This window comes from Lygodium microphyllum, chromosome 2, assembly GCF_053477565.2.
Source record: "Lygodium microphyllum isolate KBCC chromosome 2, Lygodium_microphyllum_v1.1.10, whole genome shotgun sequence".
Classification (NCBI taxonomy): domain Eukaryota; kingdom Viridiplantae; phylum Streptophyta; class Polypodiopsida; order Schizaeales; family Lygodiaceae; genus Lygodium; species Lygodium microphyllum.
Window position 1 is genome coordinate 96,846,188 of NC_141136.1, and position 72,089 is coordinate 96,918,276.

The window sequence follows — 72,089 nt, forward strand, 5'->3', positions numbered from 1 at the left end:
TTCCTTCTCTCCCACAATCTTGACATGGTATCAGAGCCTTGTTCGTGGTAAGGAGCTCAAGAAAGCAAGCCAAGCTCGCGGTGTTCTGGTAAGAGGAGCAGTGTTGCTTTCATTTTCTGTTTTGGGAGCAGATCTCTGCAGGTAGCACAGCCGGAAATTGCAGGAGTGCATTGTCTCAGGTTGAGACGCCCTTCGCGGTGAAGCAAGAGGGCAGTATATGCTGTGGGCGAGGGCTTTAGCCCTCGGCGACCTTGTTTTTTTTATTTGAGGCCATTTCGGGGCCTGTTTTGCAGACGGAAGTTTTCTGCACGCACTCAGGAAAAGGCTCAGTTTTATGCTGTGCGACCACTGTTCTACAGGTCGGTGAAAAGTTACTGTAGAAATTGCATCGTATGCTTGTGCGCAGAGACATTGGGAGTTTCAGAATCATCCTTGGTTCCTGTTTATGCAAAATCGTCACTAGGAAGTGACTGTGTGGTCAAATACCACTTTCGCCAGTTTTGCAGATTTGCCCTTGTGAGGGTGAAGCTGTGTTTTTTGCAGTGACAGAATTTCTTGCAGTATTCTGTAATGGCGTCTGATTCTCTTTCACAGATTGTCACTGAAAAGCTTGACAAGAATAACTTCCAGGCATGGAAGTTTAGAATGACGAATTTCCTTATGGGAAAAGGATATTGGGAATTTGTTGCAGGAAATGAAGAAGAACCAGTTCTTCCTGATGTTCCCAATCAACAGCAAATGCAGGCATTCAAAGCATGGCATGAGAGAGCCAGGAAAGTTATGTACTGGCTGTCTATCAGCATTTCAGACTCTATGATTGTGCATATTCAGGATGCAAGTACGCCAAAGGAGGCATGGGATACTCTGTCAAAAATGTATAGCACAAATACACAAGCCAGGAAAATGCAGCTCAAGCAAGAGTTGCATAATGTGCAAAGAGAAAATATGAGCATCAATGACTACCACATGAAGGTGAAGAAGATTGCAGATGCACTTGCTTCCATTGGGTCGCCAGTAGAAGATGATGATTTAGTTTCCGTGACCTTGAATGGTCTAGGAAAGGATTATGCACAGTTTCGAACATCCATTTCCGTTCGTGAAAGATTTCCTGACTTTGAGGAGTTGATTGCTCTTCTAATTTCTGAGGAGCAGAGAAATGGTGGTGCATCTTCTTCAGGAGGAACTTCAAAAGAAGCTGTCTTCTACTCAAATGCTGGAAGAGGTAGAGGCAGAGGTAGAGGAGGCCGATTTGGAGGCCGTGGTAGAAATCAGAATATGCAGCAAACTCAAGAAAATCAGTCCTATGGAGGAGGACGTGGTAACTCTAGAGGCAGGGGGAGCCAAAGAGGTCGTGGTGGATGGCAAAGAGGCCAAAATGCAAACAGTAATGTTGAATGCTACTATTGTGGTAAAATGGGTCATATGGCTAAAGACTGCTACAAAAAGCAGAATGACATCATGAATGGAAAACTGCAACAAGGAAATTATGCATCTTCTAGTAGACAGGGTGATGACAGAAATGAGCATCTGTTTATGGTGCAGCACATGAACAATTCTGTGACAAGTGCAGAAGAAAGCAACGATGTATGGTATGTTGACTCAGGTGCGTCAAACCACATGACAGGTCATGCAGAATGGATGGAGGATGCAAGAAAAATGGAAAAACCAGGATTTGTGGAGACTGGTGATGATACTGCACATCCTATTGTGCAGATTGGAAAAATACATTTGTCTATGCAGGATGGGAAAAAGAAATACCTCTCCGATGTATTTCATGTTCCGAATATCACCAAGAATCTGGTTTCTGTTGGTCAAATGGTTGAGCAGGGCTTGCAGGTCAGATTTAATCCTCATGGATGCTTTGTTGAGGATATGAAAAATAAAGGTCGCTTGATAGCAAAAGGAAAGAAGAAGGGCAGAATGTTTACATTGGATGCAGACATGTCTGAATTGAGTGCAGCAATGTTTGCACATGGGACCGGTGTAGTTGCAGATATTGATATCTGGCATAAACGCATTGGTCATGTTAATGTACAGCGACTTAAATCAATGCAGGCCCAAAATATTGTTGCAGGTTTGCCGAAATTCAAGGTTGCAGAAATGCATAAGGTATGTGAAGCCTGTCAGTTTGGAAAACATGCAAGGAAACCATTTTCTAGACATGTTCAAGAGAGTAAAAAGCCATTGGAATTAATCCACTCTGATGTGTGGACTACTAAAGCTGCATCTCTTGGAGGCTGTCATTATTTTGTCACTTTTATTGATGACTATAGCAGAAAAGTTTGGGTGTATTTTATGAAAAAGAAAAGTGAAGTTTTTGGGCATTTCAAAACCCTTAAAGCTATGGCTGAAAAAGAAACAGGTCTGCAAATAAAATGCCTAAGGTCAGATGGAGGGGGAGAGTACCTCTCAAATGAGTTTGCAAAGTTCTTGCAGGAGCATGGCATAAAACAGCAATATTCATGCAGTTATACCCCACAACAAAATGGAATTGCAGAAAGGAAAAACAGGCATATTGGAGAGGTATCTCGTGCCATGCTCAATGAAAAAGACTTGCCAGATTTTTATTCGGCTGAAGCAGTTGCTACAGCAGTCTACATAATGAACATGACTCCCACTGCAGCAATACATGGAATGACTCCAGAGGAGAGGTATACTGGTAGGAAACCAGATATTTCTCATTTGAAAATTTTTGGTTGCATTGCCTATGTACATGTGCCAGATGAGCTGAGATCCAAGTTGGATCCAAAAGTTGAGAAGTGCATCTTTATTGGTTATTCTCTGCAGCAAAAAGGGTATAGATGCTATAACCCTTCTACTCGTAAGTTTACAGTGAGCAGAGATGTTGTTTTTGATGAGATGAGTAGCTGGTATAAACCAGTAAATGTGATTGATGATGTAGATGCACAAAATGGTAATGCTGCACAGAACTCACAGCAACAGTCACAAAATATTAGTGGACCTGGAGCGTCCTCTAGCAATGGTTCACATTCTTCACCATGGACAGGCAGATTGAGATCAGGAGAATCTTCTCAAAGCAATGCATATAGTGGTATGCAGGTATCACGAAAAGGAAAAGAGAAGGTTGATCAGCCCATGTTTGATGTGAATGCAGGTCACTCTTATGTGGATGGTGAATCCAGTGGCTCAGAACAGAGCATTGATGATGAGTTGGGTATCCCTTCTATTGTTACACCTGGAGTAAGGAAGACCAGGGATGTTTTGAGAGCACCTGGGAGTGAACCTACTTTGCGCAGGTCTACGAGAGCTAGGTATCCTGTGGATAGGCTGAAATATGATGGATTTACAGCCATTCACTATGCATATATGGTCAAAGTGATACAGGAACCAGAACCCACATCTTTTGAGCAAGCCATGGGAAAAGAAAAATGGGAGAAAGCTATGGATGAAGAAATGGATGCCTTGGAAGCAAATGCTACATGGGAGTTAGTACCTTTGCCTAAAGGTAAGAATGCAATTGGCTGTAAGTGGGTTTATAAGGTGAAGCACAATGCAGATGGTTCTGTGAACAGATACAAGGCAAGATTAGTAGTCAAGGGGTATGCACAAACATATGGCATTGACTATGAAGAAACATTCAGTCCAGTTGCAAGGATGGCAACAGTAAGAGCAGTCATTGCTATGGATACATCAAAGGGATGGTCTTTACATCAGATGGATGTAAAGAATGCCTTCTTGCATGGTGATTTGCAAGAAGAGGTCTATATGGAGCAGCCACCAGGTTATGTGCATGATGTTCATCCTGAGTTTGTTTGCAGGTTGAAGAAAGCCTTGTATGGCTTGAAGCAAGCACCTCGAGCATGGTCTGACAAGATAGGACAGTATCTTGTCACTATTGGCTTTCAGATTTCCAAGGAAGATTTCTCACTTTATGTGAGAAAAACAGAGAAAGGTATTATGCTACTTGTCATTTATGTTGATGATTTGATTATGACAGGTGACAGTGATGAAGATATCCTTCATGTGAAAATGCTATTGAAGCAGAAGTTTGAGATGAAGGATTTGGGAGAGCTGCGTTATTTCTTGGGCATTGAGGTGATTAGATCACCAAGTGGGATACAGCTCTTGCAGAGGCAGTATGGATTGGACATGCTGTCCAAATATGGGATGACAGGCTATAAGCCTATTTCAGTTCCTTTGGAGCAAAATGTGAAGCTGAGCACAGATGCAGGTGAGCTTCTAGAAGACCCTACTATGTACAGACGCATAGTAGGAAGTTTGATTTATATGACTATTACCAGGCCAGATTTGAGCTATGTTGTTGGATTGGTAAGTCAGTTTATGCAGGCTCCAAGAAAACCGCATTTGGATGCGGCTAGACGCATACTCAGGTATGTGAAGTCCACATTGCAGTATGGACTATTTTATGAGACTGGGGTTCAGATACAGTTGCATGGATACACTGATGCTGATTGGGCTGGTAGCATTTCTGATAGACGATCTACCAGTGGATATGTGTTCTCTTTCGGGAGTGCTGCAGTCACTTGGAGCAGCAAGAAACAGCCTACAGTTGCCTTGTCGAGCACAGAGGCGGAGTACAGGGGTGCAGCAATGGCTGCATGTGAGGTAGCTTGGTTGCATAAGCTACTTTATGATATGCATCAGTCTACAGATGGGCCAGTTGTCATTTATTGTGACAACATGAGTAGTATACACTTGGCAAATAACCCAGTCTATCATGCTAGAACAAAGCACATTGAGGTGCATTATCACTATGTGCGAGAGAGGATTTTACTAGGTCTTATTGATCTAGTTTATGTCAGCACAGAGGATCAGGTAGCTGACATATTCACGAAGGCATTGGGCGCAGAGAAGCTGCGCAAGTTCAGAGACCTGCTTGGTGTGCAGGAATTGGGATTGAGCTCGAGGGGGAGTGTTGAGATATCGAGCTCCACTCGTGATACGCCAGGGTGACCGTTGAGTACTTATGTCACCGACTTGTCAGTTGCAGACGCGGTTGGTACACCGCCGATGAATAATAGCTACATGATAGCTATCCTTATCTACTCTAGTTCGTGGCTCAGTTAGTATGCCACCTTAGTTAGTTGAGTTTGGTTTGAGACCCATATAGAGGGTTCTTCTATTTCTTTTGTACTGAAGTTCTTTTGGCTTACACAACTAAGAAGAGGAAAACTGTTTTCAGCCTCCACCCTTGTGTGTCTTCCCCCATTGTGCAAGCAAGAAAGCTTCAAGCGAGACTCCTTCCTTCTCTCCCACAATCTTGACAACTCACTCCCTCACACTCTCACACTCCCTCTCTCAAGCACAAGCTCAAGCAAGCAAGAACAAGAAGAAGAAGAAGAAGAGGAGAGCTACTTTTTGCCACACACAAGAATGAGCTTCTCATTCACTTTTCAACTTTATATACAAAACCCTAAATCCTTTTTGGGCGGTCATCCCCTTTTCCCCTTTTTTACATAGCCGGCCATAGCCTAGGCCCTTTTTCCCATTGTCCTTCTATCTTCCTAGCTTCCTTTCCACCGCCCATCTATATTTACAAATTGCACGGCCGGCGCTCCTTGAATTAAACCATGATGCACTTGCGCTCTTTTACAAAAGTTTTGACTTGGGCTTTTCCTTGTGCGCCTTTCTCCCTTATTTAGGGACTCTTCTCCTTGTGCGCCTTTGTCTTCTGTTTCTCTTTGCCTTGACCTTTGTCTTTGTCTTCTGCTTTAGCTTTTCTAGATTTTCCACCTTCGTTTGTTTGAGGGTTAACATTACCCCCCTCCTAGACGAGTACCAGTCCCATGGCACTCACCGTCATAGGTAGCAAGCATTTAGCATGCACCGAAGACGTGGTGACAAGGACACCTGTGGTTTCCGTGGAGGAGTGTTGGTGGTGGTGTGGAAGAAGGTCCTGGGGGCCTGTTGGTGGCCAAGGTGGCTGGTGGAAGGTTGTTGGAGTTGGCGGTAGGGCTATTCTGTGTTGGGGATTGTATTGATGGCCAGCACAAGTGTTGGTTTGTTGGGATTCTGCACATGACGACTCTGTGCGGGCTTGTCGGATGGTAAGGGATAAGCATTTAGAGTTGGGTATTGATGAAGAGCAAACGACACTTTCGTTGGAGTCTTCAACACCTGCAATTGAAAACCTCTCATGTGGTCTCTCCCTAAGGGGTAGTGCTAGTCTTCTTATCGTGCACAAGACATATTTTGATTAGTTTGGGAGACAGGTCTCTAGGCAAGCCTGGAGTATTGTCCTATACTTGAGGACCCAAACTGTGTATATACTTCGGTGCAGATATTATGTGAGTGCTCGTGCATACTTAGATATTATGTAGTTAGAAGACCGCGGGCTAGTTTCTCATAACAATGCGTGGATGAAGCAAAGTTGTCCATGTGGAGAAGTACACGTGAAGGTATATGAGACATCCTTTGCATTGTGACTGCACGACGTAGCATAATTGAATACAGGGACACCGCACTTTCAGTAGCTGAAAACTATTGGACTTGCTTGATGAGTATGGTGTATTTTTCATGGCCAATCGTGCGGTGCTTATCACCACTGATTGCAATGGTACTAAGGCAGAGTGCAAGAGAGAATTGTGCAAGTGGGTCAGGGTGACAGGTCTAACTATAGGCGAGACAAGCTCCCCAGGTATGTCCTGCCCTTGATGTGCCCTGAACAATTGTGGGTGATGGTAAAGGGCTAGGGGACTAGGGACGGAGCCGGTTGACCAAGGTCACTGGACGTACCTAATTTGAGGACCCCTAGGTGCTGTGCTGTGATCATGGGTGCTTCTTATCTTTTCGTTCGTTTTTTTTTTCGTTCTATTCTCTGTGTTTTTTTTCTTTTTTTTTCTTTTTTCTTTTTGCTTTTTTCTTTTTCTCTTTTTTTTTTTTTGGGACTTGCCTGAGTACAGCCATTACAATATGTTGAGGCTATCAGCCTTTCAATGGGTTGGAAAATGTTAAGCTTGGAAGGCTTAGGAAATGGATATTACAGTGATGATTATGCCCTAGCCTCGTTGTTAGAGAAGCAGTTGTTGAGATGGGGGGATACACTTGGGATATTGCAAACATCCTTGCGACACACGCGATGTTGGTACAATTGAGGTAACAACTGTCGTGGGCCAACTATAGAGCTTGACCCAGAAAGAGAGCGTAGCCCATGAATATGCTTTGGGCCATGCGATGTGAGCGGTCGGCCAGGGTGATTTTTGCTTTTGGCAGTGTGGCTTTGTCACGGCTCTTTGTGGGGTCAATGGTCTTGCGGTGATCAGGTATTGAACACTTTTGCACAAGGACCTGTATTATCCTGCACATCATAGGGATTTAGTCGATAGGTGCGAGGCGGGGTGAGTCTGGTTGGCTAGGCAATTGGGGCAGTGCTAGTGCGGGGCTCCCGTGAGGTTGGGCAGGGAACATGTCATCCGAGACATGAATGGTGTAGTCCCGGGCCACTACCATTTCCAGAATGTCTTTAAACAATTCATTAAATTATCCCCTATCCCTGGCTGCCCTTTCTGCCCTTGAGCATCCGGTGCCCGAGTGTATGTTGGGGGTTTGTGCCACTGGCGTTGCCACATGCTGCACGTTGCTTCGAGCCTCCACTTTCTTGGCCCGGGGGTTCTTCGGCCTTCATCCGGGACAGTGTCGCTTAGGGCCTCGCTTCTTCGCATACCTCTTGAGGGTGGGCACATAGCACACCGACGGAGGGGCGTATGCTGCATGTTCCCGTCGACAGCGGAGAGTGTCTTTGCAAGCCAGCTGCCCTAGACTCTCCATGTTTTCCTCGTAGGGGGACCTGCAAGGTGTGAACCAAGGGTTAGACCTTGATACAAGATACAACTGTTCGCATGGAAGGGATTTTAGTGTGGTTTACCAAGTGCATATGACAAGAAGGGGAGGGGTGAGGCAGGCAGTGTTTGTTGTAGAGGGATGGCCCCCATGATGATGTTCATTTTGCCTCCAGTCATTAGCAGATATTGGCTTATGCTAAGTTGTGTGGACTCGTTGTCATGGAGTGGGACAAGGCACATCCTCGAAAGGATAGACCAAAAAGGGAAGAAGGTGTATAGAAAGGGACTACACCCTGTCTACACCATCAGAGTTGTTGGTCAAGGCTTCCTATGGCGGTAAAGTGGGTTGCACGCCCTTCACTTGGAGGTGGGGATGGTCACACGGCTTTTAAATGCATGATGAGAGGAGGACTTGAGGAGCTTAGTTTGTCAGACCCAACCATTCTCCCTGCGCTTGACTATCATTGCTTGTGTGTGTTGACATTGTTTATACACAGTGACACAAAAATTAGTGTTTATTTATATACATATTTATGAATCCATGTCACTTCACGAGGATAAGAACCAAGTGTAGAACTCGGGGTTGTACCAGAGCGTGGCACACGCATCTAGTATTCGTGGCAGCTTACTTAATACCGATAGATATTTTGCCACATCAAGTAGCATGGAACCTTGTCCGAGTCTACTGGCTATATGTAACTCCTCCTCAGTGAGAACCTTATCAACCAGAGCGTTCTCTTGGCTAGTTCCAGCTAAGTCCATACCCCGAATGGTAGTCAGCACTCGAAGGGAAGTTGGTGCCACATAGGTTGGGTCTCTTTGAGACTGCCATTTGGCCAATCACTCCTCTGAGACTATCATGATCTGAGCCCCTAGTTTAGCCATTACAACACGACTTTCGCACCAACGCTGCTCAAATTGACTCTGGCCTGCTGACAGTCACTTTAGTTGCTCTATGTCTACGAGATTCGGTCAGCAAAACACTTCATTGCACGTGACGGTTATGCGCAGTTCGTCAGAGATGAGTCGCATGCATTCATGCAAGAGCCAGTCGTAGTGCTCGTTAAGATGTTCTTGCCCTTCCCAGGATAGAGGAAAGGAAAAGTAATCTCCAAGCTGCTCCTTGGGGATTGTGCCCATGTCCGCAATGACGTAGACACGTGCGACCACTTTGAGCTTAGCATCCAACTCAGTTAAGCATTCTGTGACACTTCTATGTTCAACGAGGGCTTGCTCGGTTGCTATCTCATGCAAAGTTCTAAGAGTTTCCTTAGGCTTTAGCATGGCTGGGGGCTCAGGCCTAGATGATCAAGATTGGTCAACGCTAGGATTTCTTATGCTCTTGGGGTTCTCATGTTTCTCCTGAGGTTTTGCTGCTATTTTTTCATGGTTATTCTCGGATGTGACTGGTATAGATTTGTCACCCTGTTGTGATGACATTGATCCACTCTTGATTGGTCAATGCGAGTTCTATTGTCAGTGGATAGAGTGTTGTAAGCAACTATTGATGGCAACGGTTGCTTTGGTTTTTCAGAGCACACGGATGTGTCTGAGGGTTTACCGCTATTAGGAGAGGCATTAACGGGTTCATTGGTGGATGGACTCGATGCTTTATTCATCGGCTCTCCAGCGCTCTTCGTCTCAATGTTCTTGGGGTCCACAACCACCTACAACTGTTGTTGCTTTCTCTACTTTCTCCTCTTTTTCTTGGTCAATGCAGGTGCATCTAACAGCGACTCAGGACCTTGGACTAGGTCAACCGTTGACGTGCTTGGTTGGGCCTCAGCATTCTCTCTCTCTAGTGTGTCCTTATGGGACATAGCCGTGGCCTGTTGAATAGCCTTACCAGGTTGTGAGGGCACAACTGCCTCCCTTTTCGGGGAGTCTAGCTCTTTAGCTAGCTCCCTTGTGTTTAACTCCTCTAGCTTAGGCTCTAGGCACTTTGAAAGTGCTGGAGTTGTCAAGGAAGTTGGTTGCAACACCTCCTCCACAGGTAAACTATTAAGGACGCGTTCCACCAAGGGCATTGTCACGACCAAGGGCTGTGACTGATGTGATCCCTGATTGGAAGTAGTAGCAACTAGTTTAGTGGGTTGGCTACCCTTGGTGGATTGTGGTGTCAAGTCCCTAAGGCAATCAGAAGTGGTCGTGTCTTTTGTTTCCATTTGAACATTCACCTATGTAGATCGAGCATGAGTTGATCTAGTCACCTTAGGTTGCATAGGCATATCCTTGGGCCGAGAGCTACAGATGGTGTCATGTCTCACCTCTTGGACATCTGGAAGCTTAGATGGAGATGGAGATTGGGATTGAGCAGCCGCCCTTGACGACTGCTGTTGTGCTTCCTGTGTCCGTGTGGCAAAAGAGGATGTAGGAGATATAGGACTCTTAGGTGGACTTGGCACTGGGTGAATGATTTGCTCAAGGCTATTAAGAGATTGTGCCATTTGTTTTGCTGAGCAGTTAGCCATCTCACAAGTAGCGTGGTGCCTCTGGTGCCCCTTATCCTCTTGGGGAATCAAAGGCTCTTTGGGCACTAATGGCTTTTGTGCACACTCAATGGCTACATATGACATCTGCTTATTAAGCATGCTAGGTTGAGGCTCTTTCTTTAGAACACTCATGTCTGCTTTCTTGCCTCGAGACCTAGAGTTTCTCTTAGATTTCCTCCTGTGCTTCGTTGCTTTTGATGCACTCTGGCCTTCAGCTGATAGAGGTGGTGTAGCAGGGGATTTTGGTACCCAAATCCATCGATTACCTGCGTAATGCCCTTGAGCACGTAGCAACGCTTTGGGTATCCATCACGGCGTTGTGCTGGCCCTCCATCGATGCCTACATCTATAAGGCTTGGGCTTCTTTTGGGGTCTTCTACGATTGTAAGTCCAAAGCCAGCATTGTCGCTTGACCTTCTTTTTTCAGGCTTGGCCTCACTCACTGGCTCTTGTTGTTCGACCTGTGCTTGTATTAACTCTTCCAACAAGTCCTTGCTCTCGTCAGCAAGCTTGACTGTTATGTCAGCACCTTGCTTGCCTTTCCCTCGAGGTTTGATAAGGTCACCCTTGCTAAAGGTGGTGACTATCCTCACACCCGGTAGTGTCAGGTGTATCCTTTGTGCTAAGTAGTCAGCCTCACACTTGGTCGCCCTTTTGAAGGGTCTTCCTAGGAGGGTTTCTTTCCTGCAGCTAGCACTTTTTGGAGGAACATGAAATAGGATAGGCAAGCTTTCCATTTCAATTGTTGCAAGGATTTTGCACTTCCCTATGAGTGCTTGTGGGTGTCCCCCATAAGGGCTAAGAGTTGCACTAGTCGGTGTCAGCTCTGGCACACTCTCACACTCCCTCTCTCAAGCACAAGCTCAAGCAAGCAAGAACAAGAAGAAGAAGAAGAAGAAGAGGAGAGCTAATTTTTGCCACACACAAGAATGAGCTTCTCATTCACTTTTCAACTTTATATACAAAACCCTAAATCCCTTTTGGGCGGTCATCCCCTTTTCCCCTTTTTTACATGGCCGGCCGTAGCCTAGGCCCTTTTTAACATTGTCCTTCTATCTTCCTTTCCTTTTCACCGCCCATCTATATTTACAAATTCCACGGGTGAGAGCCCGGCGCTCCTTGAATTAAACCATGATGCAGTTGCACTCTTTTACAAAAGTTTTGACTTGTGCTTTTCCTTATGCGCCTTTCTCCCTTATTTAGGGACTCTTCTCCTTGTGCGTCTTTGTCTTCTGTTTCTCTTTGCCTTGACCTTTGTCTTTGTCTTCTGCTTTAGCTTTTCTGGATTTTCCACCTTCGTTCGTTTGAGGGTTAACACTCACTCCTCATATAGTATGCAATAGATGGATTAAGAACCTCTATCTTTTGTTGTATATCGAAGGGGAGATCATGCATTACACACCTAGCAAAGGAATGGAGATAGTAAGTATCAACATGAAAGTCTATTGCTAGAAAAATATGGTGAGTAAAAATAAATTTTGGTAAACTATACCTCATCCCAGCAAGAAGAATTGAGTCATTTACTTCTCTCACTTTATTCTTAAGAATTTGAATACAATCAGAGTCCAAAAATACCATATCAGATCTTTTGTTAATATCACCGGGTAAAAAGCAACAAACATTGAAGCTCTTAGGGTTGACCCTTTCAAGAAGGGTAGATAACTCCTCTTCAAAAGATGGGAGCTGTTCTACTTCATTTTCTTCTTCCTTCTTTCTTTTAAACTCTCTCCATTTATCTCCTTGCTCTAGTATGGCCTTTTCCTCTTTCTCATGCTGTCTTGTGTCCTTTTCATGCGTAACATCTTCAACCTTCATACCAGTATCATTTTTCTTTTTTCTATATGGAGGCACATTTAAAATATTAAAAGCCTTCACATTAGAAAGAGGGACTGGCTCAAGGACCTTTGAAAACCTGTATCTCAATCTCTTGAGAATAATTATGTATTTATCCATAAGCGTAAGCCTATGTGCATGAGCAGCACAGATATAAGAACCTTGGAAAAACTCAATAAAAAAATCCTATGTAGCCTCCTAAATACAATTGAGACCTACCCTAGTCCATCTAAAACTATGAAGACTATGCTTGTCACAGATTTCTCTGAACAAGCCTCTGAAAAGACAAATTTGGAACTGCATTATTCAGAGCCTTCATTGCACTTGTAATCTCCTTAAGGCACCTCACATGCTGTGAGAACCTTTTTCTTGGCTTTGATTTCCTTGAAAGTTTGGAAGACTTGGAGGACTGATGTATCTTTGAAGCAAGCCCTCTAGGATCAACTTTTTGCTTCCTTATAGTGGACTTAGTTCTAGCCATCTAAAACATCCAAAATAATAATAATACAAAAAATTTAGGAAAGATCTCCTAATCTCTCATATCAATTTATCTACAATCACGAAGCAGTAGTAGGCAAACACTAATCACATAGTCTAAATCCAATTTCAATAAAACAATGTACAAGATGTATGAAACGTGAGGAGGCCTTTAAGACCAAGGAACTTAACACCATATCACATTTCATATAACACAAGGGAAACAATGCAGGCTCAAGTCGTATGAAATGTGAGGAGGCCTTAATTAAAAAAAAGAACATAACACCAATCATGTTTCATACATCACATTACAAACATGACAATCCTAGTCATATGAAATGTGAGGAGGCCTCAAATGGAAAAGGGAAACCTTACATCCATCACATTTCATATGTGCATATTCTTGCTATAACATTCAAGGAATAATATGTGGTATCCAATTACTTAAAGGCTCCAGATTGGATGTTAATACAAACATTCAACTCATCTATTCTACGAGGTATCTTCACCTAGACTTACCTTCTACAAGCTTTTAAACTAATTTTTGGGCAAAATTATTTACACTAAACATCTTTAGCCCTCTTGATCGATAAATTCTTTAAATTTCAACTTTGTAATATATGTTGTTCCAATAAACACACATGCATTTGAAATATTAAAAGAGATTCTTCCACTTCAACTTATTTATTTACTTGAAGCTTGAAGTTCTATAACTTATGAAACTTAAAAGAGATTTAAAGTTCTATAACCTGCATGAAGTTAAATGTATGAGAAGAGAAAGCTTACACCGATGTCACAACAGAAATAGTGTAGGCCTTAGTCGTATGAAACTCGAGGAGGCCTCATATGGACAAGAGAAACCTAGCACACATCACGTTTCATACATTTGGCATTTTTGGGAATGATTTGGTAGGATTGTTCAAGTGATTCACAAATTACTTATATTTTAGAAAAAAACTTACATTCTTGAGTGTTGGGTGCGTATGCTGTCGATGAAACCTTCTTTAGTACCCTTGCACGGAAGAATAATTTTTTATTGCGATCAAATTAGTGTTGTGTTGGTGTGGTTGAGCATAGAGAAGGCTTTGTCTCCGAAAAGACTCTTTTGTGATTCAAAAATAGGGTTTATAACGATGCTGCGTGTGGATGCTGTAATGCATAGTTAATTTCACATGTGTGACTGAAGACCATTTTGTGTGGGAAGTTGTGCCACGTGTCACTTACTTTTTTGGCATGATAGCGCTTTTATGGCTCCAATTTTTAAGTTTTTTTCATTTTCTTTTTCATTTTAAGCGCACGTCCTCCGAATTAGTACATTGTACTTTTTGATCAAATGTGCGGTGACCGTTAGTATATATATATATATGAACACTCAGGTTTGGGTTTTGGTTACTATTTCTTTCACGTATCTTGTCTTGTCTTCGGCCAACTTTTTATCTTGTAAGCATCACAAGCCAAACCAAGCATATGCTTACAAGAAACCATTTATTCTCAGGAGAAAGGCCTGCAAATATCAGGTATCACACCTTTCTTAATATTTTTCTCTGTAGTCTTGAATTTCGAGGCATTGAAGATGTTAGTTGGTTTAAGAGGAGAAAGATACATTAGGGACTTAAAAATTCTGTAATGGTTTTACTTCGTTTTTCTATCAATATTGGTCTGGTAAACATGTTAAACGATGGGGTTTTGATGTTCTTGATGTATTGTTTTGTTCAAATTTTTCGGATGTATAAAACGCGAATTCGTCAAGTTTTTTTTATAAGTAACGTGTGAAACGTGATTTTGTGAACTGTGAGGCGATCTGAATCATTGTTTTCACATTTCATGAGTAGAAAATGTTAAACAAAGTTTAATCAATGAGACTTGGAATTTCATGCTTTCGCTGCTACATAAAGTTTTAATTCATTTGATTCATCTTGTATTTCCTAAATTTTATTTGCAATCTTTCTTTAGTCTACTGCATATGAGCAAATGTGGATTTGTATATTATGACCCTCATTTTTGTTTTCTGGATTTTCTTTTGTGAGTAATCAGGATGACTAAAAGGAATTTTTCTTTAGAGGGAATGGAGGAGGAGGATCTGGAGGTCACCTGTGATGAAAAGCTATTTGATTTTCTTCATGCAACTAGAAATTCATCTAGATTTATTTACATCAGAGATATGCTCAATGCTCCCTTTGATTTGCAAGAGCTTTTGAAGGATCTTGAAGATAAACTAAAGGATTTTAAGGTGTTTTATGATAGACATGTGGAAGGCCTAGAGATTGAGGGATTTTTCCATTATAGCGATGTAATGGAAGCTTCTAATGCTGCTAGAATAACTCTGCAAATAAGGTTTAGCCCTATTGATGAAGAAATCAAGGAGTGGAAAGTGGATTGCCCTTTTCATCAGAATCAGCAACAATGTCTTCTTGTACAGAAGGATGTTGGATTTTTGTATATCTTCAATACATAGATAGTTGTTTTTCAGATACAATACAAGAGAAGAAGATGGAGGATATTGCATGCAAAGACAAAGAAGTGGAAGAAAAGGAGATAGAGTTGAGTGTAGAGATTAAAACAGGTCCTCTTGAATGTATCCCAATATTTCCTAGTTATCTCATCAACAAAAATAGATATGTATTGCTGAATGATATTCAACACCTTTTTGATCTTAGAGAAGATTACTGCTTGGCAATCCTTGCTGCATGGGTTCAAAATGATAAGAATTTTATAGGTCATATGAAGAGGAATTGCTAGCAACTCTTGATGTTGAGGGAGAGAATTTTCAAGACGATTCTATAGTCTTGCATTCTTGTATTAATCAAATCGTGGAATATGAAAAGGGGGGATACCTATAGAGAAAGAGTACTTACAAATTTAACAGAAACTTGGTATTGATAACATGGGGTATGAAGAGAAACTGAAGTCTCCATTAGAGAAGAAACCAAAAAGTTCAATAAATCTATATGATGATAGTCTTCTTGAAGAAGATGAAAACCCTAAGGTATAAAATATCATTCTAAGATATCCATTGTGATTTATATTAGAGTATGCTATGCATTATACACAAATATTTTTGGATATTTATCTATTGACATCTTATACTATTGTGGTTTATTGTGTAGATAGAAATTGAAGATGCAGACAACTTTCTTGGAAGAGCCAAGGGCTCAAGGCCATTGAAGCTTGGCAAAAGTCAAGGCCTTGGTCATTATATTGGAAGATTAAATAATCAAACAGTCGCAATTTATCATAGCAGGTTGTCAAGCTCTCCAAGCTTACCAATAATGGCTTTGAAAGCTATCTCCAAGGTGATTGGATCCCAAGCTTTCAATAGAGGTTCAGACAAGATAATTTTGGTGGAGAAGGAAGAAGTTGTAAGAGTTTTTAGCTTCATGCCTAGATACATTGGATCTAGGGGAGGATACTTTGGAGTTCTTGCCTCTTATTTGCTCTTCCATGTAGGAGATGCCAAGAATTTGAAGCTCCTTCTAGGCCATAGGAAATAAGAGTTCCTAAAATGTAGAGATCTCATCGAGTGGGATGAAAAAAAAGATTCCCTTAGAGGACCGAGTGAATTCCCTGAAACTAAAAACTTTTCTGCAATAGAGTCAGACTAAAAGATGTTAAGGGTTTCTTGAAACCCATCTTTTTCCATCTCTTTGTCTAGTTTGTAACCATTCAGAATATCTTTGCTTTGCAGAAGAGTTTAAATATCCCTCTTTTCTTATTTGGGTAATACTGGATATAGTCCTTGCCAAAGATGATGTATTACATGATGCAATTGTGTCTTTGAGCTTGAATTTGTGCCAAATTTGTCTATAGAACCATTGAAAGACCTCTAATAAACTATTTGCTTTGTATCTTCCACCTCCATGTCTTGTGTGTCTAAATTATGTTGTTCTTGCTTGATAATGTGATTTTTCCATACCTTGGGTTGACCAAATAGTTAGAGATCCATATTTCTTTATGAAATATGGAGCATGGTTGTATAAAATATGCTACATATTTAACAAATAAAGAAATTCAATTAGAAAACCCTATATGAGTCAGACAATAAAGAGACATACATATGCAAACTTCTTACCATATAGTGAGTGAAGTGTTGATTACCCCAAGCTTCTGTCATTGCCTTTTTAAAAAGGTTCAATTGGTTTTTGAAGTCTTTGAGATCATCATCATTCCACTCTATTTTATCACAATAAAAGAATACTTTGTCTAGTGTTTCCCAAACATTGGCTTTTCTATTCCGAGCTTGTCCATTATCAACATGATTCTTAACTGCATTATGTAAGTACTTCCATTGATTGTATCTAATAGTTGAGCCACCATTCCTAGATTTTATCTTACCAAGTCTCCCATGAAAGTGTAGGAACCTTCTAGCCTTCACAGCACCAATAGATGACTTTTTGGGGACACAATTGTCATCCTTAGACTTTTGAAGATCTGGTTCAATAACAACATTACCACCATGCAAACCAATTATAGATAAGATTTTTTCAATATTTGTTATAGCATCTGTTCTAGGTAATAATGTCTTCATCTTCCATGCAAATCCTATATAAAGATGAATAAGCTTTTCAATTATCCTACAAAGCGCATGAAGTATACATATATGGGCATTCACTAAAGGAATATCTAGGACTGTCTTAAACTGTGGATCCTTGTTGTGCCTAGAGGGAGCTCTATTCCAATAGCTTGAGTTAAACTCTATGGCTAGGGACATGCAATATAGGCAAGGAGATCTAGAGTTGGCTCTCTTTGATACATTGTACATACATTTAAGTGTCTTTAAGTCACTAGCTATGTGCCACTCAATCTTACAGTTTTCAAATCCTTTAACAAATAGCTCTTCTCTTACTTGTTGTCTCTTAATAACATCAGATATTGGTGTTCAATGAAAAATCCAATATAATATATCAAAATCCTATGTATCTACTTCGAATGCTTCTAGCCACTGGATGTTGTATTCTGATTGAACACTAAATGACATTGAGTGATTGTAATGATTTGATGAAAGTGCTCTATTTATCGATATAATAGAGACCCTCTCTATTTTTGTACATTTTAGAATCTCACTTTCATCAAGTTTAACCACAAATCTAGCCACTCCTTGTGCCTCTTCTAGTGACAAGTCATAGAATCTAATCATTAAGCATTGTAGGATGGGAAAGTCAAGGAAAATATTGTTAAATTCATTGAATACAACCTCCTTTTTCTTGCCCTTGAAGCTAGCCTTGATATGGAAAGGCTCACCCAAAATCTCCATTACCTTATTATTCACTCTCTGTCTAATAGTTCTAATCACAGATGGCCTTGGAAGTATGCAATTACGTACTTGTCCTTGCTTCATATTTGATTGTAAAAGCTGGAAAAGTTGTATATAAGCATCTTGATTGATACCAATATTATCTAGTATCTTCTGCACTAACTCAATATCCAAAGAGAGATTCTTTATAAATGACTCCAAGCATTGTTTCTTTGCCCTTTTAAATTTATTCTTCTCCAAAATATCTTTTGAAACTGTTGAAGGAAGAAGATGATAATAAAACTGAGATGCTTTCAAAGAATCTCTTTCACTTGCATTCGATTGAAGAAGAGACCTAAACAAAATCAACATCACAAATCAATACAATTAATTATAAACAAAGTCATATTTCATATTTTTAAAGTGGAAAAAATATACATTGCTGCTTGGATTCTTTTGCTACAACCACCTCCTTCTCATCTGAGACTCAATATTTCCAAGAGCCTTTTATCAATTTCGAAGTCCTAAAATAGTTTGCTTTCATTGATAAGATTTGATGCATTTCTCCAACAAATTAATCCGTTGATAGCCTTCTAGCTTCTACAATAACTCGTTGTTATGTTTTGATAAAAGATGGCTCTTATTGAGAGTGGAAAAAGATTGAATTTTTGACTGATTTTTGTTGTTTTTGAGGATTGAATGATTGATTTTTTATGGATTTAGAGTTATGTATGGTTGTTAATGGAAGTTTTTGAGAGTGTTTTGGATGATATTGATTACATTTTGGAAGTTCATGATTATTCTTAGTATAAATATGAGGCTCTGTGATGATCTGATAGGTTCTGTTGAGATTCTGATTGGTTCTGATGCCTTATAGCTTCTGTTTTGTGCTCATTTTCTTTTGTATGAAGCATGGATTGATGATTGATGAAGGTTGAAATATCTTGAAAGCTTATTGAATAGTTTTTGATAGTTTTGAATGGTTTTAGTATGAGTTATGAGGATTTGATGTTCTCTAATGACCTTATGTAACCCTCTATAAACCTTCTGTAGAGCCTATGTCTATGTTCTGTCTCTACTCTGTTCCTGTTCTGTTCTATTCTGTAAATCTTCTGTAATTGTTCTGTAGAATGTATGTGTGACTTTGGAAAAGTTTTCTAAATTTTGGAAAGGATGAATCTAAGTTCAAAAGAGCTAAAACAAATGCAAAAAGCAGCTGCTGAAGATTAAAGAGAAGACTGGAGTGACAGAGACAGAAGCAAGATGTGAAGGGTTACTGTAGTGGCTCTGGTGCCTCTTCGCATCAGACATACCTCTTGGGAGGTACATCCACGACCTGAGAAGGATTATTGAAAGTCATTATTGAGTATTGTAGTGAGGAGATGATGTACTATTGAGAGAGAGAGAGAGAGTCAGAGATAGCCAATTCTATCAAAACGGTGTATCTTTTTATGAGAGATTGAGAGAGAAAACTATGAAGATAATAAAGATGAATACTATGTGATTGATTTCCATTCAAAAATGGTGTATTATATTCCTTGTTCTATTGAAGGATTCTGTGAAGATGTTGAATATTATGGTTGATTCTATCAAATCCGTGGGAGATATTTACTATGATGATGCATGAAGATTTGCTGTCTTCTTTGTTTTGGTCATCAAAAGAATGAAATAAAATCTTATTGATGTTACAAGATAGATTTTCTTGCAATAGAATCCTCTTTTCCTTGGTGTTCCTCTTGGGGCTCCATGTTTTTGGTGCGTAGCCGGGGAAAATTGCCATCAACAAGTATCAGAAGAGGCTGAAAATGAAGGAAGTGGCATTGCCAAGAAGAGGAGAATTCAATGGATGTTTGCAAAGTTCCTTCTTCCATTGAAGAGTTGGAGATTCTTATTGCCAAAGCCACTTTCCACAAGAAGTTCATCCCACAATGGTGAAAACATATTACCATCATGGTGCAAGCTCTATGCGGTGGACTGTTTCCTCTTCTTGTTGAAGGAGCAGAAACTTACATCTTGGTGGAAAATTGTTTGGGAACAAACTGAAGAGAAGAAGCAGAGAGAATGACTATCCATGAAAGATTTTATATTCATTGAGAAGTTTCCAAACATCATTAAGTGGGAGATCATGAAGAAGCTTCAGGAGTCGTGGTCTATGGAGGTTCACGAAAACAAGAAGGAAAAGAGTTGGAATTTGTTCATGGATGCTCAACAACAAGATACGTCGAATGCTTGGTGCACTGACAATCTTCTGTTTGTCCAATTAGCAACCCACTGGAAGTTGGTAGACAGAGTGTTTTTCACAACATACACTATCTGTAGTGGTTTGAAAGCCGAATTCTGAGTTGTTGAAAAGAAGGAAATAGAGGAGATGTTGGCTAGAGAATCCCCCAGAGAGACTGAAGCCCCTCTCTGATTCTATTATGTTGAGTACTGAACAACTGGTTGGAGCCAAGCCCCTAATGAATGACGCAATTAAGAGGCAAGCGTTAGAACTAGTCCAAAGGTACGTGAGAAGAGAGAAGGCAAAAATCAAATATGAGAACGAGCTCGCAGTAGAAGCCTCCTTTGATGCCCTAAAATCACTCTTTACAGAAGTCCCCATGGCGACTCAAGGTCCCCTTCCTAGTCAGATTCGTCCTAGAAATATTGATGACATGCCAGCAAATGTAGTCCCATTGCCAATTTTTAAGGGAGAGTACAATGAAGACCCAGATCTTCATGTAGCAGAATTTATGGCAGCATATGTGGCTAACAATGCCAGAACCCCTGAGCATTGGTTAGCAATATTCCTCACCACTTTCAAGGGCATGGCATTTCAGTGGTATGAGAGACAAACAGCAGGAACTTTTGGCACATGAGACGACCTGAAGTTGGCCTTCCTCACTAAATTCAGGCGTGAAGGTTTTGAAGAGCGGATGCGAGAGGAGTTCATGAACCTAAGTTAGTCCTCTAGAAAAATAGTAGAAGCTTATGTCTCGCGAATGGAATCCATCCTGAAGAGATGGACTAACCATCATTTGGATAAAGGCATTTAAAAATGAGTGTTCCTTAGAGGCCTACAACCAAAAGTTTGCAATTTCGTGGAATTGAGAAGACCAGTCAATCTGCAAGCTGCAGTGGAAGGTGCAAGATTGTATGACGAAGTTGAAGCAAGGTTGTCAATGACTCCAGGAAGAGGAGTCTTATCTCCTCCCATGCCACGAATGGTATACCCACCAAATGAAATCCCAGGGATAGTTCCCTACCCCTATCCCCAGATGTAAACAGTGCCGCATTATAATGCACCTAATCCACTGTGGTTGCCACAGACGACAATGCCTCAAATGATGGTTGAACCGCAACAACAATGGCCTCAAACAGTTCCTACAATGGCGACTCAACAACAGTGGAACCCTACCAACTGGAATCAACAACCCTAAGTCTCAACAAGAGCTCTGAATCAGAACCAAAACAGAGGACCCTCTAGATCGACCCAACCAGTGTATACAGTAATTACAAAAGCTTCCCAAAACCCTACTACATGTACTTCACGAGGTGAAAATCTGAAGGACTACTTATCCAACTCAGTTGCAAGTATCAAGAAAGAGCTTATGGATGTGATTACAGAGCAATTACAGATGTTGAAGGTGAATATATCCACTCCTGCAGGATCTGGAAGAGATGTGATGCGCTCTAATACATGGTGAAGAAAGTGTCATCAAGTGGGACATTTAGCCACTGAATGTACCCGAAAACCAACCATTCCTGGAGCCTTCTGTTCCTAGTGTTTGCAGAAGAACCGTACAGAGGATATTTTCTCTCTGAAAGAGATGCACGAATGAAGACAGAAAGATGAAAATGTAAGATTCAACTTGCTAGAATTCAAAATGACAACACATGATATTGGACCAAAGCCTAGGGAATTTGGTCCTAATTTTGATATAAGGAGGTTTCCCTCTCAAAGTTAAAGAGGACGATAGTTTGGCAGTGGTCACTCAAAGATCAGAGGTGGAATGTTATAGGTGTGGAGAAAAGGGTCATATCTCCCCGAATTGTCCAAACCCTAGACGATCTATGGATTACAAGCCCTTATGCAGCAGATGCAAAGGAGAAGGCCACACTGCAAAGGACTGTCCAAGTCCAGCCCCTATAAAGGCCAATGGCATTGATAGCCAACAGAAGGTACAAGAGCTTGCCTCCAATTTGGTAGAGTTAGAAGTTGCCGCTGTCACGTGTGCCAAGAAGAAGGAACTAGTTGTTCAGAATGAAATAATTCCCCTACCAAGACTGTGAAGTTCAACCTGCCAACAGAGGGATATAGTACAGGACAGAACAGTACAATACAAAGCACTGTAGTGCCACAGAGAGTCACAGAGACAGTCCCAAAAACAAGACCAGAGGTCCAAGAGATAGATGATACAAAAGCACTTCTAAAAACACAAGAAATGTTGATGTTGCCATTGCTAGAAGAAAAAGGAAAGATGAAAATGGGTGTAGCCCCATTCCCCACCAGCAGGTTGGAGAAGCGCGTGGATCCTATCAAAGAATATGACTTGGTAAAAGACCTAGAGACTTTTAAACCAAAATTAACATTCCGACAGTTGCTAATGCTATCTCCCAACTGCCGAAAGAAATTCAAAAGCATCTTGACAAGAAGATGTAGACTAAGGATAGCTCCTTGAACAACGATCAAGAATAATAAGGCCCGAAGCCTGTAAAGGAAGTAGATGTGGCTAACGCCTTCCTAGATCCTGGAACCCCAGAGATTAGTGTATGGATTTAAGGATGCTTTATTTCAGATGCATTGATTGATGGAGGCTCATTAGTAAACATAATGACGGATGTGACAATGAAGGACTTAGGGTTGCAATGAATTCAACCTACACAGTGGCTTATCAGATTGGCAAATCAAAGCAGAATTAAACTGTTGGGCATCTTCCCATATGTAAAAACAACCCTTGAAGGAAGGGACTATTGGCTGACGTATTTGGTGGTCAAAGCAAATTCTTATGGGACCTCATACCCTCTAGTGTTGGGAAGACCTTGATTTTTTTAAGAAAGAGTCAGGACGGATTGGTTCAAAGAAACCCTAACCCTAGGCAGAGGACCCAACAAAGTGGTGTTGAAATTGTATGGATCGCAAAAAGGCAATGGATCCACATCCATCGAAGTCATAACTGACTCCTCCAACGAAGTAACAGATGGTACATCAGGAGACGAAGAGGCTATTAAATAGATCTTTCCCAAGAAAACAGAGGCACAGTCCCTAACAATGGGCAGTGTAAGCCAACTACCAAGGGAAGCAAAGTCCTTGTCCATGGGAGAATACCTCTTGCCTCAACTAGAATTAACTTCTAAAATCACCTCTCATAGTGAAATAGAAGCATGGATGTATTGTTCTCCTTATTACATGGCAGTCGTAGAGACAGTAGCAGAGACATAGCCAGAAGCAGAAGTAGAAACAGACATAGAGGTGGAAGATCTGTTCTTCTCCTACAGAGCCTCTACAGAAGCTAAGACAGAGCCTCCAGATGAAGAGGATGAAAATGATAAGGAAGAAAACGAAGTAGGTTATGAAAGTGTAGTTAAAGAAGATCCTCTGATAGTGGTTGATCTTTTTGAAGTCCCTATAGAGACCTCTGAGGCCAAAGATCTCGGGGTGTTAGAGGGAATGACCATGGTTCCATTTGGGTTGGCCAATGGACCACAAATTATGCAAAATTTGCATAAGCAATGGATCAAAGGCATAAAAATTAAGTTCACCAGTGGCTCATGTCACCCTGACTGTTCAATCCAAAGAAAAGATGATGATGATGCCCCCTGCCAACAGAAGCCATAGCTATCAAAGCCTCAGCTTCTAGAAGGTCCGTGCTATGTGACATTCCTGGATGCATCCTCTGAAGAGGAATCCCAAAGTCCAGAAGAAATCACCACTCACACAGAAGAAAACATAGCTCTAATACCCTTCCAGCAATTTCAACAGACAAATGAGTCACCTGTTCAAAAGGAGGACATTGGTTCTAGTGGAACATCAGACGAGGACACTACTCTCTTGAAAGAGTCAGACCTCTATCAAGAAGCAATCCGCGGGACATTTATCCGTGAAGTGGAAGGTGAAAGACAAGTGACATTCCTGGATACTGATGGTACTAAACGTCACCTAAAAGTGGGTCTCAATCTTCCAGAAGAAGAACTAGTGGTCCTGCGAGATCTATTAAAGAAGAACTTAGACGTGTTTGCTTGGTCATATAAATACCTAAAGGGGATTGATCCCACAATATGCCAACATCACATTGACCTAGAGCCTGATGCCAAACCTGTAAGGCAAAGAAAAAGGCGTATGAATCCTAATTATTCTACTCTGGTGAAGGCTGAATTATTGAAACTTCTTGAAGCTGAGTTCATTTATCATGTGGCTAACAGTGAATGGGTTTCGCCCATTGTGGTTGTACTCAAGAAGAACGGAAAACTTCGAATATGTGTAGACTTTCGAAAGCTCAATTCTAAGACAAAGAAGGATTATTTCCCTATCCCTTTTACAGACTGATACAGTGGCAAGTCATGAGCTGTATTTCCTCTTGGATGGATTCAAGAGATATAACCCAGTCCAAATCGCAGAAGAGGAACAATCCAAAACAACCTTCACCACAGAATGGGGGACCTATGCCTATAGAGTGATGCCATTTAGGCTCTCTAATGCTCCCGCCACCTTCCAATGAGTAATGATGGCTGCTTTTGAGAATCATTTGCATGATTTCATTGAGGTGTATCTTGAGGACTTTTGTGTCTATAGCTTAATCCGTGAGCATTGGGGACACCTAGAGCAATGTTTTGATAGATATCGAGAGTATGGAATTTCTCTCAACCCCGATAAATGTGTCTTTGGCATCTCATTAGAAGTTCTTTTGGGCCATTTTTTCTCTGCACAAGGATCGCCACAGACCCGACGAAGATTGAGAAGATTTCTGCCTTGATAGCACCAATAAGCCTCAAGCAATTGAGAGGATTTCTTGGCCATGTGGGCTACTACAGAAGATTTATTGCACATTTTGCAACCAAGGCAGCCCCTCTACACAAGCTCCTAAGGAAAGATGCGGATTTCCTTTGGACTGTTGACTGTGAAAAAGCTTTTAATACCCTAAAACAGTGCCTTATCCAAGCACCCATCTTACAGCCTCCTAATTGGATGAAGGAGTTTCATGTGCACACAAATGCATCAGTTGAAGGGCTAGGTGCTATCCTATGTCAAAAGGGCCTATCTAAATTAGATCAACCCATATATTATGCAAGCCAAAAGGTCACTGATAGGGAACGAAACTACATAGTGACAGAGCTTGAGTGCTTGGCAATGGTGTTTGCACTAGAGAAGTTTAGACACTATCTACTGTCAACACATTTCAAGTTCTACGTGGATCATGAAGCCTTATCCTTCCTGATGAACAAAGCAAATGTTAAAGGACGATTGATGAGATGGTAGCTCCTATTCTAGGATTTCGATTTTGAAGTGGTCACTAAGCCTAGCCGTTCCCATGTCCTAGCCGATCATCTCTCACGGATCCCTCAAACTGCAGAAGAGGAACAGGATGATCCAGACCTTCCTGATGCTTCCTTGTTTCTAGTTGAAACAGTTACTCCCTGGTATCCAGACATAGCCAACCTCCTAGCAACTCAACAGTATCCTCATGGCATCTCAAGCCGTGAGAAGAAGAAGCTTCTATTAGAATCAACCCCCTACACCTTGCTAGGCGGTGCACTATACAAGAGAGGCAAAGATAAAGTGCTGCGAAGATGTGTTGCAGGGGATGAAATCGGCATAGTATTGAAAGCATGCCATGACGAACCATGTGGTGGACACTTCCCATGAGAAGCGACAGCCAGGAAGGCTTTGTTAGCAGGATACTGGTGGCCAACCCTCCATAAGGATGCATATGACTATTGTAAGACATGTGATGCTTGTTAGCGAATGGGGAAACCCACCAAAACAAGTTCCATGCCACTGTAACCTATTCTTCCCCTAAAGCCGTTTGAGAAGTGGGGGATTGATTTTGTGGGTACCATTGATCCACCCACCAGACGGAAATAGAACAGATACATCTTAGTATGTATGGATTATGTCACAAAGTGGTGTGAAGCTAAATCCCTGAAGTAGGATGATGGTAACAGCGTAGCCCTGTTCATGTACGAATATATTATCACCCATTTTGGTAGTCCCCTCAAGTTGGTAAGTGACAGAGGTGATCATTTTCTTAACAAAATCATGGAGGACCTGACAGAACTGTATAAGATCCGCCATCGTAAGTCCACTCCCTATTACCCCAGAGCCAATGGCCAAGTTGAAGTCACCAATCATATCCTATGCTCGATCCTGACAAGAATGATTGCCGCACATCGTCGCAACTGGGACGACCGACTTATAGAGGCTCTCTGGGCATACTGAACCTCCTATAAGGCAGCTACAAGACAGACCCCTTTCCAGCTAGTGTATGGTACAAAAGCCGTCTTCCCTGTTAAACTGGAATTGCCCGCTTTGCGAGTGGCACTTAGAGAATGCTTGAGAGATGATGAGTCACTGCAACGCCGCCTCCTACACTTGGAATGCTCGGATGAGATACGACGGATGGCCCTACAGTGTATAGAGACCACTCAAGCACGACGCAAGGCCTATTATGACATTTTCATCAAGCACAAGGAGTTCAAAGAAGGTGATCTTGTCCTAGCCTATGATTCGAGATTTGGCAAGTTTCCTGGTAAGCTTCAAAAGCGGTGGATGGGCCCATACAAGGTACTTGCTGTCAATCCTAATGGCTCTGTTCAGGTGCAGACCGTTGATGCCTTTGATGATCCTTTCCTGATCAATGGCTATCATCTGAAGAAGTATTTCCCTCCGTGGGGATCTTGACAATCACAATCGACCTACCCTCTCCCTTTTGGGCGTCGCACCGTCCTTCTCTTCGTGCTTCTAATAGCCCTTATGATTCTTCTTATGAGGTGGTCTCGTTCTGTTAGCCCCTCACAGATACCTCTCAATCCGACCTTGTTCTCTTCTCGTCTGATCCAACAACGGTGGAGAGGTTGGTCCTGGCACATGGTATCCATTCCCTTTATTAACGAAAAAAAAAAGGAAAAAGAAAAATAAAGAAAAAAACAAACAAAACTGTTATGGGAGAAAAGGAAGAAATTCCCTATCATAACAAGCCCCGTTCCAAGAAAAGGTGGAAACACCCTTGGGCAGGAAGCTGACTGTGGAAAAGGTGGTAACACCCCGCAGTTCAGGATAGCTGATTCATTAGCAACGCACCTTTTCAGCAAGTAATTTGTAGCCACCTCCATTGGCACGCTGTCTCTGCAATATCAGTCCGTCTGTCCTTCTTAACAGATGACCTTTCTTACAAATCATTGAAGTACGAGACTTGTTGGATGCCTCCCTAGGTACGCCTCGTCTTCAAGATCTTGATGACAACAATAGTCGACATGATCTTCATCACCAACGAACGTGAGTATGGGCTGCCCTCTGTATCTATCAGTGAGCGTGAGACAGAGGGTTAGGCGAGTGACCAGTTTTTCCCTTCAAATCAAATGAGAGGTGAGATGTGTGAATGGAGTGTTGCACGCACAGGATGGGCCTCTCAATGCACAACGCACGATCTGTTCCTGTGCACTGCACCATAAGGCTCCCTGGCCTTCCTTCTTGCACTATATGCCGGCACAAGGCGGGATGCACTGTTGCACCATCAAAAGTGCACAAGGCATACAAGCTTTGCACAAGTGTCAGTGAGGATTACATTAATGGGTTTTAGGAATGGGCTACCCTTTGTATCTTTCAACAAAGCGTGAGACAGAGGGTGGGTTGAGTGTGATGGATGTTTCTTCAATCAAGTATTGAGAGGCGAGGATTGAGGGACTTTATGACTATTTCCGTCAGATACATTTCTGTTTCCCTATGCACCCACGGGATGAGTCTCTGCCATCAGCATAAGACACATCACTCTGTTCTCTGTACACTGCATTGCAAGGCTCCCTGGCCTTCATGCTTGCACCTATGCCAGACGGGTTGAACGCACTAATGCACCATCAATTGTGCACCCTAGCATACTCCCTCTGCACCACACTCTTGTCGATTCCGAAACCGGGTGTGAGATTTGGGTTTCCATCAATATTCACTCGAGTGATGTAAGTTATGGAGCGAGTGACAGTTCTTTCACTCCTCTTGAGTACCCGTAAGTTGAGTGACTATCTTTCGTCAATGACGCCTCCCCCGACGGGCTTCATCAACCAGCTACCTCCCTGGGTGTTGTTGCATGGTCCCTGCCATGCTGGCTGAACGCTGGAGCGAGCCGTGGTACCTCTCCTGCAGCCGACTCCAACCCTTCTGTAGCAGTGACGGTTCCTTCGACCATACGCGAAATGAGCCAAGTGTTCCTAACTCTACTTTTTTGTTTGCAAGTCTATTTGATGTCTTAAGTGTGGGGACGCTAGCGTCCAATCGGTTGACAATTCTGTGGCCATATCGATCAATCTACTCTGTCTATTAAGGTTTTAAGTGCGGGGACACGTCCCTACGCATCTGATGTGTATACCCCTTGCATATGCCTCAAGTTGATCATGCATGTATACCACGACCTCTTTTTGCCCTCATGGGGTCCCTTTCCCACCCACCCATCTAACTTTACCCCACCCTTTGGGCCATTCCTTCTCTCTTTCCCTTTCTCCCTTGTTTTGACGTTTTGCATGTGAACGCATCCTACGTTCACCGGAATCCAAATCCAACCTTACAGCCCTATTTGTCCCTTCAAAGTGCCCATTTTTCCTCTTCACCAACCCTTGTTCCAATCGATGGTTCTTGAGTTATTAATTTTTAAAGCATTTCCCGTAAATTGGACGGTTTTCCATGTGAATGCACGTTTATTTTTTCCGAACACAAATCTAACATGATAGCCTTGTCCTCCATCTTCCTCCTGACATTTTTCATTTTTGCTCCCTATCCTTTCGATGCACGGTTCATTCAATATTAATTTTTGCGCATTTTCGGGCCCTTTTCGTGCATATTTTTAACATTTTCCATGAGAACCTGCCCTACTCTTTTCGGAATTCCATTCTGGCTGGATCGCCTTGTCCGACCACCCTTCTTGCATAATTTTTTTTCTTTGCCTTGTTTCGCCATCTGGATTTTTTGTTACTAATTTTCATTGGTGTTTTTTAGCGCCATTTTCCTATTTCTTCCATGCGAACGCCTTCTAACCCCATCCGAACTGAGATTTGATATGATAGCCCTGACGGTTATATTATTCTGGACATTTTTCCTTTTTATTGTCCTCCATTCCAGTGCACGGATCATTCCATATTAATTTTTGAATCCCTTTTTGGGTACGATTTTTGGGTTTTTTCCCTGTGAACGCATCCTCTCTCGGTCGAAACCGTGTGTTGACATGATAGGTTTGTTGTGCACATTATTTGGCACCTTTTTCCCTCTTTTTGCCCTATGTTTCGCCGAGCGGATTTTTCCATATTAATCCTCGTATGTATTTTTGGAGCCATTTTTCGTGTTTTTTCCATGTGCACACCCTGATTTTGCCCTGGAACCCGTGTTGCAGTTTTATGTCATCTTCCCCTTGTCTCTCGGTACATTTTTTCTTTTTACGGTCTTTAAATCCGATGTACAATTTGGGTTTTATTAATTTTTCTTCCTCTTGACGTGTGGCCAAGTCTCTCATGTCGCGCGTGAACGCGCATGTTTTTGGTTTTCAGCAACTTGGGCCGCCCCGTGGCCTCTGTGCCTCGTGTGTCGCTATCCCCGCCCGTCTGATCCTGCCGATGCAATTTTTTTTTTCTTCCGCCCCGCGCATGCGCGCGATGTTGAGAATCAGCAATCACACTCACTAAACAGCCTCTTTGTATGGAGCCTTAGGGTCAAGGATATGCAGGCTAACTTATCCCATATGCACAATGGTGCCTACTGCAGTTTCCTACTTTCCTATAAAGCATTGTACTTGCTTCCTTTTCTTAATGCAATGATTGTACTCTTTTCTTTTCAGTGAAGTGTCAATGTCATTGTCCACATACACAAGACTGTGTTTATGAGTCCAAGTCTCAATCTTGGAACCTAATTCACTTGTGTAACAAACAGTGTCTTTTCCATCATGAGTCCACACTTCTCCTTCCATCCTCCATAGCTTCCGCCTTTGCCATGCTCTAGATCCCGCATTTCTCACATGGTATCAGAGCCCAGTTGGGCATGGCATTGCTTCTCCAGCCTCTCTTGATTCCTCTCAACCTCAATCTAGCTCAATGTCAGCTCATGACTTCATCTCCCAACTCTACTCTCACTGAAGCTTCCATGGCAGCCATAGCCAGCAGCACCCTGTCAGATTGAGCTGCTTATATCTCACTCCACAAGTCAAATCTCTTGGAGCTTCCTTCTGGAAAAGTATTTCCCAACTCACAAAGCTTCCCTATATCACATCAATCCAGGACATTTGACCATCTGGAGCTCAGCATTGTGAAAATTCTCAATCTCTGCTCTGTGTCTGCCATAGCCAGACAGGACCTACCTCACTTGGAGCTTCAATAACTTCTCAACCAGACCATTTCAGCTCTTGATTTCTTCTAAGGAGTTGTTCCTCTACTCAAGGCGCTTCATCCTGGCACGAAAATCGACTACATTGCTGCGCCTTGGCCCCAGCATTGCGGAAATCGCGGAGGTCCTGTCCTGAACTGCGCCGAATCTGTTCGACGTGCCTGCGTGCTTCATAGAGTCCACGATCTTGACGATTATGATAGGGCTTTGATAGCCCATGAAGTCAGCTTCCTAGGCATGTAAAAAATTTTTAAAATGATCAAGTATAGCTCTTGCAATGTTGAAAAAACCAGGTCCCTGTCTCAGAAACCCTAATTCCACCATAGCCAAAATTTCTCAAGCTTTTTTTTTCTCATTTTTTCTCACTCCTGACACTCAACCCAAGCCTCTGTCACTCTAATCCATTGACCCAGCATCAAATCAAGGAGGGGAAGGACCTGAGAAGATTGAAGAACGACCAAACGATCCCGAACAAGAAAAATCAAGCTCAACATCAACACTGACATAGTGTGTTTTCACACTGTCACTAACTGTGTCTCTTGACACACTGCATTCTGCTCTTCTACTGATAAAATCTCAGAATTCTGGTGTTGATTTGCTGCTGATCTTGCAACCTCAACATGGGAAAAGACTCTCCAAATGCTCGATTCAAAGGAGTCGGGTTTCACACCTGGCAAACCCGCATCAAGCTCATCTTGATGAAAAAGGGTCTCCGGGCCATCACAAATGGCAAAGAGAAGAAACCTCGGGACGCGGACCTTGCAACTACTTGGCAAAAGAATGATGACAGAGCACAGGCCATTATCAAACTGGAGCTAGACGACAGTTATATCCATCATGTGGATAACTGTGAGACCTCACAGGATACATGGAAAAGACTTGACACCCTGTTCGGTGCACAATCTAAATCATCAAAGTATGGTCTCCTGATTGAGTTCTTCAGGCTTGAAATGAAGTCCAGTACATCACTTGCCACACATCTTAATTACATGGAAGGACTCCTAACCCAACTTGCAGGAATCAACATTAAAATGGATGAAGATGTTTGCATCGGTGTTCTACTTAAGAGTTTGCCTCCTGAATATAATAATGTATCAACAACTTTAATCAACATGCCAAATCCTGAACTTGTTGATATCCAGGCATCACTGTTAGAAGAAGAAAAGAAACTAAAAACTAAGGAAGAACCAAGTACCTCTAGAGATGAGCATGCATTATATGTTGGCAACAGGTACAAAGGCAAGAAGGATCAGCTCTTCTGTGACTTCTGCAAAAGGACCAGACACACCGAGAAGTTCTGCCACGCAAGAAAGAGATCCCAAAAGGCCTATCTAGTCGCAGTCAAAGAAGAAGAAGAAAATGGAGCAAAGGAAGAAGAAGATGAAGATGAAGACCACCAGGATCGGAAGGACAAGACTCATTAGTCCTTGTACTCTCATAATTCTGATAGACTGTTTTAAAAGCCTTGTATTTCCTTCCCCTAATGCTTCTTGTCATAAGCCTTGTAAGCTCCTTATGTAACTTGGCATTACAATCCTTGTACACTTTGTGAGGCCCCTGTTACAGCCTCTGGATGTCCACCATGTTTATGGTACCCACACTTAGCCTTTTCTGCGACAGCCTCTGGTGTTTTGCCATGTTTGTGGTATGCCCACGCTTTGCAAGTGGTCCTCATTACAGCCTCTACACACTTTGTGCCTTTCTAGTTGTGATTAAGGAGGGGTGTTGAGAATCAGCAATCACACTCACTAAACAGCCTCTTTGTATGAAGCCTCAAGGTCAAGGATATGCAGGCTAACTTATCCCATATGCACAATGGTGCCTACTGTAGTTTCCTACTTTCCTATAAAGCATTGTACTTGCTTCCTTTTCTTAATGCAATGATTGTACTCTTTTCTTTTCAGTGAAGTATCAATGTCATTGTCCACATATACAAGACTGTGTTTATGAGTCCAAGTCTCAATCTTGGAACGTAATTCACTTGTGTAACAAACAGTGTCTTTTCCATCATGAGTCCACACTTTTCCTTCCATCCTCCATAGCTTCCGCCTCTGCCATGCTCTAGATCCCGCATTTCTCACATGCGAGACGGGGGTGCACTTCCCTTTTACTAGATTTCGCAAAACACACCCACACAAAACAACACAAACCACAAAAGAAACCAAAAAAAAAAGAAAAACAAAAGAAAACAAACAAAAAAACCACAAAAAAAAGAAACACCCAACAACCACAAAAACAACAACATCCATTAAAAATAATTTTTTTTAAACAAAAAAAAACCACACCCTTTTTACAATAAACAAAAACACCCCAACCTACACAAATACAATAATTCAACCCTTTCAAAACAACACAAAAAAAAAAAAAAAAAACACAACCAACACACACAACACATTACTTTTTTTTTTTTTAAAACAACATTGCTTTTTTTTTTAAAACCCACCTTTCTTACCTCTTGTGCGGCCAACTGCCCCTCCCCCTCCCCTTCTCCTCCTTGTCCTCATCGCCATCGATCCCTCCCTCCTCTCCTTCATCACCCCCATCCTCCCCTCCCCTTCTCCTCCTTGTCCTCATCGCCATCGATCCCTCCCTCCCTCCTCTCCTTCGCCGCCGCCTTCTCCTAGCGCCTCACTGCCCCCCTCCGTCTCCTCCATCCTCCTCGCCTCCTTCACCACCTCTCACTTTCCGCCTCCCCTTTCACCTCCTCCTCCCAGCGCCCTTTCGCCTCCCTCCACCACTTTTCGCCTCGCCGCCTCCTCTTGCCTTCTCCTCTTCCTCCTCTCGCCGCCTCCTCCTTCCTTCTCCTAACCCTCCTCTAGTTACCTAACCCTCCTCTAGTTCCCTAACCCTCCTTTAGTTAACTCACTAACTTAGTTAACTAACTTGACTTAGTTACCTAACTGACCTAGTTAACTAACGTGACTTCGCTAACTAACCTGACCTAGTTAACTCCCCTACCCCTAATTCAACTAACCTACCCTGGTCACACTAACCTCTCCCCCCTCTAACCTAACCCTAGTTTACCCCCCTCTAGCCCCCTTTCCTACCCCTACACCACTCTTCCCCTACCCTCCCCACGCAGGCCACTTGCTGCTCGGTGGTTCCATGTCAACATGTATTCGCGCCGGTCCCTGAGCACACACAGCTATTCACAGGTAGCCCGGGTATCTCTTTTGATTTACCACAAACCCGAAAAAAATACCTAAAAACACTTAAAAACTTTTAAAAATTCATAAAAATTCAATTTAAAAAATTATTAAAAAAACTTCTTACTAAATTGGATAATTTTTTGGTTGATCTTGCTGAGTATAATACAAAGAATTAATTGTAAAAAAAAGTAATAATATTTAAAATCCTTTTAAAATTCACTAAAAATTTAAAAAAACATTAAAAATATATAAAAATCAGAATTAAATTCAAAAAAATCACAAAAAGATCCATCAATGCATTTTACTGCTTTTGGAATATTTTAAAAGCTGAAAACACCTTGGCACATGATCACCCTATTATTTTGGACATAAATGATAAACTTTTAATCTAAATTCATAAAAAATTATTTTAAATTTCCAAAATAAGCTGCCAAATTACAAAATAATTAAAAAATTACAAATCCATTGTTCAAGCCTGATGGTTTCATTTTCAATTAGTACAAAATCAAAACACACCTAAATTACAATTTTAAAAAAATACTAATAACAATCTCACCCAAACACTAATGAACATTTGCCTAAACCAAATGTGATCCCACTAACATTGCCTTGATATTTATTTTATTTTTGTTTTTTTCAAATACTAAGGTGTTTTATTTTTTTCAATAAGTGGTTTTTGCTTTTTTTGCTGGATTCCTTGCATTTGGGACTACTCAATGCGCCCTCAGTCTCCTACATACACACCCGTACCAGGTATTTATATTTCGTGCTTTATTTATTTTGGTCATTCCTTAACCACAGTTAATTGTTAAAATGAACTTTATTCACCCACTTTTCCATGCGCACTCGCGCTAAACACACATTTTTCTAATCACTTAAAATCAATCCGTCGTTCACTTTGCATGCACTACGTGCGCTTCAGAGGCACTTTAATTTTTAAATAAAAACGAACCTGCTGTCACAAAAATGCACTCGCTAAAAAAGAAAAGCGCTTCAGATACATTAAATTTTTAATCAATGAATATGCATTTAGAGACCTGAGTCTGGGAATCGCAGTCCAGCTTTCGTTAAAACCACTGTTTCACATTAATAAATTGTAACTAACAGTTTAAAAATGAACCGCAATTTTCTTATTAAGATTTACAACCTAATAAAATTTCAACCATTGTTAATAATTTTTAAAAATAAACCCTTCACTAAAATCATTCCCCTCACTGCACTTTTTTTTTCCTTTTCAATAATTACGCTTCTTGGAATGGGTATGTGCAGTCCTTTAAGCTGATATTGTTTATCAAAGTTTTGGTTATGTCCTGATTAGGTTTTTGAGGTATTATGGTTTGATTGTGTGATAACGGGTGTGGTCTGTAGTTTTTTTTTTTAACCTGATACGGGGTCTTGGGTGTCTGCTTGTTGCATAGCATGAAGCTTTCGGTCGCATATATATAGGGGTCATGCCGAAAATTTTTTAAGATGTGGGTTGTTTGGGATGGTCAATTTGTTAGTTACATCTGTGTGTGCTTATTTTGATCAATTTCTTTACTATAGCTATTTTGTTGTTTTGCAGGCATTCTCTATGATTGTCTGTGTTTGTGGTGTGTGTATATTCTATCTGAATGGCGCCTCAAGCTCCTCCTCTTGTTCAGTATGTCCCATTGATCATTAGGGATTATTCTTCCATCCTGACTTTTGAGCCTATCGTGAAGCAGGCCTTGCAACTTTTGTGGCTGCTTTACTCCCTTTGATTCCAGACGATCCAGCCCTATGTGATGAGTTTATTGCATCATACAGTAAGAAATCGGGCTTGGTTCGTGGTATTTCCATGGTCTTGGCACGTAGAGGGTTAGGGAAGGCTTTGTCTCTTCCCTACAAATGAGAATCCTTTGTTACAGCCAGACAGTTATTCTCAAATGACAAGATTCTCAAGTTGTTATTACAGAAGCAAACTAAGGAGGTCCTCGATATCAAGAAGGTGATTAACACTTCATGAGTGTCTTTTTCCATGATCACTGATCCTCTCTAGAAGCTAGTCTATCAAATTTTCCAAGACAGGTTTATGCCTACCAACACACCATCCCACTATTTGTCCAAGGAACTCTTCACAGCTTCCAAGATGGTGTTAAAAGGGGTCCATTGACTGGAGTACTTACCTTCTTACGAAGATGGACCAACATTTTGTCAAAGTGACCATACGGAATGTTACCAACGTAACTTATGGTTCATATTTATATGCTTTCTTGACATATTCAGGCCTTAAGAAGGGTGTGCTACCTCCTCCTCCATCTGATCAAGTCCCTCCCCCTCCACCTTCAGAGGATTCAGAACCCATTGACATAGAGGATCTTGATTCCCCTCCTCCATTGGTCATTCAATGGAAGTGCTTGAAGCATGTGGCAAAGAAAATTCCCCCAGTAATTCCTTCAGTAACAATTCCTGCTACCTCTGGAAGTGACCTCCCTGCCTACCTCACATGCAACAACTTATTCAAGGCACATCGAGAGGGTTCTTTGGAAATATCAGTTCCTTCGCTGTGAACAGTTTAGTGTCAGGGGATGCCATTCCTTTCCTTTGTAATGACATCCAGAGTTCTATTGAACTCTCAGTGATAGCTTGTGTTCAACAGTTATATGCTTCTTTCTATGAAGAATTGATGTAATCCAAAGACCAAATGCATAAGGCAACCTCAGAGTTAGCCTCTGCTAAAGACACTCTTGCTTATCTATTTAAGCAAATGGAGCAGCAAACCCAAATGATTGAGACCCAGAGAGAAGAAATAACTTCTTTGAAAATTCAATTAGCAGAGGTTTAGTTAGAGGTCACTAGAGTTTCAGAAGAGAAAGAGAAAATTTCCAAAGAAGCTCAAGAGTTTAAGACTCTTTTAGATACCAAACTCTCAGCTTTGCAGACTACTCACAATACATTGAAATCCCAAGCTTCCCAGATTAAGCAGTTGCAGGACCAACTGGCACAGTCACGGTCCATTCCTCCAAGCCCCAGTGTTCCTATGATTCCTTCTATATCTCAGCGGGACTTGGCAGTTCTCAAGAGATAGGCCATATTATGTCCATTGTTTCAAGATAAAGTGGAAAGATTGCAATCCGGGATGGATTTATTATGGTCTACATTTGAGCAATTTCAGGAGTATATTCCTCCCGACCATTCCTTTTTTGTCCACTATCACTTGCAGAAGTTGGCCTTCTATATTAAGCTCTCAACGATGGATCTCCCTATTCCAGAGGATGGTTGGAGTGGGGCTTGGTCTTCTGATTTGTTGACAGAAGTCGTCAGTATGGTCTTTGAAGATTCCATAACGGTGAATACCATGTTGCTGTCTTATGTGTATCTACGAGGTGATCTGTTAATTTCAGATGATGTAGATCTAGCTTGACATGTGGGGGATGTGGTCTTACAAGCTGCCTTATATATCAACCATTTGGAGTTGCGGATAGATGACATGTTCCAGTGCTATTCTTCTATAGTGGCTACTTGTCCTGACACTTTATGGCATTCAATGATTGATTTTGTAGTCCTGAACCAACGCCAGAATACAGTTTCTATTTATGTTTAGAGCACTAATCAACTGAGGGTGGATCTCCTAGTTTATCTTTCCAAGAACCATCAATTTGATTCATCCTTCTTTGATGCATACCATCGATGATCTGTTTTAGGTCCCTCTGTTCCTAGCATATTGTACTACCAACAAATGGCCCATCGCTATGATGCTTATTTTTCCCTTTATCAATTCAACTCAGCAGTTGTCTTACCTCTCCTTTTCCAACCTCAAGGTTTTCCTCAAATTCCAATCTTTACCTATTGTTCTTTCATTGAAGATCGAGTCTTTTTCCCTTCTCCACCATGTCCTTCTCCATCTATCCATATACCTTCTACTTTTCTTGCTTATCAATTGACACCTTTCCTAACTGATTCGCTTAGATTTTCAGCCACTCCTTCTTTAGCTTATTCCTCATTTTATGATTTTTCCTACCCATCTCTTCATCCTCTTTTACTTATTCCACTTCCATCTCTTGCCACTTCTATTTCTCAACCCCCTCAGTTGGTTAGTGGGTACGAAGGATTTGATCAGCAGATTCCGAGAAGAAGAGGATGGAGCTCAACTGATTATCTCACATGACCACATATTAATTGGCCATTAATTCCAAGGGACTGGACAACTGCTAGTCAAGCATACCAAAATTACCTCCATTTTTCTCAACAATATTCACAATCTCTAGTTCCTTCAGTGAGATTGACAGCCCATTTTGCTTGGTACTTAGCATATATGCATAGGCATTCCCATAACGATCAAAAAGCCATTCCAAATCTTTGTATGAATGTCAATGTGAACATTGATTTCCAACAGTTGGATGTCTTATATTTTCATGCCCTTTGTCTACCTAGCAGATAACTTGTTTTACTAGAATGGATGTGCTACCTTCAATTCTTTCAGAATCCTCCAAAATCTTTCGTAGATGAGTCTTTATCCCTGGATCGCTTTCGTAATCATCAAGCCTTCAAGAGGGATCATCTTCATTGATACCCCTGGATGTATTTTCTACGCTTCTTAATGAGACATCTTTTTGGAGGTGCCATTCAGATGGTTGTGTTTTTGTTTGTGTTGTAATAATTTGTATGTGATGAGTTCGTGCTGGTTGAATAATTTGTTCGAGAGCTCTCTTTTCAACTATTGATGGTGATGGTGGGATGGCAAGCCTACGATGGAGAGTTGAAGAACCTCTTTTCAACTATTGATGGTGATGGTGGATGGCAAGCCTACGATGGAGAGTTGAAGAACCTCTTATATCCTTTACAAATTTTTCATGACTTTCTATTGTTTATCAGATGTGTTAATGAATAACGAAGTTTTCCTTTAGAAGTATTCTTTTCTAGAGATACAGGTGATAAGTTGGGGTCGTGGTGGAGTGATTGTTGACGAAACTAAAGAAGATCAAATTGAGCTCTTTAGGGAACTTATATTTTTCTTTTCCTTAGGTCACAAGGACGCTTCCTTTCTAAGTGTGGGGATATGCTAAGAGTGGAAGAAGACTGAATTTTTTACTGATTTTTTTGTTTTTTAGGACTGAATGATTGATTTTTGATGGATTTAGAGTTATGTATGGTTGTTAATGGAAGTGTTTGAGAGTGTTTTGGATGATATTGATTATGTTTTGGAAGTTCATGATGATTCTTAGTAGAAACATGAGGCTCTGTGATGATCTGATAGGTTCTGTTGAGGTTCTGATTGGTTCTGATGCCTTATAGCTTGTGTTTTGTGTTGATTTTCTTTTGTATGAAGCATGGATTGATGATTAATGAAGGTTGAAATATCTTGAAAGCTTATTGAATAGTTTTTTATAGTTCTGAATGGTTTTAATATGACTTATGAGGATTTGATATTCTCTGATGACCTTCTTTAACCCTCTATAAACCTTCTGTAGAGCCTCTGTCTCTGTTCTGTCTCTACTATGTTCCTGTTCTGTTCTGTTCTGTAAATCTTCTGTAAGTGTTCTGTAGAATGTATGTGTGACTTTGGAAAAGTTTTCTAACTTTTGGAAAGGATGAATCTAAGTTCAAAAGAGCTAAAACAAATGCAAGAAGCAGCTCTGCTGAAGATTAAAGAGAAGACTGGAGTGACAGAGACAGAAGCAAGATATGAAGGGTTACTGTAGTGGCTCTGTGCCTCTTCGCATCAGACATACCTCTTGGGAGGTGCATCCACGACATGAGAAGGGTTATTGAGAGTCATTATTGAGTATTGTAGTGAGGAGATGATGTACTATTGAGAGAGAGAGAGAGAGAGAGAGAGAGAGAGAGAGAGAGAGAGAGAGAGAGTCAGAGATAGCCAATTCTGTCAAAACGGTGTATCTTTTTATGAGAGATTGAGAGAGAAAACTATGAAGACAATAAAGATGAATACTATGTGATTGATTTCCATTCAAAAATGGTGTATTCCTTTATGTTCCTTGTTCTATTGAAGGATTATGTGAAGATGTTGAAGATTATGGTTGATTCTATCAAATCCGTGGGAGATATTTACTATGATGCTGCGTGAAGATTTGCTGTTTTCTTTGTTTTGGCCATCAAAAGAATGAAATAAAAGCTTGTTGATGTTACAAGATAGATTTTCTTGTAGTAGAATCTCCTTTTCCTTGGTGTTCCTCTTGGGGCTCCAGTTCTCCAATTGGAATATATCCTTTTTTGCAACCAAGTTAAGTGCATAGCCTAGGAACCCATTATAACCATCACCCATTAATGAACCTCAACAATGAAGAGCTATTATAGAAAGGTAGAGTACTATTTTTGCTAGGATCTTTGGGATATAGCCTGCCATCTAACCAAAGATCAAGATTCTTATTTCTTTCAAACTTGAGTATATGTTTCGTAGACTCTGTAACTGTAATGGGTTTTGTTCTCTTCCTTATTAGTTCATACTCACTATCCAACTCAATATGAAGATGATAGAGAGGCCTTTTACTAGAGCTATAGAGATCATTGGATGACTGATCCATAGCTAAGGATGTAATTAGAAGATTGGATTGAAAAAGTATGTGAATTAGAAACAAGAAGGAAAATTAAGAAGAAACTAGTAAGGATGGGAAAGAAAGAAGAGAGTGAGAATGGAGGGAAGTAATCAAACGTCAAACAAAATTCAAATTGAATATTAGTTTTCACTTTAATGAGGATGACAATCTTTGTCACCTTTATGGCGGCCTAGATTTCTAGGTTTGATATGACCACGAGAATATCACGACAATGACTTATTAACAAATTTTTATATATTTATTTACCAAAATATAAATGTTTTTAAAAATAAAAAATGATTTTATTTCGTAAAATATTTTCTCTCTCTAGGATTGCTTACAGGGCATTTTTGAGACCTCAAAACTCCCTTAATGGGATTATGTTATGGTGATAGATGATGGTGAGCCTCTTAACTATGATGACATCAACATGATTAGTTTACACTCTCTATAGATTATGTTATGGTGATAGATGACAGTGAGCCTCTTAACTATGATGAGACCATACACAGAGGTGATAGTCACTCTTAGAAGAGGGCTACGCAATCAAAGTATGCCTCACTGCAAAAAAATCATATGTGGATTTGGTTCCTTTGCCTAATGAAAAACGTGATTCGCCATACAAGTGGGTATACACGTTGAAGAGTATCCCCTAAATGTCCCAAGCCACCTTTTAAGGTCAAATTGGTTTGCTAAGGGTTTTAAGTAGGAGTATGGTGTTGGCATTAGACAATGAATTGAAGTTTCTAAGGATCAACAAAAGCATATGTTGATCTAGGAAGACAAGAACGGATCTTCGAGGAAGGAGACATGGTCTTTATCTCTGCCCTGAGAAGAGTTTTGTGTTCTTGGAATAATTTAAAAAGTTGATCCCAAGATATTGTGGGCCATATAAGGTTTTCAAGTGCTTAGGACCCAATGCATACAAGTTACAACTTGTTGAACACTTGAAAGTTCACAATATGTTTCATATTAGCCTATTGAAAGGTTATAGAGCCAATCTTGATCATGTTCTTGATGATCAGCAAGTTCTAATACCAAGCCAAGGAGTCCTTGAGCTTCAACTTGATAGGTCACTTGATGTAAAAGAGAGAATCCTAAGAAGTAGGACAGTTAGAGAATACATCATCCAGTGGAAAGATTATCTTGAAGAAGATATCACTTGGATTGATGAGGAAGCATTGTGTAAGTAATATCCCTAGTTTCTTTTGAGATGAGGGGAAGAGAATGTAAAGTTTCAGGTTTCCCCCCTTCCCCTTCCCCCCCTCCGCCTCCTTGCACCCATGGGTGGATGGGGCTCGAGGGAGGGAGGATTTCAAAAAATAAATTATGTTAGATATGCTCAATGCCCCACTCTCTTATAAGGTGCCACCAATGATCCATGGTGCTCTAAGTTCTAAGGCCCCTATTATGAAGAGAAGTCATATGTGAGCACGAACATTGGGTGGGTCCTGACTTGTATGTCAAATGAGCTATATGTGATTAGATGGTAAAAAGGTGACCTTTGTGGATCTAGTCTTTGGGTTAGATAGCGTAGTTATGTCGATAGCAACTTGAGGCACAATGCATCAAGTTGTGGGGTGTGGGAGTTTTCAAGGGCCCCCATTTTGGGGTTTGGGGGTTGTGGAAGAGCGGCCCTTGGCTGAGGGGTTTCAAGGGAGCTAGGAGCCTCCCTGATGCAGGTCCAAGGGCAATACCTCTGGTCTAATGATAAAGGGAATATCCCCTAGCTAACTAGGTAAAGTTCATAGTATGGTCGAACATGCCGACTAGACTATAAAAGGAAGACTCCTCTAAAACCATTGTCAATCTATCTTTCACCCAATCAGAGTTCTTCTAGCGACTCTTAAGCTCTTCATGTATCATTTGTCCATATCACCACCTAAGCTTCACACTAGAAGCGCATGAGTGAAAAAAGTCATATTTGTATCAATTTATTTGAAATTAAAGTAGTATCTATTCTTCTCATATTTTGTTATGTGGTCTCTACCCCTTGCTCACATTTTTCCTACTATGCCATGTAATGTCTACATGGTATTAGAGCCTAGGAGGCTTTGAGGAGTGAAGAGTATGTGAGAGGCAAGGGCTTCAGCAGTGAAGAGGAGAAATATCATTTATTGTATCAAGTAGCAGTGTTGCCACATTAGGTGGTACTACTACTGTACCGATAATTCAAACATCGAGGATTCATCCACTAACCTTCAGCGAAGGCAAGTTAGTTAGTATAAACTATACTTTGTGGAAGTTTAAAATCACAACTATCATTGATTCTTATGAGCTTCTGGAGACGGTTGTGGGAGCTTTCACTCAACCGCCAAGACCCATGGACCACTTATTGTTTCAAGTGTTCCAAGCCGAGCACTAATGGCTACCTCTCACATAACCAATGCGCCATCCATATCTACGGGTGTAGTGAGCTTACCTCCGTGCTATTCGAGTTACCTCCTCTCCCGCGCAATCCGGTAGCTCCACGATCCCAGTGCAAGCTTCAAGCAAGCTCGATCCTCCCGCTCCAAGCTCCAAGCTCCATTGCCATGAGCAAGACAAGAGAAGAGAAGAGAAGAGAAGAAGAGAGGAGAAGGTGGAGAGCTTCTCCACCCCAAGGTCCCTCACCCTCACACACTCACTCCCTCACACTCTCACACTCCTCTCAAGCTCCAGCTCAAGCAAGCAAGAATAAGAAGAAGAAAAAGAAGAAGAAGAAGAAGAAGAAGAGGAAAGCTACTTTTGGCCACACACAAGAATGAGCTTCTCATTCACTTTTCAACTTTATATACAAAACCCTAAATCCCTTTTGGGCAGTCATCCCCTTTTCCCTTTTTTACATGGCTGGCCGTAGCCTAGGCCCTTTTTCCCATTGTCCTTCTATCTTCCTAGCTTCCTTTCCACCGCCCGTCTACATTTACAAATTGCACGGATGAGAGCCCGGCGCTCCTTGAATTAAACCATGATGCGCTTGTGCTCTTTTACAAAAGTTTGGACTTGCGCTTTTCCTTGTGCACCGCTTTTCCTTGTGCGCCTTTGTCTTTCGTTCCTCTTTGCCTTGGCCTTTGTCTTTGTCTTCTGCTTTAGCTTTTTTGGATTTTCCACCTTTGTTCGTTTGAGGGTTAACATTACCCCCCTCCTAGACGAGTGCCAGTCCCATGGCACTCACCGTTGTAGATAGCAAGCGTTTAGCATGCACCGAAGGCGTGGGTGGCAAGGATGTCTGTGGTTGCCATGGCGGAGTGTTGGTAGTGGTGGGGAGGAAGGTCATTGGGGGCATATTGGTGGGTTGAGTGGTAGGTGGTAGGGCAATGGGAGTGGGTGGTAGGGTTGTTCTTTGGGGGGGTTGCATTGATGGAGTACAAGTGGCTGTTTTGTTGGGGATTCTGTACATGCTGATTCTTGGCAGGTTTACAAGGTGATAAGGATAGGAATTCAAAGTTGAGTGTTGATGAAGAGCGAACGACACCTTCGTTGGAGTCTTCAATACCTGCAATTGAAAACCTCTCATGTGGTCTCTCCCTAAGGGGTAGTGCTAGTCTTTTTATCGTGCACAAGACATATTTTGATTAGTTTGGGAGACAGGTCGAACTCTAAGCAAGCTGAGAGTATTGTCCTGCACTTGAGGACCCAAACTGTGTATATACTTCAGTGCAGATATTATGTGAGTGCTCGTGAATACTTAGATATTATGTAGTTAGAAGACCGCGGGCTAGATTCTCGTAACAATGTGTTGATGAAGCAAAGTTGTCCATGTTGAGAAGAAGTACACGTGAAGGTATATGAGACATTCTTTGCATTGTGACTGCACGACGTAGCATAATTGAATAATACAGGGACACCGCACTTTCGGTAGCTGGAAGCTATTGGACTTGCTTGATGAGGACGGTGTACATTTCATGGCCAATCGTTCGGTGCTTACCACAATGGATTGCAATGGTATTAAGGCAGAGTGCAAGAGGGAATTGTGCAAGTGGGTCAGGGTGACAGGTCTAACCATAAGCGAGACAAGCTCCCTAGGTATGTCCCGCCCTTGATGTGCCATGAACAATTGTGGGTGATACTAAAGGGCTAGGGGACTACGGACGGAGCCAGTCGATCAAGGTCACTAGACGTACCTAATTTGAGGACCCCTAGGTGTTGTGCTGTGATTGTGGGTGCTTCTTTTCGTTCGTTTCTTTTTTTTTCTTTTTTTCTTTTTTCTTTTTTGACTTGCCTGAGTACAATCATTGCGATATGTTGAGGCTATCATCCTTTCAGTGGGTTGGAAAATGTCAAGCTTCGAAGGCGCAAGAAATGGATATTACAGTGATGATTGTGCCCTAGCCTTGTTGCTAGAGAAGTAGTTGCTGAGATGGGGAGATACACTTGAGATATTGTAAACCTCTTCGCGACACATGCGATGTTGGTACAATTGAGGTAACGACTGCCGTGAGCCAACTATAGAGCTTGACCCAGAAAGAGAGCGTAGCCCATGAATATGCTTTGGGCCATGTAATGTGGGTGGTTGGCAAGGTTGGTTTTTGCTTTCGGCAGCGTGGCTTTGTCGCGGCTCTTTGTGGGGCCAATGGCCTAGCGGTGATTGGGCATTGAACACTTTCGCATAAGGACCTGTATTAACCTGCATCCGCTTGTCACTTTGTGAGAGTATATGCTCGCTTGTGTTAAGTGCATCGAACAAATGCAATCCAGATAAGACATAAGTTTTCAGAATTCTATGATGTCTATTGGGATGCCTATTTCATTGCTTGTTAAGGTTGCATACATTAACGACAAGTAACGGGAATGTGTACAAGTGGGGATCTTGCCCCTTTACGTATCAAAAAACCAAATGTTCTAGCATGCTGACTTATCGAGCTACTTATACATCATAGGGATTTAGTCGATAGGTACGAGGCAAGGTGAGTCCGGTAGGCTAGGCGACCGGGGCGGTGCTAATGCGAGGCTCCCGTGAGGCTGGGCAAGGAACATGTCGGCTGGGACATGAATGGTGTAGTCCCAAGCCGCTACCGTTTTCAGAATGTCTTTAAACAATTCATTAAATTCTGCCCTATCCCTGGCCACCTTGTCACTTCATGAGAACCTGGTGCCCGAGCGTGCATTGGGGGTCTGTGCAACTGGCATAGCCACATTTTGTGTGCCTCCCGGAGCGTCCGCTCCCCTGGCCCGCGGATTCTTTGGCCTGCATCTGGGGTGGTGTTGCTTGGGGCCGTGTTTCTTGGCGTACTTTTTAAGAGTGGGCACATAGCGCACTGGCGGAGGGGCATACGCTGCATGTTCCCTCGGCTGCGGAGAGCGTCATTGCAGGCTAGCTGCCCTTGGTTCTCTATGTTTTCCTCGCAAGGGCCTGTAAGATGCGAATCAGGGATTAGGATTTGTCACATGATAAGACCATTCATATGTAAGGGATTATAGTGCAGGTTATCAAGCGCATAGGACGAGAAGGGGAGGGGTGGGACATGTAGTGTTGTTGTAGAGGGATGGCCCCCATGATGTATATTTAGCCTCCTGCCATTAGTAGATCTTGGTTCACGCTGAGTTACGTCGGCTAGCGGTCACGGATTTAGGCAGGGCTCCTCCTCGAAAGGATAGACTGGAAAGGGAAGAAGGTGTGTAGAAAGGGACTACACCCTGTCTACACCATCAAAGTTGTTGGTCAAGGCTTCCTATCAGACCCAACTCTTCTCCCTGGGCTTGACTATCATTGCTTGTGTGTGTTGATATTGTTTATACACGGTGACACAAAATTCAGTGTTTATTTATATATATATTTATGAATCCATGTTACTTCACGGGGATAAGAACCAATTGTAGAACTCAGGGTTATACTAGAGCGTGGCACACGTATCCAGCACTCGTGGCAGCTTACTTAGTATCGATAGATATTTTGCCACATCGAGCAGCATGGAACCTTGTCCGAGTCTACTGGCAATGTGGAACTCCTCCTCAGTGAGAACCTTATCAATCAAAGGGCTCTTTAGGCTAGTTCAAGCTAAGTCCATATCCCAAATGCCAGTTAGCACTCGAAGGGAAGTTGGTGCCACATAGGTTGGGTCTCTTTGAAACCGCCATTTGGCCAATCGCTCCTCAGAGACTTTCATGATCCGAGCCCCTAGTTCGGCCATTGCAATGCAGTTCTCGCACCAACGCTGTTCAAATTGACTTCAGCCCTTTGTTAGTCGCTTTAGTTGCTCTATGTCTACGAGATTCGATCGACAGAGCACTTCATTGAACGTGACAGTTAAGCGCAATTCGTCGGCTTCCTCGTCAGAGATGAGTTGCGTGCGTTCATGCAGAAGCCTATCGTAGTGCTCGTTAAGATGTTCTTGCTCCTCCCAGGATAGAGGGAAGGGCAAGTAATCTCCAAGCTGCTCCTTGGGATTGTGCCCACGTCCACAAGGACATAGACTCGTGCGAACACCTTGAGCTTAGCATCCAACTCAGATAAGCATTCTGCGACACTTCTATGTTCAACGAGGGCTTACTCGATTGCCATCTCATGCAAGGTTCTAGGAATTTGTCTAGGCTTTAGCCTAGCTGGGGATTCAGGCCTAGATGAGCAAGATTGGCCAATGCTAGGATTGCTTATGCTCTCAGGGATTGTGCATTTTTCCTGAGGTTTTGCTGCTATTTTGTCATGGTTCTTCTTGGATGTGACTAGTGTAGATTTGTCACCCTGTTGTGACGACATTGTATCCACTCTTGATTGATCAATATGAGTTCTATTGTCGGTGGATTGAGTGTTGGAAGCAACTGTTGATGGCAACGGCTGCTTTGATTTTTCAGAGCACACAGATGTGACTGTGGTTTCACCGCTATCAAGAGAGACATCAATGGGTTCATTGGTGGATGGACTTGATGCTTTATTCCCCAGCTCTCTGTCACTCTTGGTCTCAATGCTCTTGGGGTCCACAACCACCTGTGATTGATTGTTGTTGTCTTCGTTGTTTCCTCCTCTTTTTCCTGGTCAGTGAAGGTGCATCGCTCAACGACTCAGGACCCTGGACTAGTTCAAACATTGATGTGCTTGGTTGGGCCTCAGCATTCTCTTTCTCTAGTGTGTCCCTATGGGACATGGCCGTGGCCTGCTAAATAGCCTCGGTAGGTTGTGAGAGCACAACTACCTTTGTTTTCGGAGAGTCTAGCTTTTCAACCAACTCCCTTGTGTTTAACTCCTCCAACCTAGGCTTTAGGCACTTTGAAAGTGCTGGAGTTGTCGAGGGATTTGGTTGCGACACCCCCTCCACAGGTAAACTACTAAGGACACGTTCCACAAGGGGCATTGTCACACCTAAGGGCTACGACTGCTATGATCCCTTATTGGAAGTAGTAGCAGCTAGTTTAGTGGGCTGGCTACCCTTGGTGGATTGCGGTGTCAAGTCCCTAGGGCGATCGGAAGTGGCCGTGTTTTTTGTTGCCCTTTGAGCACTCATCTGTGTAGATCGAGCATGAGTTGATCCAGTCACATTAGGTTGCTCATGCATATCCTTGGGTCGAGAGCCACAGATGGCATCATGTCCCTCCTCTTGGACATTTGGAAGCTTAGATGGAGATAGAGATTGGAATTGAGCAGTTTCCCTTAACAACCGTTGTTGTGCTTCCTATGTCTGTTTGGAAAAAGAGGATGTAGGAGGTCTAGGGCTCTTAGGTGGACTTGGCACTGGTTGAATGATTTGCTCGACGCTATTAGACGATTGTGCCATTTGATTTGTTGAGCGATCAGCCTTGCCTTGAGCAATGTTGTGTCTATGATGCTTGTTCTCCCCTTGGGAAATCAAAGGCTCTTTGGGCACTAATGATTGTTGTGCATGCTCAATGGCTACATATGACATCTGTCTATTTAGTATGCTAGGCTGAGGCTCTTTCCTTTGAACAATCATGTCTGGTTTCTTGCCTCGAGACCTAGAGTTTCTCTTAGATTTTCTCCTGTGCTTCATTGCTTTTGATACACCCTAGCCTTCAGCTGATAGAGGCAGTTTAGCAAGGGATTTTGGTATCCAAATCCATCAGTTACCTGTGTAGTACCCTTGTGCACATAGCAACGCTTTGGATATCCATCGCGGCATTGTGTTGACCTTCCATCGATGCCTACGTCTATAAGGCTTGGGCTTCTTTTGGGGTCTTCTACGATATTTGTAAGTCCAAAGGCCGTCCTTGGCATTGTCTCCTGACCTTCTTGTTTCCGGCATGGCCTCACTCACTAGTTCTCGTTGTTCGACCTGTTCTTGTATTAACTCTTCCAACAAGTCCCCGCTCTCGTCTCAGCAGGCTTGACTGTCATGTCAACACCCTGCTTGCCTTTCCCTCGAGGTTCGATGAGGTCACCCTTGCTAAAGGTCGTGACTATTCTCACACCCGGTAGTGTCAGGTGTATCCTCTGTGCTACATAGTCAACCTCACACTTGGTCACCCTTTTGAAGGGTCTTCCTAGGAGGGTTTCTTTCCCGCAGCTAGCACTATTTGGAGGAACATGAAATAGGATAGGCAAGCTTTCAATTTCAATTGTCGCAAGGATTTTGCACTTCCCTATGAGTGCTTGTGGGTGTCCCCCATAAGGGCTAAGAGTTGCACTAGTCCGTGTGAGCTCTGGTTGGCCTAGTAGGGTCCATGATTCATAGGTCAAGATGTTAAAATCTGCTCCTTCATCAATCAGAGCATCGATAGTATGCTCTCTTTTCGTGGTGAGTTTGACCCTAAGATAAGCAGGTGGTACTATTCTTCATCTTTCGGGTCCTGGCTTGTAAATTTAAGCCTTCTGACAGATGCCCTTAAGCCTTCCAAATACACGACCAGATGTGGATTCTCCACTGGTGCCTTGGATCGTCAGTGTAGTGCTATTCAAGGAGCATCTATCGTCAGGACTGTCATATCTAGTCATTTTCGCGATTGTAGCTTGATGTTGTCGCTTTTCGCTTTGACTAGATGCAATCCGAATGCAACACGTATGTGTTTTTGCAATGTGGACTTTTTGCCCCTCTTGGCTAGATGGGCCTATTGAGGTTCTAGGGTCTCTGTTTGTCTCTATTTGGGCACGGGCTTTTGGTTGCTCTTTTGCCAGGACGAATCCATGCTCGTGTAGAGCTATTGCTATGCTAGGGTCCAACTTGGAGGACCTATCACGACGCGCGTTTTCTCTCCAACCTACTTGGGGGAGGTGCAGAGGGGGTAGGGCCCACTCTGCGGGGATCCTCTCCTACTGGTGGGATCCTTGAGTGGTTTGTCTGAGTGAGTTCCTTTATTGAATACAATCCTCAATTTATGGCCACTCAACGTGTGTGTCTTTTCCTGTGCACTTGTGCTCAATCAGGCTTTCAGTTTCCTTAAGTGTACTTTAAGTGCGAAAATTCAGGGTGAGTGCAGCAACCAATTTCTAAGCGTCTTACACACTCTCGCGTCGTTTTGGGCCTGATAGGTTTGTTGGTCAATTTTCTGGTCGTCTTGCCGGGTTCAGTGGCTTTATAATATGTTGCAGCATTAGTTTTTGGCCAATCAGGTTTTACAACTCAGCGGTTTGCATCTAAGTCTCTGTGTCTCGCAATTGCCTACCTCTGGCTGCTAAGTGGCTGTCGCTATGGTTTTTTTCCTATTACGCGTGCCAAAATCAAGTTCTGAGCACCCGAAGGATTTCGACAAGTTGTGCCACTGCATAGTTGCCAGGTCAGGTCAAATTTCTGACAGATTTGACAGAAAATTGCACTCCGACCAACTGGTCCGAATTGCAGGGTCCGAATGGGTCACTCGGACGGGGCCGAATGGCTCAGGGTCAAGGGCCGAATCTCCGGATTTGACTCGGATGATTTTTATTCGGACGGGCCGAATGACAAGTTCGGACAGGATAATTCGGACGGGCCAAACGGCAGTTGGCCGAGGGCCGAATTCCGGGTGTGGCCAAGGGCCGAATGTGCCACGTGGCAAAGAGCTTTGACTCAGACGGCCGAGTGGGTTGACTCGGATAGTTGCCTCGGACGGTCCGAGGGCCGACTAGGGTTTCGGGCCGAGGGCCGATTCTGGAACTTGGCCAAGAAGCGACCGCTCGAACGGGCCGAATGCGGCGCGACGAAAACAGCACGATGCCGATCTTGCTCGATTCTTGTGATTTACTCAACCATTCCAAGCACAAACCTCCAGGTCCTATCTAGGATGATAGGGGAAGGCATTTATATACCTGGTTAACGCGATAGGCTCGTCAATGGCTAGATCGGGACAGATCGTACAATGGCTCCCTCTCTCTCTCTCTCTCTCTCTCAAACTGAAAGAGTCACAAATGAGCTCTCCCTTGGCCTCTTGGCTCTTATACCCCTTCCAGGGCATGGTGTTGGTGCCCCCAATCACTCACATGCAGATCTTAGGCATCACTAGCAAGTGTTTTACCAATTCTTGCACAATTTTTACCCTATTTTGCAACAGTAAACCCTGGTGCTTGTTTTCTTTGTTTTTCCTTGTTTTCTCCTACTCTAATGTATCCAAATCACAAGGTGGTAAATACCTACACTACTCCATCTCACACACAAATCTCAAAAAAGTAAAAAACCTACTTACCAAGGAGATCGAATACCATCTTCAACCCCCTCATTGTTGAGATATCGAGCTCCACTCGTGATATGCCAGGGTGACTGTTGTGCATTTATGTCACCGACTTGTCTTGCAGATGCGGTTGGTACACCGCCCATGAATAATAGCTAGATGACAGCTATCCTTATCTACTCTAGTTCGTGGCTCAGTTAGTATGCCACCTTAGTTATTTGAGTTTGGTTTGAGACCCATATATAGGGTTCTTCTATTTCTATGTGCTTGAGTTCTTTTTGGCTTACACAACTAAGAAGAGGAAAACTGTTTTCAGCCTCCACCTTTGTGTGTATTCCCCCATTGTGCAAGCAAGAAAGCTACAAGTGAGACTCCTTCCTTCTCTCCCACAATCTTGACATGGTATCAGAGCCTTGTTCGTGGTAAGGAGCTCAAGAAAGCAAACCAAGTTCGTGGTGTTCTGGTAAGAGGACCAGTGTTGCTTTCATTTTTCTGTTTTGGGAGCAAGTCTCTGCAGGTAGCACAGCCGGAAAGTGCAAGAGTGCATTGTCTTAGGTTGAGACGCCCTTCGCGGTGAAGCAAAAGGGTAGTACATGTTGCGGGATAGGGCTTTAGCCCTTGGTGACACTGTTTTTTTTATTTGAGGCCATTTCAGGGCCTCTTTTGGAGGCGGAAGTTTTCTGCACGCACTCAGGAAAAGGCCCTATTTTATGCTGTGCGACCACCACTGTTCTACAGGTCGGTGAAAAGTTACCGTAGAAATTGCATCGTATGCCTGTGCGCAGAGACATTGGGAGTTACAGAATCATCCTTGTTGCCTGTTGATGCAAAATCGTCACTAGTAAGTGACTGTGTGGTCAAATATCACTTTCGTCAGTTTTGCAGATTAGCCCTTGTGAGACTGAAGCTGTGTTCTTTGCAGTGAAAGAATTTTTTGCAGTGTTCTGTAATGGCGTCTGATTCTCTTTCATAGATTGTCACTGAAAAGCTTGACAAGAACAACTTCCAAGCATGGAAGTTCAGAATGACGAATTTCCTTATGGAAAAAGGATATTGGAAATTCGTTGCAGGAAATGAAGAAGAACCAGTTCTTCCTGATGTTCCCAATCAACAGCAAATGCAGGCATTTAAAGCATGGCATGAGAGAGCCAGGAAAGTTATGTACTGGCTGTCTATCAGCATTTCAGACTCTATGATTGTGCATATTCAAGATGCAAGTACGCCAAAGGAGGCATGGGATACTTTGTCAAAAATGTATAGCACAAATACGCAAGCCAGGAAAATGCAGCTCAAGCAAGAGTTGCACAATGTTCAAAGAGAAAATATGAGCATCAATGACTACCACATGAAGGTGAAGAAGATTGCAGATGCACTTGCTTCCATTGGGTCGCCAGTGGAAGATGATGATTTAGTTTCTGTGACCTTGAATGGTCTAGGAAAGGATTATGCACAGTTTCGAACATCCATTTCCGTCCGTGAAAGTTTTCCTGATTTTGAGGAGTTGATTGCTCTTCTAATTTCTGAGGAGTAGAGAAATGGTGGTGCATCTTCTTCAGGAGGAACTTCAAAAGAAGCTGTCTTCTACTCAAATGCTAGAAGAGGTAGAGGCAGAGCTAGAGGAGGCCGATCTGGAGGCCGTGGTAGAAATCAGAATATGCAGCAAACTCAAGAAAACCAGTCCTATGGAGGAGGACGTGGTAATTCTAGAGGCAGGGGGAGCCAAAGAGGTCGTGGTGGATGGCAAAGAGGCCAAAATGCAAACAGCAATGTTGAATGCTACTATTGTGGTAAAATGGGTCATATGGCTAAAGACTGCTATAAAAAGCAGAATGACATCATGAATGGAAAATTGCAACAAGGGAATTATGCATCTTCTAGTAGACAGGGTGATGACAGAAATGAGCATTTGTTTATGGTGCAGCACATGAACAATTCTGTGACAAGTGTAGAAGAAAGCAAGGATGTATGGTATGTTGACTCAGGTGCATCAAACCACATGACAGGTCATGCAGAATGGATGGAGGATGCAAGGAAAATTGAAAAACCAGGATTTGTGGAGACTGGTGATGATACTGCACATCCTATTGTGCAGATTGGAAAATTTCCTTTGTCTATGTAGGATGGGAAAAAGAAATACCTGTCCGATGTATTTCATGTCCCGAATATCACCAAGAATCTGGTTTCTGTTCGTCAAATGGTTGAGCAGGGCTTGCAGGTCAGATTTAATCCTCATGGATGCTTTGTTGAGGATATGAAAAATAAAGGTCGCTTGATTGCAAAAGGAAAGAAGAAGGGCAAAATGTTTACGTTGGATGCAGACATGCCTGAATTGAGTGCAGCAATGTTTGCACATGGGATCAGTGTAGTTGCAGATATTAATAACTGGCATAAATGCATTGGTCATGTTAATGTACAGTGACTTAAATCAATGCAAGCCCAAAATATTGTTGCAGGATTGCCTAAATTCAAGGTTGCAGAAATGCATAAGGTATGTGAAGCCTATCAATTTAGAAAATAGGCAAGGAAACCATTTCCTAGACATGTTCAAGAGAGTAAGAAGCCATTGGAATTAATCCACTCTAATGTGTGGACTGCTAAAGCTACATCTCTTGGAGACTGTCATTATTTTGTCACTTTTATTGATGACTATAGCAAAAAAGTTTGGGTGTATTTTATGAAAAAAAAAAGTGAAGGTTTTGGGCATTTCAAAACTCTTAAAGCTATGGTTGAAAAAGAAACAGGCCTACAAATAAAATGCCTAAGGTCAGATGGAGGGGGAGAGTACCTCTCAAATGAGTTTGCAAGGTTCCTGCAGGAGCATGGCATAAAGCAACAATATTCATGCAGTCATACCCCACAACAAAATGGAATTGCAGAAAGGAAAAATAGGCATATTGGAGAGGTATCTCATGCCATGCTCAATGAAAAAGACCTGCCAGATTTTTATTGGGCTGAGGCAGTTGCTACAATAGTCTACATAATGAACAGGACTCCCACTGCAGCAATACATGGGATGACTTCAGAGGAGAGGTATACTAGTAGGAAACCAGATATTTCTCATTTGAAAATTTTTGGTTGCATTGCCTATGTTCATGTGCCAGATGAGTTGAGATCCAAGTTGGATCCAAAAGTTGAGAAGTGCATCTTTATTGGTTATTCTCTGCAGAGCAGAAAGGGTATAAATGCTATAACCCTTCTACTCGTAAGTTTACAGTGATCAGAGATGTTGTTTTTGAAAAGATGAGTAGATGGTATAAACCAGTAAATGTGATTGATGATGTAGATGCACAAAATGGTAATGCTGCACAGAATTCACAGCAGCAGTCACAAAATATTAGTGGACCTGGAGTGTCCTCTAGCAGTGGTTCACATTCTTCGCCATGGACAGGCAGATTGAGATCAGGAGAATCTTCTCAAAGCAATGCAGATAGTGGTATTCAGGTATCACAAAAAGGAAAAGAGAAGGTAGATCAGCCCATGTTTGATGTGAATGCAGGTCACTCTTATGTGGATGGTGAATCCAGTGGCTCAGAACAGAGCATTGATGATGAGTTGGGTATTCCTTCTATTGTTACACCTGGAGTAAGGAAGACCAGGGATGTTTTGAGAGCACCTGGGAGTGAACCTACTTTGCGCAGGTCTACCAGAGCTAGGTATCATGTGGATAGGCTGAAATATGATGGATTTATAGCCATTCACTATGCCTATATGGTCAAAGTGATACACCAACCAGAACCCACTTCTTTTGAGCAAGCCATGGGAAAAGAAAAATGGGAGAAAGCCATGGATGAAGAAATGGATGCCTTGGAAGCAAATGCTACATGGGAATTGGTACCTTTGCCTAAAGGTAAGAATGCAATTGGCTGTAAGTGGGTTTATAAGGTGAAGCACAATGCAGATGGTTCTGTGAACAGATACAAGGCAATATTAGTAGTCAAGGGGTATGCACAAACATATGGCATTGATTATGAAGAAACATTCAGTCTGGTTGCAAGGATGTCAACCGTAAGAGCAGTCATTGATATGGCTACATCAAAGGGATGGTCTTTACATCAGATGGATGTAAAGAATGCCTTCTTGCATGGTGATTTGCAAGAAGAGGTCTATATGGAGCAGCCACCAGGTTATGTGCATGTTGTTCATCCTGAGTTTGTTTGCAGGTTGAAGAAAGCCTTGTATGGCTTGAAGCAAGCACCTAGAGCATGGTCTGACAAGATAGGATAGTATCTTGTCACTATTGGCTTTCAGATGTCCAAGGCAGATTTCTCACTTTATGTGAGAAAAACAGAGAGAGGTATTATGCTACTTGTCATTTATATTGATGATTTGATTATGACAGGTAACAGTGATGAAGATATTCTTCATGTGAAAATGCTATTGAAGCAGAAGTTTGAGATGAAGGATTTGGGAGAGCTGCGTTATTTCTTGGGCATTGAGGTGATTAGATCACCAAGTGGGACACAGCTCTTGCGGAGGCAGTATGGATTGGACATGTTGTCCAAATATGGGATGACAGGCTATAAGCCTATTTCAGTTCCTTTGGAGCAGAATGTGAAGCTGAGTGTAGATGCAGGTGAGCTTCTGGAAGACCCTACTATGTACATATGCATAGCAGGAAGTTTGATTTATATGACTATTACCAGGCCAGATTTGAGCTATGCTGTTGGATTGGTAAGTCAGTTTATGCAGGCTCCAAGGAAACCGCATTTGGATGCGGCTAGACGCATACTCAGGTATGTAAAGTCCACATTGCAGTATGGACTATTTTATGAGACTGGGGTTCAAATAAAGTTGCATGGATACACTGATGTTGATTGGGCTGGTAGTATTTCTGATAGACGATCTACCAGTGGATATGTGTTCTCTTTTGGGAGTGCTCCAGTCACTTGGAGCAGCAAGAAATAACCTACAGTTGCCTTGTCAAGAACAGAGGCTGAGTACAGGGGTGCAGCAATGGCTGGATGTGAGGTAGCTTGGTTGCATAAGCTACTTTATGATATGCATCAGTCTACAGATGGGCCAGTTGTCATTTATTGTGACAACATGAGTAGTATACACTTGGCAAATAACCCAGTCTATCATGCTAAAACAAAGCACATTGAGGTGCATTATCACTATGTGCGGGAGAGGGTTTTACTAGGTCTTATTGATCTAGTTTATGTCAGCACAGAGGATCACGTAGCTGACATATTTATGAAAGCATTGGGCGCAAAGAAGCTGCACAAGTTCAGAGACCTGCTTGGTGTGCAGGAATTGGGATTGAGCTCGAGGGGGAGTGTTGAGATATCAAGCTCCACTCGTGATATGCCAGGGTGACCGTTGTGCATTTATGTCACCAACTTGTCAGTTGCAGATGCGGTTGGTACACCGCCCATGAATAATAGCTAGATGACAGCTATCCTTATCTACTCTAGTTCGTGGCTCAATTAGTATGCCACCTTAGTTAGTTGAGTTTGGTTTGAGACCCATATATAGGGTTCTTCTATTTCTATGTACTTGAGTTCTTTTTGGCTTACACAACTAAGAAGAGGAAAATTGTTTTCAGTCTCCACCTTTGTGTGTATTCCCCCATTGTGCAAGCAAGAAAGCTACAAGTGAGACTCCTTCCTTCTCTCCCACAATCTTGACACTCATTTCCTACCTATCTCAAGCACCGGTTCGGGGAAACCCTTACTTTGATGCTCGATTCAAAGCGCGCAAGCGCTCAAGGCTTGAATCCGTTGGTCCCGGCAACGAAACCAAAATGTGGGAGCTTTCGCTCAACCGCCAAGACCCACGGACCACTAATTGTTTCAAGTGTTCCAAGCCGAGCACTAATGGCTACCTCTCACATAACCAAAGCGCCATCCATATCTATGGGTGTAGTGAGCTTACCTCCGTGCCGTTCGAGTTACCTCCTCTCCCGCGCAATCCGGTAACTCCACGATCCCAGTACAAGCTTCAAGCAAGCTCGATCCTCCCGCTCCAAGCTCCAAGCTCCATTGCCGCGAGCAAGACAAGAGAAGAGAAGAGAAGAGAAGAAGAGAGGAGAAGGTGGAGAGCTTCTCCACCCCAAGGTCCCTCACCCTCACGCACTCACTTCCTCACACTCTCACACTCCTTCTCTCAAGCTCCAGCTCAAGCAAGCAAGCAAGAAGAAGAAGAAGAAGAAGAAGAAGAAGAGGAGGAGAGCTACTTTTGGCCACACACAAGAATGAGCTTCTCATACACTTTTCAACTTTATATACAAAACCCTAAATCCCTTTTGGGTGGTCATCCCCTTTTTTACATGGCCGGCCGTAGCCTAGGCCCTTTTTTCCCATTGTCCTTCTATCTTCCTAGCTTCCTTTCCACTGCCCGTCTACATTTACAAATTGCACGGGTGAGAGCCCGGCGCTCCTTGAATTAAACCATGATGCGCTTGCGCTCTTTTACAAAAGTTTGGACTTGCGCTTTTACTTGTGCGCCACTTTTCCTTGTGCGCCTTTGTCTTACGTTCCTCTTTGCCTTGGCCTTTGTCTTTGTCTTCTACTTTAGCTTTTTCGGATTTTCCACCTTTGTTCGTTTGAGGGTTAACAACGGTGCTGGTGACAGACCCAAAATCACAATCCACCCTCAACCCATCAAATAATGCAGATCTTCTACGATCTTGGAAACAAAAGAATGTAGATGCATTATGTGCCTTAGTTACAAGACCTTGATTTGGCATACAACCAAGGCATCAGAGGCCTGGAATGTACTAAGAAGTCAATATGAAACACAAAATCAAATGAGGATTCAGAACTTGGAGAATCAAGTAGTAGTAGAGAAGTTTGGTGAAGTAGAGATAGCTGAAGCATTCATCACTCAGATCAAGAATTTGCATGACTAGATGATTGGCACTAAGATACAAAAGACTAGTTAAGGAGCTACCTCAGAGGTGTCTTTAGATTTGTCCACCAAAGTTTGATGGATTGGTAACTACCCTAAACACCAACGTGAGACCCCAAACTTTGATGTTTTAGGAATTTTGTGCACTACTAATGGAGGAGGAGTTGAGGCTTAAAGCCCGAAAGGTAGCAACAGTGGAGATGTAGCATTCTTTGCCTATGCAAAAGGAAAAGATAACGTTTCTCTACCAATGGTGACAAAAAGAAGAAGGGTGGTAAGAAAAAGTTTCAAGGAGAGTGCTTCTATTGTAAGAAGAAAGGACATGCAATTGCAATTTGTCATGTCAAGAAGGCAAATGAAAAGAATGGCACCATGAAGCCTAAAGGGAAGGAGATAGCTAGCATGGCTGAAGCAGAGTTGGAGTTATTCATGGTGACCATTGAGGAAGTGTGTTCCTTGGTTCAAGGAATATCTAACACTGACTCATGGGTATTGGATAGTGGCACCTCCCATCACATGACCAATAAGAAATTTCTATATAGTTTTATGAAGCCTCTACAAGAATCCATCACTATGACAGTTGAGAATGATGTAAAAGGCCCTACTGAGGGCACATGTATTTTTTCCTTTGTTACTAGAAATGGTGAACTCAAGAATCTTTCAAATTTTCTGTATGTTTTAGAGATTAAGAGAAATCTGCTACTATCAGTTGCTTCTATAACTAATTTAGGCCATGAGGTGAGGTTCGTTAAGATAGGTGCAGAAATTATAGATAGTGTTGGAAAAGTTATTGGTAAAGGAGAAAGAAGGAACAACATGTATGAGCTAAGTGCTCTTACAGCCACCACTGGTGTGGGCATAAGTAAACTTTTGGATGAAAGTTTTAGTCACAATAGTTTTGCAATATTAAAGGTGATGTGTAAGCAAGGTATGGTTACTCACCTACCTACAATAATAACTAAAATGAAGGAACCATGTGAAGCTTGTATGATGGGCAAGCAATAGAGAAAGGCATTTCCACACTCCAAAGGTCTACCTGTGTTGGATGGAAGTCATAAGTATGTGATATGATTTTGTCATAGCAATAAGTTTGCATTGAGTCCATTAGACCAATGTAGCAAATTATGGTAGTGCAAGAATATAAAGAGGAATGTGAGATGGGTTTGGATGCCCAAAATCTCTAAAAGTGTGGTTGGTGTGTATTAATAGCACCCAAGACGGGATAGCCCATATTGATGTTATATCAGTGGAAAGGCTTGGACTTGTGGATATACAAAAGCCCAAGATTGAAATTTGATGATCAAATAGTAGTAAGCTAAGTTGCATATGTAGCATGAGGCTAACTCTCACATCTTATGTCATTTTTTGTTTATCTTGGTTAGTCTAATAAGATGCAATGTATATGCTAAGAAGACAGTGTATTTGATAGACCAAAATGACTTATTCTCTTTAGGTGAAGAGGGATGGTTGTCTTGGATATAAATATTATATGTTTTGTTAGACCAAGAGGGCCACTTCTTTTGTAGTGAAATGATTTACTTCATTAGGCCAAGAGGGCCATGTGTCTGGTTGGTGTGGGTGTGTTTAATGATTCTTTGTTTTAGTGCTGCACTAGACAGGTTTGAAGAAGCACCTGGAGGGATTAAATCTTCTTGTTGTTTCCAATCTAGGTGGTGTCTTTCCTTTTTGACTTCTTTCTCTTTAAGAAGATTGTGTACATGTATTTGGGGATACCACAATTTGTTGGGAACTGGCAGTCAAGGCATGAAGTCCTAGAATTAGGTTAGGCATGTCTAGGGTGATTTTGTTGAGACATAGGCATGTGAACCCTATGTATGCAAGGGTGGATAAGGGTAGTTGGGTGTGAATGAATTGGAGGCAGGGGAAAACCCTAACCCTATCCATCCAAAGGCTTTATAAATAGCCTAAAGGTCACTCTCAATGTAGAGGAGAGTGTACTAGTTGTACTTGTACCGACTCACTAAGAAAGATCTTCTTCTTGTACTTGAGCTCTCTCTCCCTTCCTCTTGTGCACAATTTTGCACTCTCATTACGATATTTCAACATGGTATCAAAGCTAACAAGATTTCTCCAGCTACATATCCTGACCTAAGTGTATAAGAAGATCTCATCTTTCTCACTTCACCTTATTCTCCACTATAGCCAGCTTGACCCCCTGACCTTGGAGGAGCTGGTGTGTGCAAAAGAAGCAGTATTAGCTCTTGATTTCTTCTAAATACTTTATCCTAGCTCAAGGAACTTCAGCATGATGCATCAAACGCTTGCATTGGTCAACGAGGAGGGCATCATTTCGTGTTTTCTTGAAACATGCGCAAATCTACATGAGACACATTTCGGGCTGTTGTGCATGATGAGGAGGATGCAATGTGGATGGCTACCATGGTGCTTTGTTAGCCCCCCTAGTGGGCCATCTCCCTCTAAATGGGTCACGTGCTAGTGGTAATCAACAAAATAGTTAAATCAACATTTTGGTGATAATCAGATTTCGAGAGACAGTGGTAAATCTAGAGGTAGGGGGAGCTCTAGAGGATGAGGTGGATGGTAGAATAGAGGTTCTAGAATTTTGTGCATTGTTTGCCATTACTATCAAAGAAGATGTCATATTGCAACCCATTTTTTTGAAAAGATGGATGACATTCACACTGGCAAGTTGTAGCAAGGAAATTATGCATCTTTAAGATAAAATGATGATAAAAATGGGCATTTATTTATCATGTAGTACATAATAAATGATGTTACAAAAAAGGAGGGAGATGATGATATATGGTATGTTGATTATGGCATATCTAATCATATGACCAACCATACTAAATGGTTTGAAGAAATAAAAGATTTACAAAGTCCAAGTTATGTAGAGATAGATGATGATTCATATCATTCGATTTTACATATTGAAAAAGTTCTTTTTGGTTAAATAAAGTGTTTGTTAGATGTTTTACATGTGCCATCCATCATGAAGAATTTAGTATCTATTGGTCAAATGGCATAGCAAGGGCTATTAGTTAGATTTAATGTGAAGTGTTTCTCTATTGAAGACTTCAACAATAAGTGCCAGTTTTTTGCAAAAGGAACTCCTTGCTCAAGTTTGGGAGCTTCAGAATTGGCACTGTCACTAAGCTATGTTTGAGTTGGTTGAAGCTTGCTTGTTCAATGGATGTCCACACTATGGCAACCTGCTTCTTTAGTAGATCTGTGAGGGGTACCGCAACTAAAGTGTAATCTTTGATGAAGATTCTATACCATCCTATTAGACCAAGAAAGCTACGCACTTCCTTAATAGTGGTTGGTGGGGGCCATGCTTGTATATATTTAACATTTGTAGGATCCACAGAGATTCCCTTTTATAATGCAATGAAGCCTAGATACTCAATCTTTCATTTGAGGAAGGCACAATTCTTCTTTTTTGGCATAAAGCTTGTACATCCTCATGATTTCAAGGACACTGCGAAGTTGAGGCTCATGTTCTTCTTCTTCCTTGGAGTAGACCAAGGTGCATCAAAGAAAACAAGTATAAACTCATCAAGGTATGGTCTAAAGATATCCTGCATTAGCCTATTGAATGTAATAGGAGCATTGGTTAATCCAAAGGACATTACTATGAACTCAAAATGACCATATCTGGTGTTGAAAGCTCTCTTTGGAATATCCTCATCCTTGATGCAGATTTCGTATACCCTAACCTTAAGTCAATTTTTTATAAGATTTTTTCCCCTTGTAGGTGATCAACTAACTCATCTATCCTTAGGATAGGATATTTATTCTTGACGATTACTTGATTCAGCCCTCTGTAGTTGATGCATAGCCAGAGCATTCCATCCTTCTTCTTCTGAAACAACACAGGAGCTCCCCATGGCGAACTACTAGGTTGAATGAAACCCTGATCTAAAAGTTGTTTGAGTTGCTCCTTTAATTGGATAGCTTCGGGAATAGAAATTTTGTAAGGTCTTTTTGCAAACTGAAGCGGCGCCTGCTATGAATTTGATCTCATGATCAATCTCCCTTGGGGGCAGTAGCTCTGTTAAGTCTTCGGGGAACACATCTGCATACTCCTTCAACCATGAAGGTTCTTCTTCATATTCCTTGCTTTGATCTAGTGTATTCAGCTTGATCAAGTAGATGGGTAAACCCTTCTACATTCCCTTAACTATCCATGATGCCTTTGCTAATTGGATTTTGGGTTTACCAGCCTTCCCTTGAGTTGTTACTAGTTTCCCTTCAGAACTTCGGAAGGAAATTTGGTCCCTTCCACAGTGAATGTGGGCATTGTTGCATATTAACCAATCCATGCCAAGTAAGCATTCATGAGCCCCTAAGTTCATTACTTTGAATTTTACAATTGTTGGCTTTCCACCGAGTAGGAATCTCACTTTGGCAGGTTGTCTAGTACAACTAATTTCACGCCCATTTGTAATTCCACAAGTGGGTGCAACTATTGTGGTTATTCCTAGCTTTCTTGCACAAGCAGGAGAAATAAAAGAATGTGTACTTCCACAGTCAATCAAGGTTTTGAAATTCTTACCTTGGTAGTGTGAAGGGGTTTGGATCACTGAGAATTGGCGATTTGGTCCTTTTTTATGAAGAGTGACATGGACTGTCGCCTTTTCAATCTCTGCTTCCATAGTTGGTTCTTCCTCTTCATTTACTTCCTTGATGATGATATTGGAAGTCCTTGCCCTCCCCATTGCTACTTGACCTTGACCACGCTCTGGTTTTCCCACGAAATTGTCCTTGGCGGTGGTCCTCACCAAGTTTGGGACACTCTCTTTTGAAGTGCCCAAGTTCCTTGCAGTAGAAGCATCGCAAGTTTTGGTCATTTCTCTGCATAGGAACAAAGTTACTGACTACATTCGCCTTTGGTTTCTTCCGTTGTCCTTGTCCTTGTACTCTTATCTTGTTATTTGTTAGCTTGCTCTAATACCAACTGTAACATGCCTAGGTCGCGACACATTTTAGTAGTCTGATCTAAAAGATGTTGCCTAGCACTCCCACGAAATGTCACAGGGTTTGTCGGTTATGGACTCCCAAGTCTACTCCACAACGAAACGTATTAGGATCGACTTAAATATTCATGGGTTTCTAATGGTCAAGTCATTCTCCAGCCTTCTAGCATTGGTCTTCAGACGATCTACCTTGCATAGAGCATCTGAACCGAGACGAGACTCATATCACACTTAGTTCAAAGAGAATGGAAACGAGAGGGATGCATCACTCGACCTCTCTACCCATGGGGTAAAGTCATATTCCGCTCTCCTAAAAAAATATGAGCCAAGGTTCTACTCTACATTATCTAAGGTCAATATGTCATTGTGATTTGAATGTTGAGAAGCCTCCCAGTTCTCTGGGACCACCTGTCGTTTTCGTAGGACGGACCCATCGGGGGTTCTGCCCACCCACTTCCCTTGATAGCTTTAATTTCCTACTTACCTAAGGGCACATTAGTGGTAACACATACAAGTAGCTTTCTTAATTAACCCGTTAGTCACATGTTCCTTTATGTAATTTTATGCACTACCACAAAAACAGATCAGACAAATTCCTTGAAAGTAAACTATATTAAAATTTCAATTGAGATACAAATCACGTCCATAGGATGATTCCCGCAATCCGTAAGGATGCGTCTTATTTTTCTCCAAGTTTCCACCCTTGCATTAGTAACAAGGCCTCAACATTCCTTCCCGAGTCACATAGACCATCTGAGTAGGACCCAAAGACAGGGGGTTTATAGCCAGATCCCCCTGGCACCCAATCATCCTCCTACGAATAGACGTTTCTACAAAGAGACCTCTCATGACAGGTTCAATCTACATACCTGACGTCACTATTAAAAACCCTCTTATCAATTCCTTTGTTAGATGACACCTTTTCCAAATAGGTGTTCCTAAGTACAAACACAAGCAGAAGTGCACAATATGTACCAGACAATTCTTTGTTCTCTCTACCGAAGGAAATTCTGATTTGATGCGATAGCATCTAGTCTCAGCTTTATCCCCGTTACCATCCTAGATTTCCAAAGATAACCATAATAATGTGTTGAGCCTTGTGCCACCCAAAGTCTTCCTCCACTCACCCTACTACGCTAGGAAGCATTACTAACTCTCTAGGGAGGGGAGAGAGTGTTCATCAAATGTTATCAAGTGTTCAAAAGTGTTCATGAAGTATATTGCATATCACTATTTGAAATTTTTGTAATAAGGAAAGCAACACTTAATTTTTGAACAAGTGAACGATGTAAGCTCATATTATATTTCAAAACATTCCCCTCATCACAGTTTCTTCCTTTTTCATACTAGACATATAAAAAATGGTAGGAATCAACAAGAAGGTTGTTCACGAGAGACATGAGAAGCCATAAATCCCTTGTACAGATGCAAAGCAAGAAAAATACAACATGAATGCTAATATCTTAAGAAATGGAGATTTAAGGTAAAGACTGCTACAGAAAATCTTAGACAAGTGGCCGACGACGAAAAAAATGCCAAATAGCTCGTGGAAGTGTGTTCCTTGGCTAAGTATGTGGAGAAATTTGGGGGCAGAGTTGACCACCCAAAATGCACCAAAATCCTAAGAGATTATGATGGAAACAAAAGAACAAGGACCATCGCAATGAAGACACCTGAAGGACTATAGAAGGTAAAGGCTCCACTCTCAACAAGATTGGTGCATCAAGCCCTAGGTCTACCACAATGCCCCTACAAATCGAAGGCAAAGAAAGATGTTTTGGCATAGTCTAATTTCACAAAGCAAAAAATGGTCAATGATGGCATCAAGTTTGAGGCGATCCCCAATCCTAGTTTGTAGCTATAGGCCAAGTTTGACCAGACATTGTTCTCAAGTGCTTGCCACAATGCCGCAATGAACAAGATCCACCTTAACATGTTTGAAGATTTGGTCACAGGAGATTTGAAATATCTGGACTTGAATGCATACACAAGGAGCATCATTCATGCAGCAACAATACTACTTAGTGAGCCCACAAGGTTTGAAGAGGTCATAGTGGAAAACTAGAAGCCTATTAGGGGAAAAGCCACTAGGAGAGCAGCCATGGTTACATTTGGAGGGGTACTGAAGTGACATCATTAAAGAAGCATTTTTTAATCCCAACATGCCTAGAGAGGGGATAATAGGTGCCCAAGAGGATAAAACCACGTCCTCAACACAAGACATGATAAGCAAGAGAGATCCAATGATCAAGGACAAACACAAGAAGAAGAAGGGTCCCAAACCACACTCAATAAAAAGAAACAAAGGATACACACATAGAGGGAAACGAAGACTAAAGAAGAGAGGAGGAAAAGAGTAGAAGATGCATAGCAAAACAAAGCTAGAAGCCATTAAAAAGAAAAATGAAGGTAAGGCTAGGAATGAAGAAGAGTCACAAAAAGATGATGAGATGAAGAACAATGAGAAAATCTCTTTAGAAAAGGGGAAAAGAAGAAGGAAACCACCAAGAAACAAGGTGAAGAAGAAAAGACTCTTTCAGAAGAATAAGATGCATTGAAAATAGCAATGGAGGAGTCCAAAAAAGTTGAAGAAAATAGACAAGCCAAGGAAAAGAAAGTAGAGAAGGAATATCACCTAGTTGTATGAAACTCAGTGGAGGAGACATGTAGAAGAGAAGAAACCCCAGTGGAAGCCCCACCCAATACCAATCAGCCAAGCATTAGCTCAAGAAGAGCAAAAAGCATAGCTAGTGGAGAAGGGTACAAGGCACGATCAAGGGTAAGGGGGAAAAGCCAATCCATCCCTTATCACCACCACCATAGCCTACCCAAGAACTTAAAAGAACCACACTACACCTATTGTCCCATTGCCATTGCCACCACTTCCTAGGTTAGAAGGACACTTTTGGTATTGTGCTATGAGATACAATACATTAGTGGAGCCATTTTGACAACCCATTTGACAAAGTATAGTATCATGATGGTACTACAAAGTACCAAATTTGTACAACACTAGCAATGTGCTAGTATCCAAACCAGTGCTCTAAGGATGTTCCTTATATGAAAGTAAAGAGAAGATGGACCTTGCAAATTGTTACATAGTGCTCTAATTAGATGAAAAGTTTTCTTGAGTACCTAATATGGAAGCATAGTATGGTACAAGGTATAATTCAGGCACCTTCATATCAATATAGGCCATCCTACACCAAATGTTTCTATAAGGAATAAATGATGTGATGTAAGTTTGCTGAACTATTAAACTTGATGGGTGAATAATAGCCTATGGGACTTGTTATCGATTTCCAAAGGTAGAACTGTCAAACTTGAAGGAACAAAACTATATTTTTTATTCAAGGTAATTTATGACCAATGTTGTACTGGTTCATAATTCCTACCTAGAATACTATTTGTACCAAGCTTAGGAGACTCTAATTTCTAAAACCTAAGTACCTTATATAGAGATTGGTGCAACTCTTACTTGTACATGTGTTTGTGTGTGATGTATGATTTTAGATCACTACTAAATAGTACTTCATGAAGTGGGGCTTAATAACATAAACCCAATATGTACCCTCACATAGTTCCATGCTCTAAACACACTAGTAATTATTCTATTCATGTGTTTTACTCCCCCACCTTGGCATTTATCAATATTATAAAGAGATCAAAAGTTAGATTATGGATCAATCAAGTATTTAATAATAAGCTGAAGAGTGGAGGACTCCCACGTCAACAAGCATTTAAGGTAATTAAATGCTCCATCCCCATCTTTGAGACATGGCCTCTCCCCTAAACATTAACCATGCAATTAGATGTGCCATACAAGATATTGCAAGAGGGACAAGAGGGGAGCAATGGCAAAGTGAGGAAGCTCTACAATAATGTTCACCATATGGACTTCCACTTCCTTATTGCAGCTAAGACAGGTCAAGTGACATGGCTATGATCGAGAAGACACTACATGAGAACCTTAAGAAATTCATATATAAGAGGTGAAAATAGGCTACATATTCTAAAGTAAATATTCACAAAGTTCTGGTGGCCTTTCCACTCTAGAAAATCAAGAAGAGGTTGGCCAACTTCTCTATTTCATGCTTATTCTTCTTCTTCATGGGGACAGTTTCATTGGAAGAAGAGTTTGCAAGATGGGTCTTATAGACCTACTAAGATAGACTAAGGCTAATACAATATAAATTTTTCAAGAAAGGGCTTTACATTGCAAATGTGACCCTTCAACAAAGTACATGGTTGGATTATTGCCTCAATTATTGCGTATAAAGAAAACCATGTGTATGCTGTCCCATTCTAACTCTTCATTTCTTTGCTAATGATACTCTATTGCATGAAAGGTCCTTTACATCCCTATGTCCTTCAACATCATCATTAGGGCTAAGAAACAAGCTTGCATGTTATGTGATAGGAGTACAAAGTCCCTAGGACTCATCAAGATGTATGATCCTTAATAGTTTAAAAATGGTGTTGAGTTCAAGTTCCCTCCATTTCAAGATTCTCACTACATATGTCATCGAGCTAGCCACTATACCCAAGACTATTTAGAAGGGATTCAAGATCCACAGATGAAGGAAGAACCAACCCCACCCTAGACACTGGCTCAAAGTAGCATATCTAAAATTGAGCACATGCAAGCAATCAAGCCACTCATGCAAGAGAGAGAACCAGTGAAGTAAATCAATGCAAACAAGCCAAAGGGAGAGACTAGCACATCAACCCAGAACAAACCCCAAAAGGTATCCACTAAGAAAGCAATGGAAATGCAAAAGTTGCCTCAACTAGACAAAAAAACTAAACTTGTCAAATGTAAATTTCATTGACCTACTTAAGAAACTCACTCACTTACCTCTTATGGATTGTAATATTTTTGCCCCTCTTGCTAAATGATAATGAATTATTAGATATATATCCTAATAATATTAACAAAGAGATAATGACTGGAACATGATGAAAGATGGAGGTGATAGGCTTCATGAATGCCATAATATGCTTCTTAATGAAAAGATCAACTGGGATGCACTTTGGTGCAAACATGATTTGGTTGATCTTGTGCATGCCTTTAATGTTGGTAAATCAAACTCAAGAAGACTAAATGTAAAGGGGGATAGCATTAGTTCACACGATGAACATAGGACTAAGTGTGTGCTTAAGAGTGTGAGTGACCTAATCTATGATGTAAGGCAGTATGCCCATGTGTCTGTAGGCTAGAATCTAGGAGAGAATCATGGAGAAATTAGAGGAGAGAATCACGGATTCATCGATGATGTTGCTCTCTGGTCTATATATATTCTGACTCTCTCTTTGAATATTATTATTCATTTTTTGCATGCCTTCCATTGCTTTCGTTGCCTCATTTTTCAATATGGTATCAGAGCTCCAAGCATAAGGAATATAGAGCTGGAGGCGCATCTTCATGCCCTACGTTTCCAGCCATATTCATTGTCTTCTCTCTATCCATGCTTGCACTACGATCACTGCGTCTGCTTCGTGATGTCTCATTATCATCACCATGCTCTACCTTTCGAGACCTCTCACGTTCTTCCTAGAGATCTTCCAGCTTCTCACAAATCTGCATGTAGCCCAAGTGAAGCTTTCCTCCAAAATGATGTATTAGTTGTCAATTGTTGTCATATATGCTCAAAATCTCATCACATATGTCACAAACTCAATGCTTTTGATCAGTAATGTGCACATCAACCACCACAAGCTTCGCAAGATCTATGACAAGCTCTTGGTGTGCACTCAACTTCCTCAAAGCTTCTGCCTTGACTGTGTGTGATCCTTTTCTAAGACCATCGACTTCAGCTACACTCCCTCGCTGCTGTGCTTCAGCAGTACTGATCACAAGTGCCTCCTCTTCTTCGAGTCTGCACGAGAGAAGGTTGTGCAGATTACAAGTGTAACCCAACCCACAAGTGCTTCAGCAACCCAACCCACAGGTGCTTCAACAGACAAAACCCCTTGAAGACCACCACAACCGTAGGTTCCAGAGTTGTAGACATGGCCAACTTCCTCCACACTCCCTACTAGTGTGGTTTAGTAGAGGACCCTCTCTTCAATCATCATTGTATTTGGAAAGTATTTAATTACTATTTTTTTTTGTCAAGATGCCTTTGAAGGATAATGACTTAAGCTTCAAGTTCTCTGGAACTTCATTTCATACATGGCAAACTAGGATCAAGTTGGTCCTCATGAAGAAAAGTTTATGGAATATTGCAAATGGAAAGGAGAAGAAGCCTCGTGATCCTGCTTAAGCCACTACATGGGAAGTTCGCGACGACAATGTACAAGTCATAATCGAGCTAGAGTTGGATGATATCTACATCCATCATGTGGATGGATGCAACAATGCCAAGGACACTTGGGATGTTCTCTGAATACTCTCTTTGGATCCAGGTCAAAGAGTTCCAAGTTTGGACTTCTAGTTGAGTTTTTCCGTCTTGAAATGAAGCCTCAAACCTCACTTGCTTCTCATTTGAATTATAAGAAAATTCTCCTAACTCAACTTTCCGGTATTGATTTACGCATTGATGAAGATATCTCAATTGGTGTATTGCTTGAATCCCTTCCTAGTCCTGAATATGACAATGTTGTAACAACCCTCACCAATATGCAGGATCCACAACTAGTGGAAATAGAAGCTTCTTTGCTTGAGGAGGGGAAGAAAAATAAATTCAAGCCAGAATCTCCACCTGCTATTGCAAGATTATCTACAAGAGAGGAAGTACTTTACCACAAGGGATCTTCTGGCAAAGGGAAATACAAGTGCAATGACATCATCATTTGTGATTTTTGCCACAAGCCAAGCCACAAAGAGAGGGACTATTTTTCCAAGAAGAAAGCACAAAGAGCCTATCTCATGAGCATCACCGACAAAGAAGAGCATGATGAAGAAGAAGACCAAGAGCATCAAGAGGAAGAACACCAAAATCTCAACATGGAATTGAAGAATAAGGGGGCCTCTAAAACTCATTCAACTTCATTTGATGACTGTTTATTTTGAATAAAGATGTAACCTCGATCAAAATAAAGATGTAACCTCGACACATTAACCTCGTCTTGATATTGTATACCAATCCCAAAGGTAAACTCATTGTAAGTCATGGCTAAACCTTTGAGCCAAGTCTCCTACACCTTCCATACCACTGAGAAACCATGTCCCTGTGTTGGTCATGGATGACCAAGTCACGTCATGCCTAAACTATTGTAGATCCTGAGTTCGAGAGGGGGTGTTGATAAATCAAACTCAAGAATACTAAATGTAAAGGGGGATAGCATCAGTTCACATGGTGAACATAGGACTAGATGTGTGCTTAAGAGTGTGAGTGACCTAATCTATGATGTAAGGCAGTATGCCCATGTGTGTGTAGGCTAGAATCTAGGAGAGAATCATTGAGAAATTAGAGGAGAGAATCATGGAGTCATCGATGATGTTGCTCTCTAGTCTATATATATTCTGTCTCTCTCTTTGATATTATTATTCATTTTTTGCATGCCTTCCATTGCTTCTGTTGCCTCATTTTTCAATATCTAATAAATCAGAGATCAAGTGCTTCACCTAGTATAATTGACATAAAGATGCCTCATGGAGATTTTCTAGGTTGGACAGGGTCTATGAAAATTTGGGACGTTGGTGGGCAACCCTCACCTAGAGGCTTATTTTTAGTCGACATCATTCATTCTAATCATTGAGTTCTTAATGATTTCAAGTTTGTGTAATCATTTAAAGATTTATTCTTTTTCTTTTGGGGGCAGGTGAGGAGTGGAGATTCATTCCTCATGCTTCAAGAGAGCATCCAAGCTCTGGCTAAGGTATCCAAAATGTATGGCTAACCTCAAGTTGTTTTTAGGTAGAAAAATCTATGGAGAGCTAACAAATATTGAGAGCATTTTCTCAATACTATTCTCTTTGTTTTGATGATTGTGTTTGTTAGTGGCTCTTATTTGATGTTAAAGATTTCATTGCATCTCTAGAAAGGCATAGGATTGAGAGTATTATGATTCAACTAAAAGGGAAGTGAATCCAAAGAAAGGGATGCTCCTTCTCCCCTCTTCTTTCAAGCTCTCAAAAGTAAATGAAAGAAAGACTTGATTGCTACTATTAAAGATGAATCCAGAGTATTGCAAAAGCATGATTCATTTATTGCTTAGGTCTATGTGAAATAGCTTTGAGTCATCATAGGAGTTTCATCAAGTGTTGATTATGGTTACAATAAGAAGATGAAAGCCCCATTTCAACAAAGTCACCTCACTAAGGAAGTTGCACTTCATGTTGAAGAAGATGAAAAGAGAGGAGACTCTATGGCCTAATAGATTTCCTTTGAAGTTTACAATGTTCAATGGATTCATGTTGAACAAGATAAAAAGAGGGGAGACTCTATGGCCTAATGGATTTCCTTTGAAGTTTATGATGTTCAATGGATTCATGTTGAACAAGATAAAAAGAGGGGAGACCCTAGGGCCTAATGGATTTCCTTTGAAGTTTATGATGTTACATGGATTCCTTGTCATAAGGACACTTGTGACTTTGTCAATAAGTGCAAGATGGAAAGTGAGAAGCCTCATATTAGTAACAAAGGTCTCATTAAGCTCCTCCCTAAGTCAATCAATAGAATAAAGCCAAGCCAGTGGCAACCCCTTACACTTCTAAATGTTTTGTACAAATATTTGTAAGGCCTTGCCTCTAAGGGACAAAATTTTATAACCTTACATTCTTCATCAAGGAAATATTAGTTCTTTTTCAACCACAAAATCTATTATGCAAACCTCAACCTTATTCTCTCACAAAGGATATCATTGAGAGGGGTACCACTCTATGCTTCTTAATATGGACCTAGAAAAAGCATATAATTATATTAGGTGGGCTATCATAATCATAATGATGTCCAACATTGGCCTCTCTACTAAACTATGTAAAATCATAGGATCCCTCTTTTCAAATGCTTTTGCATTCATGTCTAGATAAATGACACCAATTATCTACAACTGCCCAATTTCTCCTCTTTTGTTTGTGATTATAGTTTATCCTTTAGTCAAGATGATACACTACAACATGCAACAAGGTGTTACTCCTAGTATGCCATTGCTTGGAGGTCAACAACTCTACACAATCTTTTGCTAAAGATAATTGAAATTTAGTTCTAGAAAAAGAGAGAAACCATAGCAACTTGCTAGCCATATATGAGCATCACTACTATTGCATCGAGTTCCTTCACCTCGATGTCACCAAGACAAAGATTCTCTTTGGGATCTAACAAGATTTGCCTTTAGAATAATCTAGACTAGGAATGTTAGAAGGTACCTCCAATGTGCCTTCAGTCTCCATATCACATAGGTTCAAAAAGGTGAATGTCTATTAGATAAGGTCAAAGCTAAGGTCAAACAACTATATCCCCTCCCTATCAATTTTGGAGCCAAACTGGTGCCAGTTGATAAAATTCTACTCTTGCTATTTGGGCACCAACTTTCCCTTTCCTCTTAGATGTGTGGCCTAAGGTCCACAAATTCCTAAGAGCCAAGACACACCACACATATGAAAATTTTACTTCCACAACTATGTGTAGTTAAGTTTAATAATGTATGGATGGTTTACTAAACCATACATAACATTTGTGTCAAAACTTTTGCAGTTGATGGAGTACCTCCCAAAATCAAGGGACTCTAGTAACTAGATGGAATTCAAAAAGATGTCATGGCCATTAATTGGTGTGTTTTTCATTCTCTCTCCTCAAATATATTTTCTCTCA